Source organism: Euphorbia lathyris, chromosome 2 (assembly GCF_963576675.1).
Source record: "Euphorbia lathyris chromosome 2, ddEupLath1.1, whole genome shotgun sequence".
Taxonomy (NCBI): domain Eukaryota; kingdom Viridiplantae; phylum Streptophyta; class Magnoliopsida; order Malpighiales; family Euphorbiaceae; genus Euphorbia; species Euphorbia lathyris.
In genome coordinates, this window is record NC_088911.1 from 133,367,914 (window position 1) to 133,440,002 (window position 72,089).

A 72,089-nucleotide genomic window follows, 5' to 3' on the forward strand; every position below is an offset into this window, starting at 1 on the left:
AGGTTTTCCCCTACCCCTCACCACTACATCCCTTTGCCACTCATGGGGGAGCTCAACACTGAGTTCTTGACTGAATATTTTTGCCAACACCAAAATGGGGGAGTTTGTTGAAACACCTTTCCACATGATTTTGATTTGACAAAATTATTTATGTAATTGATTAAAAATTTTCTAACACATTAAATTTAAATGCTTTGATTTATTCATACTAATGTGTTTGTTCAATGTTGAGTTTATTGTTTATAAGCAATTAAGAAAAATAGCTTAAAGGCCCATAAGTGGAAGTCAAGCCCAAGTTAACACACCAAGACTATTCGGCCCAAGATTTCAAAACGTAGCCGTATCAAGTGAAACGACGACTCAGCATGAAGAAGGATCGAGAAGCCTTCTCTCAATTGCTTCAAGATGAAGCTGCTGAGTGGAACGACAATGAAGTCAGGACAGCGGCAAACAAGAACCAACTTCTAGACAAAGTATTTCTACTTTGGATAAAGTTCAGAAGGCGCAGGAAGCTGTCTCGTGGACTTTGCCGTAAATATCGAAACATTCTGTTTAACGGACGAAAAGCTACCGAGCATTGACAAAGACAGAAGATGCAAGAATCCTATTGGCCAACGACACTGAGCAGTCCTAAGTGACAATGACAGGAATCCGTTTGCCTCCAACGGTTATTTTGAATTTCGAAATAACCGGTGCCTCAAGTGTCACTATATAAAGGCCATTCATTTGCTTCAATTGATGCAGATCTTCAATTAGTCGAAACGCTGACCAAATCCATACTTGAAGTTCTATGAGAAAAGCAAAGCAAATACCTTACACCAATTTCCAATTATTGTGTAAAAGTCTAGAGTAATTCCAATCATCTAAAGTGTCTTAGCCATTGTTGTTAAGGACAAACACTTTATCATTTCTAGAAGAATAGAAAGGAGAGGCTGAGTACTCGGTTATAGTACTCAGCGGTAGATATAGGAGTGAGTAGAGGTATAGAGGAAGGTACTCTTGTATACTCAGCTTCTATTGTAAAAGGTTTCGTGCTCTACCTTTAAAGAGCTCAGTAGAGAATTCAAAAAGCTCGGAACGAGTTCCGGGGACTGGACGTAGGCGGAGAGGCCGAATCAGGATATGTCTGCTGAGTAACATCTTTCTAACCCTTAAACTCCTTTATATTTTTCTTGCTATAAAACTGACTAAGTAATGAACTCACGCTGAGTTGTGCGTACTAAGAAGCTGAGTTCAGGAATAGACTTTAAGTGCTATCTCCTGACTCAAGGTAAGAAACAGACTTAGTCACAAGTTGACTAAGCTTGTGTCTTAAACTACTTAGCGCCGATGTGTTAAACCTTTTCTTAAGAAAAGAAGTCAGCCTTAACGAACAAAATTTTAAATAGTTCCTATCCCCCCTTAGAACTATTCTTGTTACGTTATAAGGGACCAACAACCTGGTCACTAACCGATCAAATGATCTAAACCTTTCAATCACCTTTACTTGTGTTATGTTTTTAGGATAAAATAAAATCCAGGTATCGAAGTGTGAATCATGGTAAAGTTCGGGTACCATTAATGTAATTAACTCATGAAACTCGCGTTGACCGGTCATAACCGGTAAAAATATACTAAATTGTCTGGTCATCGTTACTTCGGGTATGTTTTTGGGACAAAATGTAATCTAAGTACCAAAGTGTAAACTATGTAAAATTCAGGTACCATTGGTGTAGTTTACCCCAAAATAAAAGAAGCATTGGAAGATGAATAAATAGATAAAACTTCTTTTAAAGGAAAAACAATAGATCAAACTAAGTTAAAATAGCAAGGACTTTAATTGTATTATGGTTTTTTTTTCTGATTACAACATTGTACATGCAAATTAACATGCATACGAAAATAAAAAAATAAAATAAAATTAATTGAAATCTATACCGATACATTTTCAAGTATTTTTTTAGCGCATTTTTTTATTCATGCGTTTTTTTATTGCTCATGAGAACTTATGGTCTCCGTCCAATGAATCTTAAGATGAGACTTCTAGAACTTTAATCTTTTCATTGATCATCCCTCAGTGAGATGGGATGCATCACCCTTTAGTTGGTTAAGTCCGTTGTAGCCGATCCACCATAAAACTTCTCATCGTGAATTCATTAATTAATAACCGAACGGACTAGGTGCTGGTGCTCCGAAATAACCCATAGAGCTAGGACTTGGTGCTTCAGCGGTATTGGGTGTTGGTGCTTGAGAAGCAGTATTGGTTGTTGGTGCTTCATCGGTATTGGTTGTTGGTGTTTGAGAAGCACTATTGGTTGTTGGTGCTTCAACGGTATTGGTTGTTGGTGTTTGAGAAGCACTATTGGTTGTTGGTGCTTGAGAAGCACTATTGGTTGTTGGTGCTTCAGCGGTATTGGTTGTTGGTGTTTGAGAAGCACTATTGGTTGTTGGTGCTTCAGCGGCATTGGTTGTTGGTGTTTGAGAAGCACTATTGGTTGTTGGTGCTTGAGAAGCACTATTGGTTGCTGGTGCTTCAGCGGTATTGGTTGTTGGTGTTTGAGAAGCACTATTGGTTGTTGGTGCTTCCGCAGTATTAGTTGATGGAGTTTTCTCACTCTCTTTCTCTGTTTCACCGCTCTTTTCTTTCTCATCCTCCTTCTCTTTCTCCTTTTCTTTCTCCTTTTCTTTTTCGTCCTTCTTCTTCTGTTTCTTCTCATCTTCTTTTTCTTTTTCATCCTTCTTCTTTTGTTTCTTCTCAGCTTCTTTTTCTTTCTCATCCTTCTCCTTCTGTTTCTTCTCCTTTTCTTTTTCCTTCTCCTCCTTTTCCTTCTCCTCCTTTTCCTTCTCTTTTTCCTTCTCTTTCTCCTCCTTCTCCTTCTCTTTCTCCTTCTTCTCTTTCTCTTTTTGTTTCTCCTCTTTCTCTTTCTCCTTTTCTTTCTTCTCCTTCTCTTTCTCCTTTTCTTTTTCTTTCTTCTCCTTTTCTTTCTCCTTCTCTTTCTTCTCCTCCTCCTTTTCTTTCTTTTCCTTCTTCTCTTTCTTTTCCTCCTCCTTTTCTTTCTGCTCTTTTTCCTTCTTTTTTTCTTTTTCCTCCTTTTCCTTCTCTTTCTCTTTCTCCTTCTTCTCCTTCTCCTTCTGTTTTTCTTCCTTCTCCTTCTCCTTTTCCTCCTTTTTCTTCTCTTTCTCTTTCTCCTTCTCCTTCTCCTTTTCCTCCTTCTCCTCCTCATCATCCTCGTCATCCTCATCCTTCTCTTCTTTGTCTTTTTCCTTCTCATTAATCTTCGCATCCTCCTCTTTTTCCTTCTCCTCCTCCTTCCCTGGCTCTGGAGACAAACCTTGTTCCATTGACTCCTTCTGGTCTACGGACCCAGTTGGTGACGCAGTTGGTGACCCAGTTGGTGAACCAGTAGGACTGGATGCACCCAACCATGCTCCAAAACTAGTAGGAGTGCTTGCAGGCGACCCATCATAAGCACTTGGGCTAGGGCTAGGGCTACCAATTAAGTCAGGTAGCCTAGCATCACAAGAAATAAGTAATGCTAAGCACAAGAGAAGAATGGCAAATGCCAAATATCTGTTTTTAAAATCCATATTCCCAATTTTCAATGCCTTTGATATTTACTTCACACTTACTGTTCTATTTCCAATACCTCTCTTTTATACACAGATTTATAAATTTGGAGCAGGAGAATCGATGCTATTTATAGAATGATGCCTAACATTAGCACATGGATATATCTAAATTAGCAATTTGTTTGTTGGTTTGAAAATTTCCTCTCCTAGATTATTGTTTGGTACAAAATTTGCTTTTGTTTTCGGATAATAAATATAGTTGGCTGATAATAAATATAGGATTCTTTTAACTGAAAATATCAATTATTGGCAATTACAATTTATAAAAGTGAACTGAAATGATGATTAGGTGAATTATATTTGTGTAAGTAAATTAGTGGAAAAAAAAAACAAATTTAAATTTATGTTGATTGTATATGTACATATATCCAAGGACAAGTACAACATCCAACTCGACCCAAACATATTAATTCGGTCGAGTCGGATCTGATAGGCAAACCAGTTCACAGAAATATAACATATTATATTGTCCTGAACCGGTGAAAATTCATCCACATGGACGATTCAACCCGTGATCGTAGAAACCCGGACATGAGTTGAAACAGATTTATTTTAAGCTTCAATTAATTTTCTTTTCAAAAAATATTAAAATTATAAATTGGTATTAAAAAATATTATTATTCCTTTCAAAAAAAAACAAATATTATTATTAATAGTATAATTATACTACTAATTTCTTATATATGATATATGTAGGGGTGTTTGTTTTAACTTTTCAGAACAGCGTTTATCGTTTCACTTTAAACCGTAAAAAATATAGTGTTTTTTAGGTTATACAACAACAATATTCAAAAAAAATTATGGAAACATCATTGTTTTGGAGCTTTTCACGAAAAGCTCCGAAAATGAGTTTTACTTGAAAAGTTGTTTATATATATTTGGAATAAATACCAAATTTAACCCTAACATTTTAAGAGACGTGCAGATTTAGTCATAACGTATAAAATGATGCAATTTTAATCCTAACATTTCCAAGCAAGATCAATTTTCGACCTATATTATCGAAAATTAGAAAACCTGGATTGACTAGTATTTAATTGTCACTTCAAACCTTCCAAATATCAATTATGTCTAAGACATTTAGTGTATTACTAATAAAATTACAAAAACCATGTTAAAATACTAAAAACTGAATCTACTACATATAAGTTAATCATAATTCTTTTTTCTCAAACTGTCTAAAATATTTACCGTATTACTAATATAGTTACAAAAAAATATATGAAACTGCTTCAAGTTATCGATAAACTTGTTTGGAAGGTCCGATGTGAGAGTTAAATAATAGCCAAACCAGTTTTTTCAAATTTTCGATAGCGTATAGCTAAAATTGATCTTGCTTTGAGAAGTTAGGATTAAATTTGCATCATTTCATATATTAGGCTAAATATACAGTTCGTTTGAAACGTTAGGGTTACGTTTGGCTATTATCCCTATATATTTGATGTTGACAAACGTACCTTCTAATTTTCAAATATATTTATTTTCTAATATTATTCATATTTCTATAAAATCAATATGGAAAGAACAACATGTACCTCATTTAATAAACTATTATTTTTAACTTTATTTAATTATTTTTATTATTTTTATTAATTTGGATTGTATTTTTTTTTGTTAGACAAGTTCCAAATATAACTTTGAGCTTTCTACGATTTACAAATGAATGTTTGTGATTTTGTTTTGCAAGGAGAGGACCGTTAACAAAATTAAAGAGTTTTTGGTTGACACTATCAGTTTTGACCACTGATAACTTCAAATTAGAATATTCTAATAATTAAATTTGTTTAGTACACTTTTACCATGAAACTACATTTTCGATTTTCCAAAATCGTAATTTTTGGAGCTTTGTCTCTCTAGACGTGTACTTTCTCTCTAAAAAAACACTTAAATGACTTTAAAATAAAAAAATAAAGTTGCTTAGATTATCATTTATTCTTGAAATTTTCTGTTTTGAATTCATAAACATGCACAATTGACAATATGAATCTATAAATTCGCAATTTGGCTAAAAACCATAACTCCAATCCTCTTTTTCCAAAAAAAAAACCATAGACACCAATTTATAAATTAGTGAAACCACATCGACTATATTTGTAATTTATCTTTTTTATTTTTATAATTTATTTATTATTTAATTTAAAATATTTCCACGATAGATAATTTACATATTAGTAGCAACAGTTCATCACAACTAACAACAATAGCAAACAACTAAATACAATAGATAACACAGTATCACCAACCTCTATTAACTAACTGCTGAATCATTAATGCTCTTATATTATAAACGCATTATTTTATTGACATTTCAATTTATTATCTTTTTTTGATTGAAGGCCGATTAGTGAGAGAGTGCAAAAAACAGACATCCCAGCTATGTTGGCACCTCTGAAAATCACAGCAAACCCGAACCAATATTATTAAAGAAGAAAAGAAAAGTTACAAAGAACCAAATACAAAAGTTAAAAACAACAACCATATCAAGCGAAGCGATAAGAACCACGCCCCACAAGATCATACAAAAAAGTCTGGCAACAAAAATCAGGAATTAAATCCCACCATGCAAACTATCAACCATACGACCAAAAGAAGCAAGAGAATTAGCAACCGCATTTCCTTCACGATAAATGTGAGAAATGGCAAATTGCATGGAATCTAATTTTGATAAACAATGAATCCAACTCTGACGAACCACCCAAGGAACAGTAGTCGACTTACTACGCAGCAACAATTGAACAACATAAGTCGAGTCACTCTCTAACTAAAGTTGACGCCAACCTTTGTCAAAAGCCGTATGAATCGCATTAATGGCAGCCTTCAACTCAGCTAAAAAAGTAAAAAAAACGTCAAACGGGCATGCAAAAGCACCAAGGAACATACTATTTGAGGAACGGTAAATACCGCCACAACCCGCAGCACCCGGACTACCCAAAACAGAAGCATCAGTATTAACCTTAGTCCAACCGACTATAGGACGCTGCCAAACCACATGAATAATACGAGGTCCCTTAGTAAATCTTCTATCAATTTTCAATTCCCTAAGAATTTGTAATTCCAAAAAAGAATTCCAACGATCCTGATTTGCCGCTTCACGAAATACGCTCCAAATACGCCGAAGAACCAAAGAAATTATCGGTTTCTCATCATTAAAAATTTGATTGTTCCCTGCTAACCAAAGAGCTCACACAGTGCTAACAATTGCCGCAAACCAAAGTTCAACAATTTGTAAACTAAACCTTTGTTTACTAGTCTCCAAAATCAGAGTTTGGAAATCATCATCCAAAGGCAGACGCCTCCCAAACAAAGCAGAAATACTTCGCCAAACCTCCTGCGAAAAAACACATGTTAGCAAAATATGATCAGCCATCTCCTTATGAAAAAGACACAACGGACATCTAGAAACAATTATTATCTTAGAGTTGTTAATTTGATATCTCAGAATTTATAATATATGAATAATATCATGAGGAATACAATTTGTATTAATATTATAAATATTTTCTTAGGTGTCAGCTATATTTTTTTTAAGAAAAAAAATCATATAAAGCCCATCATACAGCCCGTAATCCACCCACTAAGGCCCAAGACTCACATTTGCTTGCTACTACGAGAACCAGCTTTTCTACACCTGCTATATGCTCAACTGCAGAGGATTCCATACCACCTGCCATACACATCAGCAGTCTTCATTCTTATCCAACAATCAAGGATCCAATGATTGGTACTACAGCCACAATTCCCAAGGGTGATTTGGAGGGCTATGATGAATTTGTGGTGTAACGGTTATTTCAATTTGTCGGCACATGCTTGCCAGCCCATTTCCTTTTGTCTGTCTATTTAAGCTTTGTCTTCTTCCTTTTTGTTTTCAAGAAGAAATCAATACAAGTTTCTTGTTCAATTTTGTCCCTTTATCATTTATTTATCATGGTATCAGAGCGGTAAGTTTCTGCTTACTCTGCATTTTTTTTCCTCCTTTTTTATCATGGCTCGAAATGATAGCCCTTATTTCTTAGCTGCTAATGAGAATCTGGCTCTTGTTTTATGCACATCCCCTTTAAATGGCATGAACTATCACCAATGGTCGAGATCTCTCAAAATGGCTTTAATTTCAAAGAACAAATACGGATTTGTTGATGGTTCGATTCAAGAACCAGATACAGAAGATGGAAATTACAACAACTGGTTGAGGTGTAATAGCATGGTGCTGTCTTGGATTAGCAACTCGGTTTCTTCGCAAATCGCTAAAAGTGTAGTCTGGTTCGATACCGCTGCTGATGTGTGGGAAGATCTCAAGGAGAGATTTTCGCAGGGGGACAATATCAGAATCTCCGAGTTGCAAAAGGAAATACAGTCTTTTTCACAAGGTAATCTCACTATCAATGATTATTACACAAACTTGAAGACCTTGTGGGATGAACTGAGTAATTACAGACCACTCCCAAAGTGTACTTGTATACCTGTATGTCAATGTGATGCTATTAGAAGTTTTAGGTCTTATCAGGATTCAGATCAAGTGATAACTTTTCTGAGAGGATTGAATGGCAATTTTAACATTATTTGTTCCCAAATCTTATTGCAAACACCTTTGCCTGCTATGAACAAAGTTTTTGCTATGGCCATTCAACATGAGAGACACATAAACTCACATAACTCAGATATCACACCTGTTGAGCCTACTGCTTTTGTGGCCGCTCAGACCTTCACGCCTAGATTCAGTCAAAACCAAAACTCGAACTCTTATACTAGAAAACCCTTTAACAGTGCTGGAAAGTCCCCTATTTGTAACTATTGTGGAAAAGATGGTCATCTTGAGACCAGTTGCTTCAAGAAGCACGGTTTCCCTCCTGGTTACACCAGCAGGAATAAAAGGCACCCTGCAAAAACCAATCAAGTTCAGACTCAAACGAATGAGGAATATCAGGAAGATTCATTTGGAGGACAATATTCATGTTATCAAGATGAGAATGATCAAGAGTCTTGTGTTTTTACCAAAAGCCAGTACCAACAAATTTTGAGCCTCCTTCCTGCTAATTCCAAAGCTGTTCAGACACCTGCAGCAAGCTCATCTAGTGCTCACAATGCTGTAGCAAACAACACTCATAAGCTCACTTACACTGGTATGGCTCTATCTACTTTCACAAATAACTTTTCTAGTAATACTTGGATTGTGGACACAGGGGCCACAGACCATGTTGCATGTGATCTGTCATTCTTTAAACATTACAAATTGGTCAATAATTACACTTGTTCAATTACCAAATGACCAAATTGTTCCAGTCACACATATAGGAACCATTCAATTAAGTCCAGATTTGGTCCTCCTTAATGTCTTATTTGTTCCCCAGTTCAAATATAACTTATTGTCTAGTAGTAAACTAACCTTTGGCACAAATCTTTGCTTGTTGTTTACCTCTCAGAACTGTGTGATCCAGGATATGACCCTTCACAAGAGGATTGGATTTGCTAACCTTGTAGAAGGTCTCTATCAGCTCACTGAACCAAAGTTCAACCCTCGTCCGTCTCACCTTTTATCCATCCAAGTCCACAAGTCCTTTCCTCTATGGCATTCAAGATTAGGACATCCCTCTCCATAAAGAGCTTCTTTATTACAGTCTTTTATTCCTTCTGTTTCTTTGAATTGTAATGGCCCATGTGATGTGTGTCATTTGTCTAAACAAAGAAAATTGAGTTTTCCTGTTAGCATTACTCAATCTAAGAATGTTTTTGATTTGATTCACACTAATATATGGGGGCCTATCAAATATTCAGTTAATGGTTATCACTATTTTCTTACCATTGTGGACGATCACAGTAGATTTGTATGGCTGCATTTGTTACATGACAAATCTGAAGCTCGAGGTGCTCTTATCTCTTTTTGCAAATATGTTGTTAACCAATTTCAAACAACTGTCAAGGCTATTAGATCGGATAATGGTCAAGAATTCAACATGCCTTCCTTTTATGCTGAAAATGGTATCATTCATCAACTCAGTTGCCCAGAAACGCCTCAACAAAACGGAATTGTTGAGCGGAAGCATCAAGACATTTTAAATGTTGCTAGGACCTTGCTTCTTCAAAGTAGTTTGCCAAATGCATATTGGCCAGAAGCCGTTTCCCATGCTGTGTACCTTATAAATAGACTTCCAACCAAAGCCATTTCAAATAGCATACCATACACCTTACTTCATAAATCTTCCCCTGATTGGCACACTTTAAGAGTTTTTGGATGCCTTTGCTTTGCATCACCTTTAGACAGATGTAAAACCAAACTTACTCCTCGAGCAATAAAGGGTGTTTTCCTTGGGTTCAAAAATGGAATTAAGGGGTATAAGGTCATTGATCTTAAAAATAATAAAATTTTCCTGTCCAGACATGTGCAATTTTATGAGGATATCTTTCCTTATTCCATGCCTACTGTAGAAAATCTTCTTCCCTTACCTATGATAGATTACACTATTGATCCATTCATGGACCCTGATATGCCACATACTACAACCCCTCAATCACCAATCAGTTCACCTAACATTCTCTCATCACCTTTATCCACACATTCTCCACCATCCTCAAACAACACTGCCTCTTCCACAAATAATCCACTTTCTCCCACAAAAAAATCCACCAGAATAAGACAAATTCCTTCTTACCTCCATGATTATCAACATAATCTTCCTGCTCCTCCATCCACGCCACAAAACAGAAACACCTCTCATCACATCTCTTATTTCATCTCCCATGAGAATTTATCGCCTCAGAAAAGAGCCTTCTCTCTTAACATTTTAGCACATCATGAGCCTCAATCCTATAGAGAAGCTATCCAATATCCTCAATGGCAAGTTGCAATACAAGATGAATTAAATGCATTAGCAGCCAACAACACTTGGACCATTACAAAACTTCCAATAAATAAAGTCCCAATCGGATGCAAGTGGATTTTCAAGGTAAAACATCAGGCTGATGGGTCTATAGATCGATACAAGGCCAGGTTAGTGGCCCAAGGTTTTTCTCAACAGCTGGGCATCGACTTTACAGATACCTTTGCCCCCGTAGCAAAGATCACCACTGTTCGGTTATTGCTTGCAATCTCAGCTCGAAATAATTGGTACTTGGACCAAATGGATATCTCAAATGCTTATCTTAATAGGGATCTCCAGGAGGAAGTATACATGAAAATACCTCCAGGTTTTCAGACATCATCACCTTCGAATAACTTGGTTTGCAAACTGAAAAAATCCATTTATGGGTTACGACAAGCAGGCAGGCAATGGCACCTCAAGCTCAAGGAAGTTCTTCTGCAATTTGGACTCACTCAAAGTCAAGCTGATCCATCATTATTCATGTACTCATCTTCTTCATCTTTCCTGGCAATACTTGTTTATGTGGATGATCTATTGGTGGCTAGCAACTGTAAGAAAACAATGTCCCGAGTTAAGAATCGATTGCACTCGCACTTCAAACTTAAGGACTTGGGACTCTTACAATACTATTTGGGGTTTGAAATCGCTAGATCAGACAAGGGGATCCACTTTTGCCAGCGCAAATATGCTTTACAGATTCTTCATGACTTCAATTTCTCTAGTGCCAAACCAGTGGATACCCCTGCTGTGCCACATTTTCAAGCAGACTCTCAGGCCACCCTTCTTGATGATATTACCAACTACAGACAACTCATAGGCAAGCTTCTGTATTTGACTCACACAAGACCTGAAATTTGTTACATAGTTAGTCACTTGTCCCAGCATCTCTCATGCCCCAACTCGGATGACTTACTTAAAGCGCATCGGGTGTTGCGATATATCAAAAAGGCTCCTGGGCAAGGCTTATTCTTCCCATCTATCAATGACATACAGTTGAAAGCCTTTTCAGACTCAGATTGGGCCACCTGTCCAGAAACAAGAAGATCCATCACAGGTTTTTGTATCTTCCTTGGGTCAGCTCTCATTTCTTGGAAATCGAAGAAACAAACAACATTTTCTCGTAGTTCTTCTGAAGCAGAATATCGAGCTCTCGCTCACTGCACGTGTGAATTGCAATGGATCCTATACTTACTTCGAGACTTGTGTGTCCCACATTCGCAACCGGCTCTTCTTTACTGTGACAATCTCTCAGCTCTTCACATAGCTCAAAATCCAGTGTTTCATGAGCGGACGAAACACATAGAAATCGATTGTCATCTCATCAGACAGAAGTTGCTACAGCAGGTCGTTCACCTCATTCCTGTTCGTTCTGCCAACCAGCTTGCAGACCTCTTTACCAAACCTCAAAATGGTCCTGGCTTGCAATACTTTATGTCCAATCTTGGACTGCTCAATATCTACCAGTCCAGCTTGAGGGAGGGTGATAAAGCCCATCATACAGCCCGTAATCCACCCACTAAGGCCCAAGACTCACATTTGCTTGCTACTACGAGAACCAGCTTTTCTGCACCTGCTATATGCTCAACTGCAGAGGATTCCATACCACCTGCCATACACATCAGCAGTCTTCATTCTTATCCAACAATCAAGGATCCAATGATTGGTACTACAGCCACAATTCCCAAGGGTGATTTGGAGGGCTATGATGAATTTGTGGTGTAACGGTTATTTCAATTTGTCGGCACATGCTTGCCAGCCCATTTCCTTTTGTCTGTCTATTTAAGCTTTGTCTTCTTCCTTTTTGTTTTCAAGAAGAAATCAATACAAGTTTCTTGTTTAATTTTATCCCTTTATCATTTATTTATCATCAGCTAATCCTAACTATGGCTTTTGAATTTTGTGGTTTGTAAATTGAAATTAATTTCAAACGATTGTAAAGAGAATCAACATTTGGAAAAAATACTCTAAGGATTTGTAGGTCTACTTTATAAAATTCCACAATGAAGGCAATATTTTCCAAGATAACTTCAACTGATTAAAATTGAAAAAGTCTTTATTTTTATTAATTTTGAAAAAGCTTGATTGCAAGAAATAAAATGACAAGAGAATTGGAAATTACAAAACAGTATCAATTTTATAACAGAATTGTGCCAGGGTCTAGACCACGCCACATATAAAATAAAGGCCTGATACATGACAGTTCTCAGGACTTGTCCATAATATAGATTGACTTCCTAAACTAAGTGTCTTACTAGATCTCTAAACTTACTTATTTCGTACCAGCTTCCTAAACTTGTCTATAAAAATTTATTAGCTTCCTGAACTTTACAAGTGTCTCACCGGCTCCCTAAACCATAATACTAAGTCGGATTAAGGTGTAAAAATACCCCTAATATTTTGGATCAGGAGTAATTTTACCCCTAACGTCTTAAATGGTGCAATTTTACCCCCGAACATTGAAAGCCAATAGCAATTTTACCCATAACATTGATAAATTGTGTTAATTTGAGAAATAATTTATCAAACTGTTTTTTGATCATGAATTTTTTCATCTACACTTCACACGTGCGTCATTTTATCAGTAACAAATCACAAACATATGTTGGGATGTGAAAAAAAAATATACTTTCTTTTGTATGAATTGGATAAAAAAATTCAAAAAATTCACCAAATTTATAAATATCATTCTCCAATTCTATTACTAAATTATAAAAAATATGAAATCTTTTTCTAAAATGAATTGATAGGCAATTGGTGCAAAATAAGGAACAAAAATATTTGTGTTTTATAATAGCGTCTGAAATTGATCCAAAGTATCAATGTTAGGGGTAAATTTGAGATTGGTTAGTAACCTTAGGGGTAAAATTGCACCATTTTAGACCTTAGGGGTAAAATTACTCCTGGTATTTTGCACCTTAACCCTACTAACTCTTGATCCTCATCATTTCGTTCTCTCAATTCTGCAACACTAACTCTTATAATAGGTTGAAATATAGGGGAAGATAAAAAAAATTACCTCACAAATAGATGAAGATGTATTTTTAGAATTTAGGTTTAATAAATTTTTGTATGTAATTGTTATGGAATATGCAAGTTTAAAGAGCTGGTGAGACATTTGCAAAGTTTAGAGAGCTAATAAAATTTTATGGACAAGTTTAGGAAGCTGGTGAGACACTTGCAAAGTTCAAGGAGTCAATCTACTATTATGGACAAATTCAGAGAGCTAGTGATGCATCATGCCTAAAATAAATATGTAATTGCGCATTTTTTAAAAAAATAAATAAATTTGTTATACATGAATTTCAATTTGTTAAAATTGTCCTCTTACTTTTCCATTTTGATATTGGATTAATTACAAATTTGGACCAATTTGAATACACTTTCATTTCATTTGCACAAAAATACACTCATCATTCTCATTCTCCTTTTCCTGCAAACAAAATGGAAGCGGCTACTCATTTCCTTCTTCACTTCTTTTCTTTCTCTTCATTTTCTATAACAATTTTGTTGTGCGGAATTAATAAAAGATAAAATAATAAACAATCGAAAAACACAGATTTACGTGGTTCACCAACGTTGTGTTGGCTAGTCCACGGGCAGAAGGAGAATAGTATTATTAGGAGGCGAAAATCAGATTACAATGATTAGATTACATAATGGGGTATTTATAATACCCAATCTAACCTAATCCCACTAGGAACCCATGATCCTAATCCCACTAGGAATCCATGATCCCAATCCCAATCCAACTAGGAACCCATGATCTCAATCCAACTAGGAACCCATGATCCTTATCCAACTAGGAATCTGAAACCCAATACTACTCCGAATAGGAAACAATATATACTGATTCAAGGCATTACGACAAATCTCCACCTTGACTTGAATCCTCCTGAAAACATAACAGATGCACCCATGACAGTGCCAGATGAACAGACTTCTCTCTCTGCCTCAGAGTCGCCCCCACAGGGCAACTAATAATCTCTAACGTTTAGCAAGTCCAAACAGTGTTGAAACTTGCTATGTGGAACAAGCTTGGTAGACATGTCAGCCGGATTGTCAGCAGTGCCTACCTTCTTCACCTTGACCCTCTTCTCACTTCTCAGAAAATGATACCTCACATCTATATGCTTGGTCCTCTCATGATGAACCTGATCCTTGGCTAAACAGATTGCACTCAAGCTGTCACAATACATTGTAGCCTGATCATAATGTAGACCAAGATCACTAACCAGTCCTTTAAGCCAAATCCCCTCCTTAGCAGCTTCAGTCAGTGCCATATACTCTGCTTCTGTAGTAGACAAAGTCATTGTAGGCTGCAAATTAGCTTTCCAACTGACAACTGAACCGCCAAGAGTGAAAACATAACCAGTCATAGATCTTCTACTGTCAACATCTCCAGCATAATCAGAGTCTGAAAAACCTGTCACCAAACACTCTGTATCACCTCCATAAATGAGACCAACGTCAGATGTACCTTTTAGGTACTGAAAGATCCTCTTCACAACTTGCCAATGCTTCTTGCCAGGTTCACCTATAAACCTGCTAACAACACTAACAGATTGTGCAAGATCAGGTCTAGTGCAAACCATTGCATACATCAAGCTTCCTACTGCACTAGCATAGAGAACTCGAGACATGTACTCCTTCTCTTCAGCAGACTTAGGTGCAAAAGCAATAGACAGATGTGCACTTGCAGCACTAGGAGTATTTATGGGCTTTGCGGTAGACATGCCAAATCTTGATAAGATCTTCTGAATATAGCCCTTCTGTGAAAGAAAAAGTTTCCTTTTGCTTCTGTCCCTGTAAATCTCTATTCCCAGAATTTTTCGAGCTGCACCCAAATCCTTCATCTCGAACTTTGCGCTGAGAAGACCCTTCAACTTCTGAATGTCGTGCTTCTTCCTTGCAGCTATCAAGTTAACATGTCATCTACATACAACACCAGATAGATAAAAGACTCATCTTCCAATTTAAATGTAATAGACACAACAATCATATGGGCTCCTGGTGTAGCCCAGCTGCATCATCTAGCTGTCAAACCTCTTATACCACTGCCTAGGAGACTGCTTAAGTCCATACAAGGACTTCTTCAACTTGCAAACATAATTCTCCTTCCCAGGAATTTGGAAACCATCTGGTTGGGTCATGTAGATCTCTTCCTCTAAATCTCCATGCAGAAAGGCTATCTTGACATCAAGTTGCTCAAGCTCTAAATCTTGATGTGCAACTATAGCTAGCAACACTCTAATAGAGGTGTGTCTGACTACTGGTGAGAATATCTCATTATAATCCACTCCCTCTCTTTGATTGAAACCTCTAGCAACAACTCTAGCCTTCTACTTGACTCCCTCTACATATGATATTCCTTCCTTCATCTTGAGAACCCACTTGTAAGTAATAATCTTTCTCCCTGGAGGTGGTATGACTAAATCCCATGTTTGATTCTTATGAAGGGATTCCATCCCATCTCCCATAGCAGCAAGCCATTTCTCAGAATCGGTGCCTGAAACAGCTTCTTGTAAGTTGATGGTTCACGAGTGTCCACCTCTTCAGCAACCTGTAGTGCATAGCCCACCATGTCCTCATACTTCTTAGGTGGCCTAACTCCAACCCTCCTTGGTCGATCTTGAGCTAAGTTATGATGTGTAGCTTCAGATGGTTGAGAAACTGATGGTGTAGACTTTAGTAGCTCTATTTCTGCTTCTAACTCTTGTTCCTTCAAGCCACTTTCACTCTGTATGACCTGAAACTCCACCTGTTTATTAGTGCTATCAGTTTCTGTTGCAGTTGTAGGCTTCACAATGGGTCTAAGCACAGATTTTTCGTCAAAGACTACATTTCTGCTCAAAATGACCATTTTCTTTGATGGAGACAAGATCCTGAAGCCTTTAACTCCATCTCCATAGCCTACGAACACTCCCTTCTTGGCTCTTGGCTCTAGCTTACCCTCATTAACATGATAGTAAATTGTGCACCCAAAAGCTTTCAAATTTGAGTAATCAGCAACCTTTCCTGACCACATTTCTGTAGGCGTCTTGAGTTGTATGCCGGTGTGTGGTCCGCGGTTACTCAGATAACATGCTGTGTTCACCGCTTCAGCCCAGAATCTTCTTTCTAACCCAACGTTAGAGAGCATGCACCTCACCCTCTCCAGTAATGTCTGGTTCATTCATTAAGCTACACCATTCTGTTGCGGTGTATTCCTGACTGTGTGATGCCGAGCAATCCCTTCATCCTTACAAAACTGATCAAACTCAGACGAACAGAATTCCAGACCATTATCAGTTCGCAGCCTCTTTATCTTCTTTCATGTTTGGTTTTCCACCAATGCTTTCCACTGCTTGAAATTCTTGAAAGCTTCACTTTTATGCTTCATCATGATGACCCAAGTCATCCTTGAATAATCATCAATCAGAGACATAAAATATCTGTGATCTCCCAAAGACTCAACTCGAGATGGACCCCAACAATCAGAGTGGATGTAATCAAGTGTGTCTTTTGTTATGTGAATAGCTTTGGGAAACTTGCTGTGATGTAGTTTTCCAAAGACACAGTGTTCACAAAGCTCTAGACTCTTGACCTAATGACCATCAAGAAGATCATCCTTTGATAGAATTTGCATCCCTCTTTCGCCCATATGACCAAGTCTCATGTGCCATATCTTTGTCATATCCTCCTGGTCAATCTCTGACGATGCAGCATTAGCTGAACCTGTAACAGTAGAACCTTGCAAGAAATACAAAGTACCATGCTTCACACCTTTCAGAATCACATCAGAACCTTTATAGACATGTAGAACTCCATCTTTTCCTGACCAGCTGAGACCCCTGATGTCTAACAGACTCAGAGATATCAGATTCTTCATCATCAATGGAACATGTCTGACTTCGTTCAATATGCAGAACTTACCATCATATGTCCTCAACTTGATCGAGCCTATTCCAACTGCTTTGCAGACATGACTATTAGCCATTGAAATGCTACCTCCATCTACCTGCTTATAAGTTGAAAACCACTCTCTCCTTGGACAAATATGATAAGATGCTCCTGAATCAAGAACCCACACATCAGAGTGATGAGTGTGTCCATCAGCAACTAGAGCAATATCGTTTTCAGAGCTAGTGTCACCATTTGCTACAGCAGCAGAACCTGGTTGATTTTCTAATTTCTTCTTCTTCTTTGGACAATCAGTTTTCCAATGTCCTTTCTCCTTACAGTAATTACAGGTGTCATATGGCTTGGGACCCTTTGAGAACGGCTTCTTAGACTTCTTCTTTCCACCCTTTCCCTTTCCCTTACTGCCGCTGGCAAACAGTCCAGAGGCCTGATTATCTGCACTTGTATTGCTCGCCTTATGGCGCAACTCCCTGCTATGAAGAGATGACCTAAATTCTTCAAAAGTCACAGAATCTTTACCAACAATAAATGAATGAACAAAATTCTCATATGAAAGCGGTAAAGACACCAACAGAATCAAAGCAGCATCTTCATCTTCAATTTTCACATCAATATTACGTAATTCTAATAATAATGTGTTCAATTGATCTAAATGATCCCTGAGTTGTGTACCTTCCTGCATTCGCAGGCCAAACAGACGTTGTTTCAGAAGAGGTTTGTTTGTTAGAGATTTTGTCATGTATAAGCTCTCTAACTTCATCCACAGACTGGCAGCAGTCTCTTTGTCTGAGACCTCAGTGATGACATCATCTGCGAGGCACAACATAATTGTTGAATGTGCCTTTTCTTCCAGAATTGTCATCTCAGCAGTGACTTCTCCTGTTGCCTTCTTCAACGGCGTCCACAGACCTTGTTGTTTTAACAAAGCCCGCATCTTGATCTGCCATAGACTGAAACTATTTCTCCCAGTAAACTTTTCGATTTTCACGTTCATAGCATACATCTTTCTCTCTAGAAAACAAAACCCCGATCGGAAACCGAAAGCTCTGATACCAGTTTGTTGTGCAGAATAATGAAAGATAAAATAATAAACAATCGAAAAACACAGATTTACGTGGTTCACCAACGTTGTGTTGGCTAGTCCACGGGCAGAAGGAGAATAGTATTATTAGGAGGCGAAAATCAGATTACAATGATTAGGCTACATAATGGGGTATTTATAATACCCAATCTAACCTAATCCCACTAGGAACCCATGATCCTAATCCCACTAGGAACCCATGATCCCAATCCCAATCCAACTAGGAACCCATGATCCCAATCCAACTAGGAACCCATGATCCTAATCCAACTAGGAATCCGAAACGCAATACTACTCCGAATAGGAAACAATATATACTGATTCAAGACATTACGACAAATTTAAACAACAATCAATGGACAATACAATCCAAGAGCTAAAGTTTTATTCATCCAATAATCCAATTCAAATAACACGATAGAGAATAGAAAATAAACTATGTTGCGTCATTTTCAAACCACAGACTCCATTGTTGTCGCAGCAGCAAACGCGACAAACGGGACATAGTAGAGTTTACGCAACAATGTACTATATGAACACAAACGCAAAACGCAACAACATACGCAATAATGTACTATACGCAACAATGAGATGAAAATTATTTACCTTTCGTTTACTTCGACCTCCGTTTTTCGCCTTAGCCATGACAACAGATGCTATAATTTGCTTATTTCTGGTGGAAGGAGGTTATTGGAAGTTCTCTTCACCGTGAAATCGCCTGTAAAACCACCTGCAAATTTCTCTTCTCCATCTACGTTCTCCTTCTGCTCTGTCGCGTTTCCAAAACATGACGCTGGAATAGATAAAGTGAGGATAAATGGGCTTTCAAATTGGCCCAAATTTATAATTTTTCCTTTTGTTATTCTTTCTAACACTAATTTTCCCTTTCTAACACTAATACAATAAGACTCCAAATTCTCCCTCCAAAATCATGATGTCGTCCTCATCAATATGTTACCGAACTTCCGAAATTACATTTCTTTGTGTTTTAATTTATTATTTCGGGTTTGATTTTATGTTTAGATTCAAACTTATGTATAACAAATTTATTTATTTTTATCCCCTTATTTTCCATTTTATTCTACTTTACTATTTCACATCATTTCTAGCTCTAATACAATCAAACTCCAAATTCTCCCTCCAAAATCATCATGTCTTCCTCGCCAATATGCTACTTAGCTTCTGTAATTATATTTCTTTGGCTTTAATCTATTATTTTTGGTTTGATTTTACGTTTAACGTATGGTATACATTATTCTATATCATTAAAGTTGAATCATAAAATGAAGAGTAAAACTAAATCAATTGCAATTTTGTAGACTTTACCAATTCGCCATTATCAACATTATTCTATATAATTAAAGTTGAATCAGAAAATGAACAGTGAAACTAAATCAATTGCAATTTTGTAGACTTTACCAATTCGCCATTATCAACATCACAAGCCATCAAGTCAATTGCAGCCTCAAAAGTCTTTTCCTCTTCCTTTTCTTTTCCTACTTCTGCCCTTGCTTTTCTCAGATCCACCCATCCAACCAAAAACGACGTAGTTTAAGCTTAGTTTTAGATTCTTGCCATCCACCTTTGGGTAAATTACACTCATGGCCACTGAACTTTACTAATTTTAACATTGTGGCAACTGAACTTTAATTCTTAACAGTATGACCCTTGAATTTTATTCTTTTTAACACTGGTGGCCATTGAACTTTAACTAATTCCTCAAAATGAAAATATTCAAGAATTAAAGTTGTTCAGAACGACATTTACCATGAAACTATAGTTTTTATTTTCCAAAATCACATTTTTTGGACCTTTCTCTCTCTACAAGTTCACACTCTCTCCTAACCATAAAACACCTAAATGATTTCAAAATGAAAATTTTCAAAAAAATTAAAGTTTCTTAGAATATCATTAACTCTTCAAATTTTTTATTTTCAGGCCGTCAACGTTGAGTGGCTACCGGTGTTAAAAAAGTGTAGTGTTCAATGATTATGCTGTTAAGAATTGAAGTTCAGTGACCATAATATTAAATGGGTAAAGTTCAGTAGTCATGGATGTAATTTACCCTCCACCTTTTTGTCCAAACTTCTCTTTCTAACCCCTATTCCCTGTGAGAAAATAAGATGTTTCTCCCCTGCTTCTCTAAATGGTGAGTTCTATTTTCAATTTTAGTACATTGTAAGACTCTTTTCTATAAAATCGCAATTGATTTATTTTTACGGGGCGTTTGGTATTCTATTGGGATAGAGATAGGATAAATGGTTGGGATAAGGATAAAATATAATAGTCGAGAATTATATTCAATGTTTGGTATGTGTGACATGGATAGGGATAAAATAAACATTTTACTATTTTAACCTTATTTAAACTACATAAAAGATGGACTTTTTCATCCAATTAAAATCGCATGAGCTTATCCCACCTCCTTATATCATCTCCTTCTAGGTATAAGATTTGAGGGATAAGCTTATCTCTCATCCGTCTCAGTCTTCTATCTCCCAAACAAACACGGGATAACTTATCTCGTGTTTTTTTATCCATATCTCACCTCTTATATCCCTTCTAACAAACACCCCATTATTATTCATTTTCTCATTCAACTTTAATTCTATAGAATAATGTCTTTATACATATAGGTAGGTCATCCACTGTTCTTCTCATAATCATCACTATAATTATCAGCCTTAATATAGGTTAAATAATTTATTAGTCCTTATACTTTTACGTAACATACTATTTTAGTCTCCTTATTTTAAAAAACATTATAAAATCCCTATATTTTATCAATATTAACCCTTTGCCTTTTTATCTAGTTTTTATTTAAAGTAAGTCTTCCCCTTTTTTAAAACTTAATTTTACTATTTTTATTTTGGATTGAGAGTTCCCCTACTATTATTTTATTGAGTTTTTATTAAATTTTGATTATTATTCATAATTAACGAGTGTTAAGTTTCTTTACGAGATTGCTCAATTGAATTTATTTTTTGCGATCACATAGCTTCTTTTTAATTTACATTGAATGTCATGTTAGTTCTATTTTTATCCATTCTTAATTTGATTGACTTGGAAGCTATCACTAGTTAAGTTTTTAATTATTTCCAATTCTGATTTTAAAGTCCAGTTGTAATGTTTAGACAAGACATTTGTTAAAATCTTGATGTTTCTAATTTAAATTTAAAAAACTAGAATTTTCTCCAAAATAAAACTTTGGCTTCTCAAACAAATTTTTTTTTTTCACAAACTAAAGTTTAATAATTTTGGACTTGATAAATAGAAACTAAATAAAGATCAGTTTTTTAGGAAATTTATAGTGAATAAATACATTTAATAAGAGAAAATTATGAAATAAATTTTGAACCATTGTGCTACTTTATTAAAATGAGGTGATTGAAAAAGAAAAGGCATTGTGTGCTTATATTGACGACTACAATTCCATTTTAGAAAGTTTCCGATAGCGATAATTTCAAAATATCCTAATTTTCAATTTTGATACGCGAGTGTGGGGTTAAAAAGTGGTAAGAATAGTGCAAGCGTGCCAGAGAAGCTAATTTTCAAAGGGTAAAATGGTAATTGAATATAAACTAAATAAAGATCAGATTTTTAGAAAATTTATAGGGAATAAATATATTTAATGAGAGAAAAATTATGAAATAAATTTTGAGCCATTGTGCTATTGTATTAAAATGAGGTGATTGAAAAAGAAAAAACATTGTGTGCTATTATTGACTACTACAATTTCATTTTAGAAAGTTTCTGATGGCGATAATTTCGAAATATCCCAATTTTCATTCTTGATATGCGAGTGTGGGGTTAAAGAGTGGTAAGAATAGTGCAGACGTGCCAGAGAAGTTAATTCTCAAAGGGTAAAATGGTAATTGAATATAAACTAAATAAAGATCAGATTTTTAGGAAATGTATAGGGAATAAATATATTTAATAAGAAAAAAATTATGAAATAAATTTTGAGCCATTGTGCTATTTTATTAAAATGAGGTGATTGAAAACAAAAAAGCATTGTGTGCTATTATTGACAACTACAATTTCATTTTAGAAAGTTTCTAATGGCGATAATTTAGAAATATCCCAATTTTCAACATTGATACGCGAGTGTAGGGTTAAAGAGTGGTAAGAATAGTGCAAGCGTGCCAAAGAATTGACAACTACAATTTCATTTTAGAAAGTTTCTAATGGCGATAATTTAGAAATATCCCAATTTTCAACATTGATACGCGAGTGTAGGGTTAAAGAGTGGTAAGAATAGTGCAAGCGTGCCAAAGAATTGACAACTACAATTTCATTTTAGAAAGTTTCTAATGGCGATAATTTAGAAATATCCCAATTTTCAACATTGATACGCGAGTGTAGGGTTAAAGAGTGGTAAGAATAGTGCAAGCGTGCCAAAGAAGCTAATTCTCAAAGGGTAAAATAGTAATTGAATAAAAAAAATGCACCAAAATTACTTGAATTTTAAACGAAAAACGAGTGTCCTGTAAATGATCCTTAAAATTCTCCTCCATGATTCCCATTAACTTCCCATTAGTTCGGGAAAGATCATGGCTGAGTTAGGAGCTAGAAAAGTGATGTTGAGGCCATGAAAAATGTTTTTGAAGGCTGTGGAATAGTTCAACCCATTTTTCAACACTACTGAACTTTGAGAAATTCTAGAGGCTTCGTTACAGCTCTGTTTTGCTCTGTTTTTTACATTCCAGAAATCTAACATCATGAACTTTCTGATAAAAATACCGACCGTCTGAAATTTTATTGTTTCAGGGTCCATTTTTATCGTCGAAGTTGCTGGTCGGGTTGTTGAAAAAATGGTGCAAATTTGCCCTTGATTTTTTTAATATTTCTTTTTTGTTTTTTTTATGTTTTTGTGATAATAATTTTCGATATTATCTCTTATTATTTTTATCATATTTTTATTTTGTTGAAACATGAATTTAATTAAAAATAATAATTATAGAGTAAAATTATAACTTATGCTAAAAATTCAAAAATTAAATTACCCAACAATTTTGTTATTGTTTTTTATAATGGGACAAGTTTTTACAATTAATAATATGTGAATATTTATTGTATTCTAATTAAAATAAATTTTGAATGGGAGACACCTTAAATTGAAGGAAAGAATCCAAACAAGTCTTGAGCCTTCTTTGGATTTCAATTTGCGAAACAAGCCGACTTATTATGAGTTGTATGAAAAACAATGTATATGATCTTCAGAACCTCCGGCAACTCCACATGCCTTCACGAGCTCATTGATCCACGTGTGTTAACCTAAATAAATAAATTTTATTTATTTGTGTAAATAAAAATATATAGTTTTTTTTAATAACATCAGCAGCATTACAAAACTAGATCCAACGTAAAAAAAAAGATAGCAGCAAGAGAAAACATAGGCAGCAGCCCAGCAAAAAAACCAGAACAAGAAAAAAATCCTAGCCTAATACAGTTCTTTCAAAACAAACCCTACGCAAGTCTTCTTGCAACAAATTCACAATACAAGATGGGGGAGAGCTAAGCTTAAGATGACACTTGTAGAACTTTAATCTTTCTATTGATCAACCCCAGTGAGATGGGATGCATCACACTTTAGTTGGTTAAGTCCATTGTAGTCGATCCACCGTAAAACTTCTAATCGTGCATTTATTAAAATGACACTTGTAGAACTTTAATCTTTCCATTGATCAACCCCCAGTGAGATGGGATGCATCACACTTTAGTTGGTTAAGTCCATTGCATCACATCCACCATAAAACTTCTCATTGTGCATTCATTAATTAATAACCGGACAGACTAGGTGCTGGTGCTCCAAAATAACCCATAGAGCTAGGACTTTGTGCTTCAGCAGTATTGGTTGATGGAGTTTTCTCACTCTCTTTCTCTGTTTCACTGTCCTTTTCTCTCTTTCTCCTTTTCAATCTCCTTCGCTTTCTCCTTTTCTTTTTCGTCCTTCTCCTTTTGGTTCTTCTCATCTTTTTTTTTCTTTTTCATCATTCTCCTTCTGTTTCTTCTCAGCTTCTTTTTCTTTTTCGTCCTTCTCCTTCTGTTTCTTCTCCTTTTCTTTTTCTTTCTCCTTTTCCTTCTTCTCATTCTTCTATTTCTCCTCCTTCTCCTTCTGTTTCTTCGCTTTTCTTTTTCTTTCTCCTCATTTTTCTTCTTCTCATTCTTCTATTTCTCCTCTTTCTCTTTTTCTTTCTGCTCTTTCTCCTTCTCCCTTTCCTTCTTTTCCTTTTCTTTTTCTTTCTTCTCATTCTCTTTCTTCTCCTCCTCATTTTCTTTCTTCTCTTTCTTTTCCTACTCCTTTTCGTTTTGCTCTTTTTCCTCCTTTCATTCTCTTTCTCCTTCTTGTCTTTTGCTTTCTCCTTCTCCTTCTCCTTTTGTTTTTCTTCCTTCTCCTTCTCCTTTTTCTTCTCTTTGTCCTTCTTCTCCTCCCCATCATCCTCATCCTCATCGCCATCGTCCTTCTCCTCTTTGTCTTTTTCCTTCTCATTAACCTTCTCATCCTCCTATTTTTCCTTCTCCTCCTATTTCCCTTGCTCTAGAGTGTTGAGCGATTTCGGCAAGTCCACAGTTTCGCTTGTAGTAATAAAAAGATATCGATCCCATCGGGAATGTTTGATAATAAAAACTTATAATTCTAATTAAATTCGTTTTCTCGAGGTTAATAGAAAAATCGTTAAATGGTTTAAAAGGTATGGATTGTGATTCTAATTCTGCCTATAATTTAGATTACAACTTATAGAAACTATGTTCAGATTAAAGTTAATATCCAATGCTTATTTATACTAAACAAGTATAACTTTGATTTGTTTAGAACGATGTAACAAATTATCAATTAATTCAATTTAAAGGAATTTAACTGTAATCAATATTTCCTATTCGGCCTAAGACTAAAAACCTTAATCAAATTCAGAATCTGAACCCGATTATTCTGTCTTACCGCAATGACAAAATATAAATCCGAATTTGCTTAAGTGTTCAACAAAGTTTGCATGGAAAATACTAGATTTGTAAATAAATTTTTTTGCACGAAAACACCAATTAGATTACTTAAGAATATCAATTAGATCAAACTTAAAATAAACAACAGTAAAGATGGAATTTTATTGAAAAGATATTTTATTAGTTTGAATTGAAACGTCATAAGTTAACAGAGAAGAAGAAGCTTGGATAGCATTTGAACTAATTGAGTTCAGATTGTCAATCCTTTCCTCAACTTCGTAGGTTCATCAGACCCTCGGGTGCCTCCTACATTGGTTCCTCTAGCTGAATTCTCGAAATAGCACCTATTCGGTCACTACAGAGCATAAACTCGTCTTCGAATAAAACTCTGACATAAACTATAAAATCTATATCTTGTATCTAACTATCTGTACAACTTGTATAACAAGTGTGTTTCTAACAAAATTAGGAACTAAAAATCTCTAACATTGAGTTCTGAAAATCTCCTTTATTTATAATTGTTCAAGAGGTGTGTTAAAGGAACGTGTCCGTCAGTGAAGAGTCGTCTCTATTCCGATGAAATAATGCGTCATTTGGAAATAGAAACATGTAAAATATGCTGAATGCAGTGGCTATTAGTGTGTTTCTGGTGCTGCCAGATGCGTGTCTCTATCGAGATTTATAGAATCTCGATCGCGACAGAGAGTTGTCCTACCTTCCTTATTTTGTTTGATGAATCTCATTTTTGCTCCATTTTAGCTCCTATTTGGATTTTTTCAAATAATTTAACACCTTGCACAATAGTAACAAATATCAATATAAAATCCTTCCAAAAGAATATAATCAACATATTTTTCACACGAATTTGGCATAATTATGCATGTTATTTTAGATATATTTTGGGCTTATCAAGTCTCATACACTTAATTTTTTGCTAGTCCCGAGCAAAATTATCACTGAATTTATCCTTCAAACGATCTTAAAAATAGAATACATTTCCACATAACTTTTTTAAATTAGTTAAACCAAAAGATAAATCTTGTAAGGTAAATTTAAACGTAAAACATCAAACTAGCTAGGATAAAAGTGATTTATCATCCGACTTGTTTTGTAGTTTTTATAATGAAGCATACGGGACGGGTGAAAGCACGCATGTTTTTGATCTTCGATCTCAAGGCATTTAAAAACACAAAATTTCCTTTCCCCAAAATAAATATATAAATATGAATTTAGGTTGTTGTTAATTTATTTGCTAGTCACGCCCGTGATAAGGGTGGTCTCGATCGTGACTGTATAAATATTTATTATTTTGTGTCCGTTTAAGAGGTCCCGACCATGCCATGGATGGATGCAACCGTGACTTTAAACTTTAGACACGTTATTTTGCTTTTAATTTTGACGTTCCTTTCATACCTCGATCGTGATAAGGGTGGTTGCAATTGTGGTCAAAAGTTAAGAATACGACTACTTAATCTAGTTAATAATTAATATGAGTTATAAAACTTTAATACGGGAAAGAAAATAGTACCTTCATCCTATATTGACTTAAATCATCATGTATTATAACTATAGTTTCCCTAAAAACTTCAATTGATTTTTTAAAGTAAAACGGAATCAAACCAAGCAAAAGCTAAAAATGTTAGTTTGATTAATGCCTATAAACCTAATTGAAAAATAGAAATAAGAATTATATTTATCATGCATTAGCATAATATAAAACAAAGATCGAAATAAAGAATTTATTACTTATATACATTCACTCGAGACTTTTTTTCTTTATAAAATCATTTTGGAGATTTGTAATAATATTCAATATTTGATTGCTCTTATAGAAATATTTAACTATTTCTATTATATTGATTACCTTAAAAAGCATATGTTATTATTTATCATTATGATAAAATTAAAAATTGGAAAATTTTTAGCATATGTAGCATATGTGATTTTTACGTAGGGAAAAATTTAAAACAAGCATTCGTACTCGAAAATAGGTAAATGAAATATCGCCTCCTTGACGGCGGAAATAGGAGAATAACCGACGTCGAGTGGATTTGTTCTCCCTCCTCAAGCTATTGATGTTTTCATCTACCTCATTAATCCTCGAACTCATTTGGCGATTATGGGCAATGACTTCGTCCATTCTCAAATTCATTTGGCGATTGTTGTCATTAACTTGCTCCAAAACACGTTGCCAACCTACTGTTTCATCAACATTGGCCCCGACGTCCGCACGTGGTGCCTCTTCTTCTTGCCTCTCTTCATTTCCACCAGCATCCGCCTCTTCCTCTTCTTCATCTTTCTCATCATCCTCTTTGTCCTCCTATTGAGTACCTAAACCATGTGAACTAGATGCACCACCACCTGTACTAGCAAACAAACTCCAAGTCCTAGCCTTATATGATCTAAAAGTAGGCGGCCATTGTTTAAGCACTAAATTTGCCCTTTGAAGTGCGGCATAATCCAATAGAGGAAAATAAATACCACGAGGGAGAGATTAGAAATCCGCCAAACCACCTGTAGCTCCCAAAACAATTCCGGTAATGAGATTACCCATAGGAACTTGCCTATTGGTTGAAATGGAGGCTCGGTGCAAATTATCAAAAATCATCCCAATACTATCAACCACTAAACCCTTGAAAATACAATCCAAAACAAACAAATCCCGACTTTGAACCTTTGACCCTTCAACTCTTCCAAAAAGTGAATATGATATAAACTTGTGAAATAAGAAAACACAATTATCCTTTATTAGCTTGCTAGAAGTATTTTTCGGATTAAAATTATTTAAATCCGTCAAAGATCTCCAAACCGGGTTGGTTTGAAAATTCTTAGGCTTAGCATAAAAATTTTGTGTAGGGAATCCAAACCATCTACCCATCTCTTCATAGCCAACATCAAAATTTCCTACCCAAATTCTTAAAATAAATACCATTCCTCTTATCATAGGCCAAGGTAACAAAAAACTCAACTATATCCGTTTCACTATGAGGGAAACACATACTAGTAAATTTCTCCTAACCCAGAACTCTTAAAAATTCATTAATCCGTTCGGTGAATATGATTTTTGAACCGGAAAAGTGCCTATAGCGCCTTCCTTCCGCATCCGAATGGATATCAAAGGGTGCTCCATACTGAACCCATAATCTATTCTTCGAAGTTGCAGGAGGTTTGCGTGCAACTCTCTTTTGTCTAGGCATGGTGTTTGTGTTTGAAGTTTTTATTTTGTGTGTGAGAAAATACAGAGAGATGAGAGAAAATTGTAAAAATGAAAGGTTTAGGGTATGATTTGTGTTTGGGGAAGAAGATGAATAGGGAAAAGATATATGGGGAAGAACAAAATATAATTTTGGGGAAGAGAGAAGTGTATTCATTCACTATGTCATTTTCCCTTTCACATGACACAAGATACATGGCAGACATTTGTTTTCGTGTCGTCTGATATTTTTTTGCGACAGTATTTTAAAATTCTGTCATCTGAACGCTTAATTAAAAACGCTCTTGCTTCTCATATGACGCTACAATTACAGTCTTCTGTCACCGCAAAGAAATGTGATTTTGATTAAAAAGTCACTTAATCATCAGATGACACTTATTAAATTGAACTGTCATTCTTGCGAGTAAACAAAAAATCTAAAATTTTCTAACTTTCACGGGCGGAACAAAAAGTATCAAAAATTAAAGGCGCGCCCAAAACTCCAAATATACGATTTTACCCCCTTTTCTCTCTTTAGGTTGTTCTCTCCTCTTTCATTCTTCATTGTCTCTCTCAGAAAACCTAAAAATATCGATATCCTCAATGTAAACCTCATTCGCCTTCCATCTCCCATCTCTATCAATTTCTTCAGGCTAGGGGTTTATGTTCCATGTGACCATGGTACCAGCTAGTGAACGCAGTTCGAGCATCGTCAGACCTTCTTCTTCCGCCGAGAAACCTAAGCGATCTGAAATCAAAAAGTGGAATGTTGCTTTTTGGGCCTGAGGTTTGTTCCTAGACCTCTAATACGTTTTCCATTTAGCTATGTTGGTGGTGGTATGACCGCACTTTTTTAAAACCCTAACCTTAATTTATTGAATTTGGGGGGTTTTGTTTATAATTATTGTTGATTGATTTCTCCATATCCAGCGGTCCTCTTGGAACTTCTGTTTGCACTCCATTGATAAAAACTGTTATGAACCCTGAAACAACATTCAACATATTTTATATTATAATGAAGCAAGCCCTGATTTTATATGTCTGAAATTTTAACCTGGTGATGTTGTAGACACATAAATAATTAAAGGAGTAAAGATTTGGGGAGGAATTTTTCTAGGTAGTTTAAAAATAGAGAAAAGAGGGAGGGGACCATTGTTTTTCATGGAAAAGAACAACCTTTCAGCATAATAAATCATTAATTTAAAAGATACTTACTACATAGTTCAAACTCTTATAAAACCTAGACAAGCTAGACCTATATATATAGCTAAGATTTTAAAAATTGGCAAGTTGAGAGGAAAGAAAATGCGGCATGTAGCTAGGTAAGGCATGCATATATATAATTACCAGTTTGGTAGTGCAAATTGGAAGTATCAGAAGAGCATAAAATGGAGGAAATAGCAGGAACTTGTTCAATTTCTTGGAAACCCATTGGATGAGTGATTGAGAAGAGATTTTCTGCACCATTTCATCACCTATAATGATAGCTCCAACTGCTATGCATGAGCTAGCACACCCTTAAGGTTTTAAGTTCTCACTGAATGGTTCTAAATTCTAATCATATGTGTTATATGTTTGAATTAACAGGCTTTTCTGGTTTGCACAGGAGAGATTGCTACTGCTCGAGCAGCAGCTTCCGGCAACACCATAATGGTATTCATTCGAAATAGTGTTTTTGCGCTCAAGGTGATTCATAAGGAATTCTTATGTTCAACATTTTTAGGTTTTATCCTTCTCATCTTCCTGCAATTTGGAGGAAGTTGCTGCTAGTTGTAATGATGTTCGGTTTTTTCAACTATATGTACTTGACCTCACTTGAATTCTTTTCGGTTTTCTCATTCTCGAAGTCTTATGTCCTTGAAAGAACTAAACTACAGATAGTTTTTCATCTACGATTAGGTGTATAAAAGGCTGGATATAGCAGCTAACTTAGTGCAGAGAGCTGAAAGGAATGGTTATAAGGCTATTGTCTTAACAGCTGATACTCCTAGGCTCGGACGAAGAGAAGCAGACATTAAGAGCAGGTGAATGCTATTCTTTTCATCTCTCATCCTATGCATACACTCAGTACCACACAGTTTGAGTTCTTATAAGTCGTGTTCATCTCATTTGAACATATCGATCTGTGATAACTTCTGCATAATGATTGTGCCTCAGCTGAAGAATTTGGAAGGTCTCTTTTCAATTGAACTTGCACTTATGAGTAGAATGTTTGAATATAAACACTATATTGCCTTTCTCTTGAGAAATCCGAACAACAAGTTTTCTCTTATATACCATTTGTGCAGGAAAAGTGTAACACCCTGGTCCAATACCATTTCGATGTATGTATTGGATTCACATCTTACTAATAAGCCCCAATCACTCTCTCTCCATTTTCGATGTGGGATTCAGTTCATTCCTGCCCCCATCGCCATCCCTTTGGGTCGGTCCTTGCTCAGGCCTTCTACCCCGGTGCCACCCACTCCGGACCGGATCGTTATAGGCCCACCAGCTTCCGCTTGGTTCGTCCCCGAACCACACATCGTACGTGGAGAGTCGGCTTTGATACCAATTGTAACATCCTGGTCCAATACCATGTAGATATTGTTCTCTCTGGCCCAAATCCAACACCTTGGGCCTCATGGCTTTAAAACGCGTCTGCATGTATTGGATTCACATCACCTCTTTATAAGCCCAAATCACTCTCTCTCCATTTCCGATGTGGGATTCAGTTCATTCCTGTCCCCATCGTCATCCCTTTAGGCCGCTCCTTGCTCAGGCCATCTACCCCAGCGCCACCCACTCCGGACCGGGTCGTTACAGGCCCACCAACTTCCGCTTGGTTCGTCCCCGAACCACACATCGTACGTGGATAGTCGGCTCTGTTACCAATTGTAACACCCTGGTCCAATACCATGTAGATATTGTCCGCTCTGGCCCAAATCCAACACCTTGGACCTCACGGCTTTAAAACGCGTCTGCATGTATTGGATTCACATCACCTGTTTATAAGTCCCAATCACTCTCTCTCCATTTCCGATATGGGATTCAGTTCATTCCTGCCCCCATCCCCATCCCTTTGGACCGCTCCTTGCTCAGGCCTTCTACCCCGGCGCCACCCACTCCAGACCAAGTCGTTACAAAAAGGGTTCAAACTTAGAAGCTTTTGCCAATGAAACTATTGATGCAACTTTGAGTATGTATCTATCTCTTTTCTCATATACATTCATACATTTCCTCTCCTAATTCGGTGATTGGATGCATATTCATTTTAGATTATTAGCTGAATAAAAACCCCACTTTGGGGTTTTAATAGGTGTTTGTGCCTTTTAGATCCCATTCTAAGCATGGAGAGCATTTGCATTCCTATTTACATAACTGTCGGCCATCAGAGTATTTCAATTCAAAACTTTATGAATTATGCGGTTCAATCTTGGATGCCTTTTTTTGGATCTAACTACATTTTATTTACCAGCAAAATAGAACATCCATAATTCATTCCCAAAAATAGAAAAACCATTGTTCTCTTTCGTTGATCATCTTGATGATGTTCTGCATTTGTCATGGTCTATATCTTAGGTTAGCGTTCTCAGTATTACAATTCTCATTTTTGCTACTTCTATTGATATGATACAGTTCATTGAATTCTTCTTTGTTTTTCCTTTGGTACTTTTATAGCTGATGCTTTCATCTTCAATGGACAATACAGTTTGACTGTGGGACATGGAAACCAAAAGTTGTTTAAAGCTGTTCGCTCATAATGATCATTTTAGCAGCAAAGAATGGCGGTCCACTTCATTGTCTCAATTTATACTCATCATTTGTAGCATGCTAAATTGTGTATTATGTTACTTGAATTTATCGTATGTTGTGTTAATATGGCATCGTTTATGTGACACGGTTCATAATGAACGAAATGGATACTTTGTTGCCTTTTTTTCCCTTTAGTATCATGTAGGTGACAGCAAAAGGAAGTTCAGGAAAAGAGGTGATCATGGTTGATCTTGTAGAAGCTAAGAGATTAGCTGCCAAACAGATGCAAGAAATCAAAGCTAAGGAAAACTTTAAGGTGAATGAAATTTTCATATCCTGTATGATTAATCAGTCCTTGTTTTCCCTTGAATTGGTTGATTGTTTCTCATAAAATAGAAATACAACTATTTATAATAGTGTTTTCATGTTAGAGACGACGCCCAAATTGATACTCTTGAAATTGATTGTTTTTATTACTTAGAACTCCCTCTTGCAGACACACTTTTATGTCGAGGGGAAAAGGAAAAGGAAACAGGGGATTTTTGAATTCTTTTGAGTGTCTTGCCTTGTACTGTTATTTCTTGATGATCAACTAACATACTTTATGAACACAGACTTCTTCTGCTTAAATCATTGAAGCATTAACATTTCAGTAGAAAAGTCAATCCTTTACATTTATTTTGATTGCAGTTATTTTCTGATGGTTATAAATTGAGTTGAACAACTTCTTAATAAGCTCATCTCTACAGATAATGATGGGAGACTATTTGAATCAAGTTGTGAATATGCTTTTGACGTCGTTTCAAGATGATCACTCTCGGGTTCGTTGGGCAGCCTTTAATTTTATGCATATGCCTACAGATATGGTTGGTGCATGGTAGCTTGGGATCTTCTGTTATTAACTTATTTTTAACTTTATTTTTCTCCTCTCGATCTCAACAGAAAATATCTTTCTATGGTAGGAATTACTTTATTTTCAATAAACTGCAGATGATGAGCTATCCGAATTTCATGCATCTATAATGAGCTGCTTCTTACCCTCAGTTTATGTCAATATGAATTACATATAATGGCCCTAATTAGGCTATTAACGTGTGTGGCACAATAGAGGCACTTAGCACTAACATTCAATTAACTTGTGTATTTTATGTTGCGGGGAGCAAAATGATGGAAGGAAACATGCAAAGAATGGGCATAACAAGTCAGGAGGTTTAACGTTTAGGTGTTTAGGCTTCTTATATAGTTAAATGTTAGTTTTGTAATGAGAAACCTTTGGTTAGGATTGTGATCTTCACATATGTACAAGTTTATTGTCATATATAAAGGTTATTTGCACATTCTTATAAGAAAATGGCATCTTACTTTCTATCTAATGATACAGAATTGATAACAAACTGCCATACTAATACAAATTACATCATGTGAATTACGTTATGATGACAGTCGAGAAAACAAAAACTGTCATAACATTAACATAACACCTCCATTTTAACTTAATATTTTGACATATTATTTAAAAATGGCGTCATGAGAACATATATTCTGTGACAGTTGTTATTAGATAATTCGTATATAAATAGTGGTTAGATGACATGTTGCTATTTGGTCGCTGTCATGTGAGGCTATTACGGATGACAGAACGTGACCGCCATCTGAAGCATCAACAGACGGCAGCGAGCCCCGTGACAATTTTATATCTTGCGGGATGACGGTTTTTAACAGTCATCTGAAGGGGTTTTTGGCAGAGTGATTGGTGAAAAGTGAGGTGAATTTAAAGGAGGTTGATGTGTAGTTAGTGTGGAGGAAGAAAAGGTTTTTAATTGAAAGTTGGAATAGGAATATGTGTCAAAATTCAGCAAATTTTCGGCCTGAAATAATCGTGCCGCGATCGAGATTCCTAAAATCTCGATCGCGATAGATGTTTTTCAGGGAGAAAAATTCTTCATGACTTCCCCTGCTTGCTGATCGTCTAGAGATATTGAAAATCTCAACAGAGATTCTTTGAGCTGTACACAAAAATCTCCATTTATTGATATTTTCAACTTGTTAAATTTATTTATTCTTGCACTAATGTTCCATTAATGGTATTTAATACCTGAAAAATTTTAAAATCAAAACTGAAAAATTAAATAAAAGGTTAGCCATAAGGGCTTTCCTTAAACTAAAAATTCATAAAAAAATAATTTCATTGATATCATAAAAAGATAATTTCATTGATATTGGAACATATATAGACTTTTAAAAAAACTGAAAATATGTAAGCTAAACATCAAGACATATTTACAAACAATTATTTATAAACACACTTAAACACAATCAAAAGAAGCTAAGTCTAAACTTCATCCCTATTGATGGTAATGCCTCGTGCTTGAGCCCGATTTATTTTTGCTTGACCTGTTATTTATCTTTCCTGTGAAGAAAGAAACTGCGGACCAAGACAAAATTCTCGTTTGACAAGTCCTTCATTCTCCAAGAATTCGAAATCAAGGACGGGAAATGGTTCATTCTCGCTCCAAGGAACGGAATTTGTGCCCTTGGCACCCAGAATAATTCCACAGACTCAATTCTCATACCAAACCTTCTTATTCTTCGAACGTGAAATAGATATCAAACATTCCATCAAATTTTTTGATGAATCCACAATATTACCTTGGAGTACATCTCCTAAAACATATAAATCTGTGTCATGAACTATACTTTCATAAACACATCCAAAAAGGCTGTAACAGAGATACTTATGGAGATATAAGATGGAGTTTGAATTAATAGATTTAGTGAATCTAAGACGTGGATTGAATCTGACCATTCGTTTGAGGATGGTATGGAGTAGATACACATTGATGTACGCCGTATTTCTTCATAAGCGATTCAAAACTTTGATTTATAAAATGAGTACCTCCATCGCTTATCATTAATCTAGGGACTCCAAATCGACAAAATATTTTGTTTAAAAACTTAACAACTACTTTAGAATCATTGGTCGGGGTTGCAATTGCTTCAACCCATTTTGAAACATAATCTACGACTACTAAAATGTAAGTCTTGCCAAAAGAAGGAGGAAAAGGACCCATAAAATCAATTCCCCACACATCGAAGATTTCAACTTCTAACATGTTCGTGAGAGGCATCTCATCTTTCTTTCCTAAATTCCCTATTCTTTGACACTTATCACAACAGATAACAAATGAACGAACATCTTTAAACATAGTAAGCCAAAAGAATTCACATTCTAATACCTTTGCAACTTTACTTACTCTGTTATGACCTCCGTAAGAGCTTGCGTGACATTCTAACATTATAGAATTATACTCTGACTCACTAACGCATCTCCTAATCATTCCATCACCACATGTTTTGAACAAGAATGGATCTTTCCAAAAATATTTTTTTTACTTCTGAAAAGAATTTCTTCTTTTGTTGGGCATTCTATCCATCTGGAACAATAATGGCAACAAGGTAATTAGTTGTATCCGCATACCATGGTGCTATTACACTCTTTACTTGCATGAGATATTCATCGGGGAAATCATCTTGATATTTGATCGGCGACAAGGTTTTTGACTCCCTTTTTATCTTTTATTTCAATATCAAATTCTTGCAATAATAAAACTCATCTAATAAGACGCGGTTTTGCAGCTTTCTTAGCAAACAAATATCTTAAAGCAACATGATGATGACTTTAGACCCTAACAAGTACGACCTAAACTTATCATATGCAAAAACTACTGCTAGCATTTCTTTTTCGGTTTATCAGTGTTACTTGCATAATATATGACATGAAATTTCTTATCTTTCCTTTGACCTAGTACACATCATACGGCTAAGTCACTTACATCACACATAATTTCGAAAGGTAAATCCCAATTGTGTTTAGCAATTATGGGTGCACTGACTAAAGCGGTTTTCAACGTACTAAAGGCTTGTAAACAATCCTCGTTAAAATCAAAAGTAGAATCTTTCATAAGCAAATTAGTAAGTGATTTCGCAATTACAGAAAAGTTCTTTATAAACCACCTGTAAAAACTTGCATGTCCTAAAAATGATCTTACTCCCTTAATCGTGGTCGGTAGGGGTAAATTTTCTATTACTGAAGTTTTTGCTCTCTCCACTTCTAATCCGTTTTCAGAAATTTTATGTCCTAAAACTATTCATTCGTCTACCATGAAGTGACATTTTTCCCAATTAAGTACTAGGTTTGTTTCTTCACATCTAGACAATACTTTATCTAAGTTTTGAAACCATGCATCGAAAGAATCTCCATAAACGGAAAAATTGCACTCATACAACATTGAAACGTTGCGGGTGCATTACATAGACAAAAAGGCATTCTTCTATAAGCAAAGGTTCAATAGGGACATGTGAAGATTGTTTTGTCTTGGTCATCCGGGTAAATGTAAATTTGAAAGAATCTGAAATAACCATCTATGAAACAATAAAATGCATGACCGGCTAACCTTTCGATCATTTGATCAATGAAAGGAAGAGGAAAATGATCTTTCCTGGATGCCTTATTTAGGTTCCTATAATCTATACAAACCCTCCAACCGATGGTGGTTCGCATAGGTATTAACTCACCTTCTCCATTTCTTACTACAATCATACCTACCTTTTTTTGGTACACAATGGATCAGACTAACCCCTTCACTATCCGAGATCGGATAAATGATTCCATTATCCAAAAGTTTTGTGATTTCATTTCTAACTACTTCTTTCATGTTTGGGTTTAGGCGTCTTTGCATATCCGCTTTAGGGGGTTTACCTTCTTCTAAATGAATCCTATGCATTACAATGCTGGGATTTATGCCTTTAAGGTCTGAAATTTGCCAACCTATACTTCCTATCCTATTTCTAACAACTTCTTTCAAACTTTTTTCTTGTTCTATAGTCAATTTGCTAGAGATAATTATAGGTAGAGTATCACCTTCACCTAGAAAAGCCTATATCAAATGGTCGGGTAACTCTTTTCATTCTAATTTAGGCGGTTTTAAAACTGAGGGTGGAATTGGTCCATCATCACGAATCAAAGGCTCTTGAGCCTTATCTTCCATTTCTTCTTCAATTATTGGTTCTATTATACTTTCCTCTTTAACAACATTGTTAAGACATTCATCAACCAAATCAAGTTTCCTACAAACGAATTCTTCCATAGGATATTTCATGGCTCTATTCATATTAAACTCAATTTTGTCTTCTCATATTCTCAAAATTACTTTACCTTCCGACACATTGACTAATGCACGTCCCGTGTTCATAAACGGTCTGCCAAAAATTAGTGGACAATTAACGTCATATGTAAAGTCAAGTATAAGAAAGTCGATAGGAAAAATGAATTTATCGACTTTTACTAAAACATCTTCAATTATAACATATGGCTTTTTTGTGGTTTGATCCGCTAATTGCAAAACCATATTAGTACGTTTAATGCCTTCTTCTAGACCTAAATTTTGAATATAGACAATGGCATTAAGTTAATGCTCGCCCCTAAGTCGCAAAGACAACTTAGGAATTTGATATCTCCCAATTTACAAGGGATGGTAAAGCATCCAGGGTCTTTTAACTTAGTTGGCAAATGACTTGATACGATTGAACTATAATCTTCGGTTAAAATATGGATGAAATACCTTCCAAACTTATTTTCTTAGAAATTAAATCCTTTAAAAACTTACCATAGTTGGAAATTTGGGTTATTGCACCATAAATGTCAAATTAATATGTAAATTTTTAAGTTTGTCTAAAAATTTCAAAAAGTTGTTTATCATAGTCCTTGTTTCAGACTTTATGTGGAAAAGGTGGTTTTGGTGAAAATGCTCTTGCATTAACATCATTGGGCGAACTTTTCGAATTTGCATTCACTTCTCTGGATTTTGTTGTCAAATCACTTCCCTACAAAAGCATTTAAATGCGAGAATTGCTCGCTTATTAACTAAATAACGCTAAAACCCGTCCTATAACCGTACCCAAAGATAGGGGTTTTTGACCCCTATCAAACCTCCTCACACTTAAAACTTTACTTGTTCCCAAGTAAACTAAAAAAAACTAAACCCGCAATCACAAGCAAGCTAGAAAACCTCCCGGTTTGACTAGGTGCTTGACACAATTTCGAGCATCTGTAATTACATGCATTCGGAAATACAAAGTAGAGACACGATATCCAAAAGCCGCATTTCAATTATCATAGGTCATATGTTTTAATAAAAAGGACACATGTTCAATTAAACGAGCTTGAGGGGATCGCTAAGTAAAACACCTCACCATAGGTAGTTCACTCATTTCACACAATTTTAGTGGCTAAAGTGTTTACTCTCGGCTTATGTTCTTGCTTAAGATTACGTTGATTTTGCACGTTCATCCGAGTTCCTCTACTATGCTATATGACTCCAATGATATCAAAACAGCCTCGAATTTGGGTTGTAATGTGGTTAGAGGGTTAAAGGTACAACAAGGGCTAATAGTTCTAGCGCTAGAAAAACAAAGTTAAAATGGCTTTAGCAAATGTGAAGTGACTGAGCTTTTTATTCATTATTTATTTTCTTTTTTTTTTCTTTTTTTTTTCTTGAGACATTTTGATTTTAAGAACTGAGGAATGAAGTTCTCCTTTTTGTTCGTCTCTTTTCTTTTCTTTTTCTGTTTTTCTCTTTTTTTTTCTTTTTGGATAGTGATGCTCAATCACTTCTTAGCCTTTTGGCTTGCTACTATGATGCCATAAACAAAGACAAAGCGCTAGAGGAAAACAAAGGCTCGATGTGAGCTTTGCAAAAACTTAGGGTTAAGTAACAAACCAAGTGATGGTTTGCAAAAATTGGCTTAGGACGAAAGAAAAATCTACAAACTACAAAAATATAGGCTCAAAGGGGCTTCCTAGAGTTGATGAAAAAAGAGAAAATAAGGTAAAGAAAAAGGGTTAATTCTAATGAGGCTGATTTCATTGTTTATCATCTCAAATCATTGCATGTAGGTTCAACACAGTATTAGGTGCAAAATCTGTAATCTTCCACAAGTCAAAGCATTCACACAAAAATGTCAAGAAAAAGAGCTTTTTGATGTTCGCTCTTAGGCTCAAATTCAACTCACAATTCTTTGGGTTTCAATTTTGTGTTTACTAGTTTTCCCCAAACTCAAGTTTAATGTCACATGCCTTCAATTCTTAAGTTATCTACCTAAGTAATGATTTTAGCATTTCTTCAAAAGTAGGGTCTAAATGCAAACTTTAGCTGATGCTCTTACAGATACAAGGATTGTGTCCTACACCTAAACTAGTTGTCATGCAATCTTAGATTCGGTTCTCAGCCCTTAAGGGCAACTAACGAAGTTTAGATTCGAAGGAGGTTCACGGTTTTAGATCCTAAACATGCGAGAACATAAATAAAACCCGAAAACGCTAAACTAAACTAGACACGACGCAACAAAAATTTAAAAATTATACAATTTTTGTAAGTTTGTCTACCCCTCCTCCTCACACTAAAAATATGCAATAAGTTCCAACATTGCATCACAAAGTACAAGTGCAAAAAGTTAGGGTGGAGAAGAAAACTTACGGATTTTGTCGCAATCGCCAAAAATTTGATGATTTGCGGTGCAAATTTTTTTTTTATTTATTATTATTATTATTATTATTTTTCAGCTCCATTCGGGATTTTAAAAAAAATCTCGAACAGTTTGCTTATCGCGGCCGAGCAGCAGTGCCCAGCGGCGGGCTGGGCGCAGTGCCCAGCGGCGGGCTGCGCGCCAGCGCCCAACGGCGGGCTGCGCGCAGTGCCCAGCGGCAGGCTGCGCGCCAGCGCCCAGCGGCGGGCTGGGCGCCAGCGCCCAGCTCGCGGCGAGCAGGGCCCTGCTCACCGAGCTGGGCGGCAGTGCCCAGCTCGCCCGAGCTGGAGTGCCCAGCTCGGCGAGCTGGGCCTCCTGGGCCAAAATTTTTTTTTTTTAAATTTTATTTTAAACCTGAAAACTTTAAAATAAAAATAAAAATAAAATAAAATAAAATAAAAGAAAACTAAACAACTAAAAAATATTTATTATTTTTTTTTTTAAACGAACATTTTTTTTAAAAAAAAAACATAAAAGAAAACTAAAAAGACTAAACTAAAAAATCAATGTATAATCTAAATAAAATAAACCTGAAAAGTTTTATTAAAACTTGGGTTGCCTCCCAAGAAGCGCTACGTTATAGTCGGTGAGCTCGACATAGAATTCCCACCTAGGTGTATGCTTCTACTCGCGTTAGGAACTCGAACTCCTTAACAAATAACCCGTACCTACAAAACGGATTAAGAGCCTCAAATAAGTTTAATGAAAGTAGGAGGCCGAATTTAAACATATTATGAAAAAGTTTGGTTTGCTCCCTTTTGGATTCTCTTGGTAGGTCGAAGAGAATGAAAACTTTTGAACAAGGAGTAAATCCAAACTTTTCGAACTTTTGAGGAAAAGGTAGTTGATATACACAAGCTTCGATTTGATCGTTTATTTCTATCACGTGATTTAGAATTTCAGATTTTTAACCGGGGTTGCTTACCGCTTCCGGTTCTTCACTTACCTCGAGTGATGCATGTGATAGTGGACTTGGTTCTACCTTTTTGTCATTCCTCAAAGAGATGGTTTGAGCTGATTCCCTTTGTGGGATTTCTATGTTTTCCTTTATGCCTGGGAGAGCATCTCGGGATTGCTTTTGCTTCTCATGGTTTATTTGAGCCAATTGGTTGCTCAAGTCCGTGCAAACCTCCTCGTTGATTGTAAGTCGGGTTGATATTCCTTTCAAAAGGGATAGCACCTCATCTCGTGAGCTAGAGGGTTGTAGAGGAACTTGGCTTGCTTGTTCGTAAGGGAACATTCCCAATTCGTTTTCCCTGTGCTCATCAACAAACCTATTTGGAGGCCTCAACATGTTAGGGTTCCCGTAGGACAGATTTGAGTGTTGAGGTCTCCTCCAATCACTACCATAAAAGCTGTAAGAATTGGGGTCAGAATTATACCTTTGGTGATTACCCACAAAACTTACATTTTCATTGGTGTTGAGGCTCAGTTTCGCCATCAAGATATCCATTTTCTCATTTAAGTCGGCCATGGAGGGATTGAGAGCCTCATTCTCCAGGGCATGAATGTATTGTCTTGATGGGATAGTAAACTTTTGAGCTTGCCACTCGACTTTTTCTTGCCAATTCATTGATCAGAGAATGCTGAGAAAAAGTGAAGTTCTAGCACAAAGGTTGATAAGTAACAGTATACAGATATGAACAAGTATAGAAAAGTATAAAGAAATTATATAGCAACAAGTATAGACGATATAAACAAAGATATTTACAATGAATGCCTAAACTAACAAATCGACCTTTGGTTCGATATTGCAGAAGAAATAAATCCCCGGCAACGGCGCCAAAAACTTGATGCGTCCTCACCTAACTCGAGATGAGAACTCACTAAGGGATAAGTGTACCCCGTCGTTATCAAGTAATAAATTTCTGGTTTAAGTCCAGGTTATCGTCCACAGGATTTATTTCTGCAAGTACCGAGCTACTCGATCTCGGATGTTATCTAGGCTTAGGGGTTTTTGAGTTGGTTTGTTTGAATTAATCTACTCCTAGGTTGAATTATACTAATCCTAGCTAAGTTATCTAATTCTAACTAAGTTATCTAATTCTAGCTAAGTTATTCTACGCCTAACTAAGTTACTCTACCCCTAATTGAGTTAAACTACTCCTAAGTGATCTTTTACCAATGCAATTAACCGAAGGAACATGAAGGGATACGATGATAATGAAAATAGAATGTTTAAACAATTGATTTGAAACCTAAGTCACTTGTGTCTAAGGTGATTAACCCGACCTATCCTCCTAAAGTCCCTAGTTCGTGATTCCCTTGTAAGGCCGAACTAGCTCTAAGGCTCAGTAATTTGGGCTTAATCTTCTATAGGGTCGTCAATCTTATAGGCAATGACTAGGTCAGATTCAGCTCGCAATATGTGCCAACCTAATTTTGGGATTATCGAATGAGTTAAACCAATCAGACAAAGCGTAAGACAAAGATTAAAACATCAAAACAATTGAATAAACAAGAACTATAATATATATCAAAGATGGAAACATTGTCACGAAGTTACAATAAACCGAGAATTCATAGCATATATCAGAGGCTAGACAGAATGTAAAAGAAGAAAAATCCCTTTTAGGGAACCTGTCTACCAATACAGGCGTCTTTCTAGGATTTAAGGATGAAGCTTGAGCAATCCTCGGTGAATGGAGCTTCGGAGGTGTCTTCAATGGAGGTTTGAAGGATATGGAGGAGGTGGAGAGGATTTCTCAAGGTGAAAAGCTAAGAAAATTACAAAGGAAAAAGATATCTAAATTACAATGGAAAAATCCTATTTATAGACGCGGCTCGGGCCTCGTTTTGACCTATTTTTGTGTCCTTATTGGTGTAGGAAGACGTGGGGCCAATCGTGGCTTCGTGGGGGCGGAATTGGTCTTTTTGACCAATTCCCGTAGGGCTGCTCGCCGAGCAGGGCAAGCTGCTCGGCGAGTAGGCGCTACTCGCGACGAGCAGTGCCCTGCTCGGCGAGCAGGCCTCTGGTGGCCTGCTCGGCGAGCAGGCACAGCCTGCTCGGCGAGCAGGCACAGTGCCTGGGCAGTGCCTGGGCAGTGCCTGGGCTGCTCGCCGAGCAGCGCCCGGGCTGCGCCCCGATGCTTAATTCGCCGAGCGACTGCCGGGGGTCCCCGAGACACGATTTTTGCCTGAAATTGATCATGTTTTATCCTGCACACGCACATAAACTCCAAACAACATTAGTCCAAGGGCTAAATTGACCCGCCAATCGCTTATTTGAGCAAACTCTTCGTTTGGTGCGACTTTTGACGGATCAATTAGCTTCAAAAGATAACAGAATTATAATATGCATGCCATTTTGGCCGTATTTGCCTAAATTGATCATAAAACGAGCCTAAACAACGAAAAGTAAATAAAACGTTTCCAATTTCTAATTAACTCACACAAAAGCATTTAAATGCGAGAATTGCTCGCTTATTAACTAAATAACGCTAAAACCCGTCCTAAAACCGTACCCAAAGATAGGGGTTTTTGACCCCTATCAATGTTCATGTAGAGATTCTTGAAATCTTTGTCGCGACTTTATGGGGTATTGAGGAGTAGGTGATTTGCGCGTTTCTGGTGCTGCGAGACGCATGTCGTGATCAAGATTTATATAATCTCTGATGTGGCTTCTGAATCTCGTATGCGCCTTCCATTGAAAACTTGATTTCGTACTCATTTTTGCTCCATTTTAGCTCCTATTTGGATTTTTTCAAATAATTTAACACCTTGCACAATAGTAAGAAATACCAATGTAAAATCCGTCCAGAAGAATATAATCAATATATTTTTCACATGAAATTGGTATTATTATGCATGTTATTTTAGTTATATTTTGGGCTTATCGTGGAGACAACCCTTCTATTGACTCCTTTTGGTCTATGGACCGAGTTGCTGAACCAGTAGGACTGGATGCACCCAATAATCCTCCTTAACTAGTAGGACTGCTTGCGGACAACCCATCATATGCACTTGCGCTAGGGCTAGGGCTACTGCTAACAGTTAAGTCAGATAGCCTAACATCACAAGAAATACGTAATGCTAAGCATAAGAGAAGAATGGCAAATACCAAATGTCTGTTTGTAAAATCCATATTCCCAATATTCAATGCCTTTGATATTTAGGTCACACTTACAATTCTATTTCCAATACCTCTCTTTTATAGACAGATTTATAAATTTGGAGTAGGAGAATTGATGTTATTTATAGAATGATGCGTAACATTAACACATGGATATAACTAAATTAGCAATTTGTTTGTTGGTTTGAAAATTTCCTCTCTTAGATTATTGTTTAGTATGAGATTTGCTTGTTTTCGAATAATAAATATAATTGGTTGATAATAAATATAGGATTCTTTCAACTGAAAATATGAATTATTGGCAATTAAAATTTATAAAAGTGAACTAAAATGATGATTAGGTGAATTATATATATGTGAGTAAATTAGAGAGAAAAAATACAAAAAACATTAATTATGATTGTATATCTATATATCCAGGGAGAAGTACAACATCCAACTCAACCCAGATTACCTTAAGATGACATCACATCTTAGTTGGTTAAGTCCATTAATTAATAACCGGACGGACTAGGTGCTGGTGCTCCAAAATAACTCATAAAGCTAGGACTTGGTGCTTGAGCAGTATTGGTTGATGGGGTTTTCTCACTCTCTTTCTCTGTTTCACCGCTCTTTTCTTTCTCATCCTCCTTCTCTTTCTCATTTTCTTTCTCATTTTCTTTTTCATCCTTCTCCTTCTGTTTCTTCTCATCTTCTTTTTCTTTTTCATCCTTTTTCTTCTGTTTCTTCTCAGCTTCTTTTTCTTTCTCATCCTTCTCCTTCTGTTTCTTCTCCTTTTCTTTTTCTTTCTCCTCCTTTTCCTTCTTTTTCTTCTCCTCCTCTTTTTCTTTCTTTTCCTTCTTCTCTTTCTTCTCCTCCTCCTTTTCTTTCTGCTCTTTTTCCTTCTTTTTTTCTTTTTCCTCCTTTTCCTTCTCTTTCTCCTTTTTCTCCTTCTGTTTTTCTTCCTTCTCCTTCTCCTTCTCCTCCTTTTTCTTCTCCTTCTCCTTCTCCTTCTTCTCTTCCTCATCATCCTCGTCATCCTCGTCCTTCTCTTCTTTGTCTTTTTCCTTTTCGTTAATCTTCTCATCCTCCTCTTTTTCCTTCTCCTCCTCTTTCCCTTGCTCTGGAGATAAACCTTGTTCCATTGACTCCTTCTGGTCTATGGATCCGGTTGCTGAACCAGAAGGACTGGATGCACCCAACCATCCTCCTAAACTAGTAGGACTGCTTGCAGGCGACCCATCATAAGCACTTGGGCTAGGGCTAGGGCTAGCAACAGATAGCCTAGCATCACAAGAAATAAGTAATGCTAAGCATAAGAGAAAAATGGAAAATGCCAAATGTCTGTTTTTAATATCCATATTCCCAATTTTCAATGCCTTGAATATTTACTTCACACTTACTATTCTATTTCCAATACCTCTTTTTTATACACAGATTTATAAATTTGGAGCAGGAGAATTGATGCTATTTATAGAATGATGCCTAACATTACCACATGGATATAACTAAATTAGCAATTTGTTTGTTGGTTTGAAAATTTCCTCTCATAGATTATTGTTTAGTACAAAATTTGCTTTTGTTTTCGGATAATAAATATAATTGGCTGATAATAAATATAGGATTCTTTTAACTGAAAATATGAATTATTGTCAATTACAATTTATAAAAGTGAACTGAAATGATGATTAGGTGAATTATATTTGTGTAAGTAAATTAGTGAAAAAAAAAAACAAAAAGGATTTATGTTGATTGTATATATGTACATATATATCCAAGGACAAGTACAACATCCAACTCGACCCGAACAGATTAATTTGGTCGAGTCGGATCCCGTAGGCAAACCAGTTCACAAAAATATAACATATTATATTGTCCTGAACAGAGGGCGAGCCTTGGCGCAACGGTAAAACGTTGTTGTCGTGTGACCAGAGGTCACGGGTTCGAGTCTTAGGAGCGGCCTCTTGCCAATTAAATTGGCAAGGGAAGGCTTGCCCCCAATACACCCTTGCGGTGGGACCCCTCCCCGGACCCTCGCTCAGCGGGGACGCGTAATGCGACCGGGCCGCCCTTTTATATTGTCCTGAACCAGTGAAAATTCATCCACATGGACGGTTCAACCGGTAACTATAGAAACCCGGACATGAGTTGAAACAGATTTGATTTTAAGCTTCAATTAATTTTCTTTTCAAAAAATATAAAAAATTGTAAATTGCTATTAAAAAATATTATTATTAATAGCTTTTACCTATAATTATACTACTAATTTCTTATATGTAATATATCTAGGGGGTGTTTGTTTTAATTTTTCGGAGCATTGTTTATCATTTCATTCCGAACCATAAAAAATATAGTGTTTTTTTAGGTTTATACAACAACACCGTTCACCATTTTTTATGGAAACTTCGACATTTTGGAGTATTTCACGGAAAACTCAAAAAAATGAATCTTACGTGAAAAGTTGTTTATATATATTTGGTATAAAAATCAAATTTAACTCTAACGTTTTAAGGGAATTGCAGATTTAGCTTTAACGTATAGAATGATGCCATTTTCATCCTAACATTTCCAGACAAGATCAATTTTAGCTCTACATTATCAAAAGAATAGAAAAAACTAGTCTGACTAATATTTAACTGCCACTTTAAATGCCACCAAATTTTACTCGAAGAAGCCTTACCGAAGTTTGCTAAACTGTCAGCTGCCTGGTTGCGCTCTCTGTAGATATGAGAGATCTTATAATTCATAGCCGAACAATGCTCAAGACATTTCAGCCAGTCCTGTCTTATTATCCACTGGACATCTTTTGACTTACTGTGAAGAATCCTTACTACGTATAGCTAGAATCAGACTCAATCTAAAGATCATACCATTCTCTCTCCCAAGCAGTTTCAACTGCGAAAATGACTGCCTTTAATTCAGGAATGTGAGCAAAAGAATTAGGGGGCGTTTGGTTCACATGAGTTAAGGGAAAAGGAATGAAGAAAGGAAACCAAAGGAAAGGAAAGGAATAAGCATTGATTCCCCTATGTGTTTGGTTATGTTTAGGAAAGGGAATACAATTTCAAACCTCTCGAATTTTTGAACTTTCAGATTTCTAGAATTTCAAAAAATTCTTGAACTTCAAAAATTATTAAATTCTGGAAATTTTGGAACTTGAATTTAAAAATTTTGAAATTTTGGAATTTTTAAAATTCCAGAATCCGAAAATTCTAGAATTTTGGAAATTCTGAAATTCCAGAATCTAGAATTTCTAGAATTTCTGGAATTTCAAAAATTCTGGAATTTTAGAAATGCTGAAATTTCAGATATTCTGAAATTCTAGAAATTTTGGAAGTTGAAAAACTCTGGAATTTTGAAAATTCTAGAATTTCAGAAATTCTAGAATCCAGAAATTCTAGAATTCCAGAATCCAGAAATTCTAGAATTCCAGAATCCAGAAATTCTAGAATTCCAGAATCCAGAAATTCTGGAATTTCAAAAATTCTGAAATTTTTAAAATTCTGAAATTCCAGAAATTCTGAAATTTTAGAAATTCTAGAAATTTTGGACTTTTTGAAAATTCTGGAATTTCAAAATTTTCAAAAATTCAGAAATTCTGGAATTTCATAAATTTCAGAGATTTGTGGTTCGATAAAATAAAAAGAACAAAAAAAATTGGGGAAGAGAATCCAATTCCTTACAAGATTTGGGGTAATGGGTTAACCTAAAGTGGGGTAATCCTATAATCTAATATGGGTAAAGAGAATGAATTTTTTTGTTAAACAAACAAGAACAAAGGGAATGGAACCCTTCCATTCTCATTCCCATTCTCATTCCTAAAGACCCCGAACCAAACGCCCCCTTAGGGATATTGATTGAAAAACAACCCTTCACAAATCCTCTACTATTACGAAAAACACCCCTGCACCAGCCATTCCCGGTGCACCGGAAGCTGCTCCGTCGGTGTTGGCTTTCATTCACCCTACATGCAGCGTCACCCATCTGACAAAAGAATAATTCGATTCCGGAGGAGGTCTGATATAATTCGGATTTCCAGAATCCGATTGAATCTCACTGATATAATTCAAAAGTCTATTTCACATTTGCATTGAAGGGAGCTCCTCCTAAAAAATGGCCTGATTCCTGATGTACCAGATATGCCACACACAGGTTACTACAACTCCACACCACAAATTCCTGAATTGCCTTTGAATTCGCGAGGAACTAAGTTGATCGAAGAGATCCGGGAAGGAAGCAGCGGGGACAACCGACACTGCAAATAAATCACAAAGATACCTCCACAAGCTGCACGCTACGTTGCAGGTGACGAACAAATGGTCCAGCGGGGACAACCGACACTGCAAATAAATCACAAAGATACCTCCACAAGCTGCACGCTACGTTGCAGGTGACGAACAAATGGTCCAACAACTCAATCTGACTTTTGCAAAGCTGACAACACAATGGTAAAGAAAATCCCTGCAACTAAAGGGACAGTTGCGTTGATAACTTTCTGTGAATTAACAGCCAATAAGTAATAGATATTCATGGCGGAATGATCGAACTCCAAATAAATTGACACCACGAAATAGTGGCCGCTGGACAGAGATAACTGTAAAAAGATTTCACAGTAAGACTACCCAAATCAGAATTAGTCCAGATGCAAACATCTTCGCGATCACCACCTTTAATAACACTTTGGATGTTTTGTTGAATGTGGTCGGCCAAGTGCTGAATGTTATCCCATAAATCATCAATTCTGGAATTCTGAACCGGGCAGTACATCAATCTTTGATTACGAGTGTTGGAAATATGCCTTAGTTAATTTATTAGCAGATAATGTTTTATTTAATTATTTGAATTTAAGAGAAGTTATTCAGTTATTGCTTATGTTTAGGTGAAGTTATGGAAGTCAGTTGTAACTGATGTTTGTAATTTTGTATAAATTTCCTGAAGTTCAATAGAAGTTTAGTGTTGGTTCCAAACTCTTTGTGTTGGTTCCAAGCTCCTAAATGTTAATTACAACAACGAGGAGGAATATCATGCTGATTAGCAGCTGACGGAGAAATACACGCATCCGTCCAAAAGTTTAAGGCCGAATTATCACCAATCCACCATATTACATCCTCCCTAATTTTGTCATAAATTGGCCTAGATGAGACCCAAATGGAGGAATTAGAAACATATCTCTCAGACATCCCTGATGGAACTAGAAACCGCGAACGAAGAAGCGTGGGAATGAACTTCTTCCGTTGAATTAAATCCCAACCAAATTTACCTATAAGTGCATAATTAAAAATAGTGAGATTTTTGATGCCAAGTCCGCCACAATCAAGTTTCTTACAACAAATAGACCAAGGGACTGGGACAATTTTGCGCATATCCTTGTTGCCAAAGTCCAGAGAAAGTTCCTAATAGCTTTGTTAATTTTATAAATCAATGCTGACGGCCACCTATAGAGCATAAATGAATGAATTAACGCAGCTGTCAAAGCAAATTTAACAAGAGTTAGACGGCCTACCATAGACAAAGATTGCCCTTTCCAAAGGCTTAATTTTGTGAGGAAGCGATCATCAATAGGTTGCAATAATCGGGATTTAGGAGCTTCCTGAAATAATGGCACCCCGAGGTAATTGAAATGAAGATTTGCAATCCGAATCCCCAAGACCCCAGCCAGCCTCATACGATGATTAGCAGTGATTGAGTTCCCAAAGAAGGCCTCTGATTTTTCCCAGTTCAATGCTTGACCAGAAATGGCGGCATAAAACTTAAACAATTCACGAACACATCTCATGTTACACAGTGAAATAAGAGGTTTTAATTTGGTTTTTTTTCTTGCTAAAAGTATCATCAATGTTTGCTAATAATCAAAACATTTTGATTTCGCTTGCTTTCTTAAATTATTTCCAAAATCCCATGTTTTAACACCCTAATCCGTTCCAACGGTGGATTTAGGCGAACACATAAATAAAGAGATCTTCTTGTAATTAAAGCTTTTGAATGTCTTTCTAAATGTAAATACAAGAATTTTAATCTAATGTTTTTTCAAAATGATTTTTGTACAAAATAACAAACTTGTATGCTTAATCACGTTTTTGGTTAAATATTCTTTTTTTACTTCATGTTTTAAAAACGCTTAAGTCGTTTCATATGAGTCAAAAACCCCTATCTTTGGGTACAGTTTTAGGACGGTTTTTAGCGTTATTTTATGATTAAACGAGCAATTCTCGCATTTATATGCTTTTGTGTGAGTTTGTTAGAAATTGTATATGTTCTATTGACTTTTCATTGTTTGGGCTCACTTTCTGGTTATTTTAGGCAAATATGGCCAAACTAGCATGTACGTTGAATTTCCATTATCTTTTATAGCTAATTCATCCGTCAAAAGTCGCACTAAACAGAGCGTTTGCTCAAAATAAGCGATTGGCGGGTCAATTTAGCCTCAGAACTAATGTTATTTGGAGTTTACGTGGGTGTGCAGGTTAAACGAGGAACGCGTTCGGGCGAAAATCGCGTTTCGGGACATCCAGCAGTCGCGCAAGGCGTTCTGGGCATTCCCGATCGTGGAAATGGCCTTTTTGGGGCCAGCTCAGCGAGCTGGCTCGCCGAGCAGGCCTTCAGGGGCCAGCTCGCCCAGCTCGGCGAGCTAACCTGCGGGAATCGGTCAAAAGACTGATTCCCGGCCCCACGATGCCATGATCAGTCCCACGTCTCCCCACCTGTAAAAGGAAACAAATTAGGTCAGAAAGAGGGCTCGAACCACGTCTATAAATAGGACTTTTCAATTGTAAATTATACATCTTTCATTCTTGTAATTTTCCTTAGTTTTTCACCCTTGATAACATTGTGATATTATCCCAATGATCAAAAGGGATATTCGCCTAAAGAACTCCGCATGTTGGCCGCCTGATACGGGAATCCCGCGGTGTATCAAACATAAAGAGATCCGACGGGTGGATCACTTAGGATTCGCCAAGAGAGAAACCTGCAAGAGGACCTGTGAGGCGGATCTCCGTAAACTCTCAATTCGCCCTTGGAACGGCTGGGCCGATCTGTCAATAAAGACCATTAATGAGCTATCAATTAGCTAACCGCCATCTTAAGGGTAACCCGTAACCGCCATTAATGGGACATTAATGGAGACTTTCTAGTTACTGGAAGTTACAACTTCATGACTATATGTAGCCTCCATCTCAAGCTATTCAAGTACACATTCACTTATCCATTGTCAATTCAGTTTGTCCTCTTGTTCTTCCTTACTGACTTTGGCATCGGAGCTTCCTCCGGTCGAACCCAACGACGCCCCCCACAGGGACGGAAGCTAATCGGAATTTCTCCACAAGTCATCAATTGGTGCGGTGATCGTGGAAACCCAAACCAAATAAGGGTTTTTTCAACGAATTTCTAGATATGACGAACGGATATCCTCCGAATCCCCCTAATCCTTCAAATCCCACTTCAGGGGATGAAACATCATTGATAACCACATCAAGCCAAACTATAACTAGTGCTGGTCGCGCTGGTCCAAGTGGCACTACAACGCAATCTGAAGGAAACGCGACACCGGATGCATTCATTAACATGTGCGCAGAAGCGTTAGGAAGGGAGTTTGGACCTGAGATAGGTAATGGCCTACGGTTGTTTATGATCATTCCTCCGTGGTCGTCTACAGTACCTCCGTGGACACAGGTGACAATAGGATCGAACCCCCCTTAACTTTTCGTTTCTCCAAGCACATAATACAGACTCCAGGGTGACTACCACCGCAGCGCTGGGTGATCGCCCGCTCAATCGGGAGTTATTCCCTACTGCCGTAGGAGGAAGTCAAGGGAACGATCCAACCCTTCCTGGAGGGTCCGCAAACCAATGGATAAATATAGGCGGATCAGGTATTCCAAGGCGCCTACGATCAAGTATCTCCTTGGGCGGATCAGAAAGTCAAAAGCACAAAAAAAGGAAAAAGAGTAGGCGGTCAAAATCGCCTTCGCACAGATCCTCACGTCGGGGTAGATCGCCCCCATCCTCCGGTCATAGATAAAGCAAACGCCCAGTACAGACACCACGTCCGAGTGGGCCACCGCCACCACCACCCCAAGGGAATGACGGTCATATTCCTTCAGGAGGCCATGGAGGAGGTAACGGTCAAGCTCCCCCGGGCGGACAAGGTGGAGGAGGTGGAGGAGGTGGAGGCGGAAGAGAAGGTGGACGTGGAAACGAGGGTGGACGTTCACCATCAGATCCATCTTCGGGATCCAGCTCTTCATCTTCTCCAAGTAGATGTCCAAGGAGAGGACGACGAAGGGCGGATCCGAAAAATTTTGACGACAGAGCTCGAGCTCTGGTGCTCCACATGAATGAAGATAACGCCAGGCATAATCCATTCGCCAACAGAGATTCGCCCTTCACGGCTTGGATTGAGGCGGAAGAAACGGAAAGGCATTTTAAAATACCTAATCTCCCGATATACACAGGTGCTGATAACCCAGAGGCTCATGCCAGAAAATATCGAATATTGCTTCGCCTTAACCGAGCAACGGATCCAGTGCTATGCAAAATGTTCATCCCCATGTTGGGCGGTCCCGCTTATGACTGGTTCCAGTCTTTACCTCTAGGATCAATAGACAGTTGGGATCAATTAAGCCGAGAGTTCTGTGCTAAATTCGCCGGATGCATCCCTCCAGTGGTCAAGTCACGGAAGCTTTTTGAATTAAAACAGAAGGCGAACGCATCTCTTCGGGATTATGTAAACACTTTTAACAAATTGTGTATACAAATCGTTGATGTGGATATCTCCATGGCAGTGGAATCTCTGGTAAAGAACACCACATGTAAGAGTTTGCAGGAGGATTTAATCCGAAAGAAGCCTAGCAGCATGGCAGAATTGATGGAACGCTGCAAAGATTTTATGGAGGTGGATGATATCTGCCGTGAATCACTATCTCCGCATCGGAAGGATAAAGGCGAATCTAGACACCGAGATAGAGAAAAGGACAAGCACTAAGACTCCTCCTCTAGAGGCAGGCGAAGGGGTTCTAAGAACAAATCGGCATTTATCACATCCTTCACACCTGTCAATGCCTCTAAGAGTGAAGTGCTCATGTGGATAGAGAACAGCCAGCATAAGCGGAGCATTTCATACCCCAAACCAAAAGGGGGGAGTACACTAATACTGGGAAAAATCCAAAAAATTATTGTAAATATCACAGGAAAAATGGCCATGACACAGATGCATGCTGGGAGTTAGCCCAGGAAATAGAACGTCTCATCGAGAGAGGCAAATTGGATCGGTTCATCCAGAGTGATGGCAAGAAGGATGGTGATAGATCTAGAGATGACCCGAAGAAGAAAGGCAAAGGGACCATCAACGTCATAGCAGGCGGACCTGGATACCAGCCGGTATCAAAAAAGGCGAAAACCACCGCTCTTGACAGGGCATCACTTAATCGCCCATTTGCAGATGTTGGCCCAGAGATCTCTCCCCATGCGGATGCTTTGGTCATTACTATGATGGTGGAAGGTTGGGAGATGAAAAGAGTGATGATCGATACCGGGAGTTCATGCAATTTCATCACAAGGGGAGCATTTTCCAAATTAATGGTTGACCCAATCCAGGTGGAAACCACCATAGTAGACATCCTGGGAGTGACAGGACACACCATCCAAACAAAGGGCCAGGTAACATTAGACTGTGAGCTAGTGGATGAAGAACAAGTCTGGAAAGGCGATCTGGAATTTTCTATCCTGGATGGCCAATTGGCTTATAATATTATCCTTGGGCGGCCCTTTATCTCCGAAGCAGCAGCCCTTATGTCCATACGCCACTTAACTCTTTACATCCCTACGGTCAAGGGAGGTGTAATGATCAGAGGAAGTCAAAGGGTAGCTCAAGAGACTTATTCGGCATCGCTAATGATTCGCCCCCAGTCAAAGAAGAAGACGAGGAGGAACTCGTCACAATGGCCTTGGGTGAAACAAAAATGTACCTCATGGCGGATGAAAAGCAGGTGCGGATGAGATCCTTGCCTGGAAGCAATCACCAAGGTTCTTCATGAAGCCGAAGATGTCTTTGCCTGGAAGGATGAGATCCTCCTTGGGATCAGTCCTGATGTGATCACTCACAAACTCAACATCGACAAAGATGCAGTTCCGGTTGCCCAAAAACGGAGAAACCATGGCCTAGAAAGGCAGAAGGTGATAGAGGAAGAAATCACCAAACTCCAGCGAGCGGATGCCATCGAAGAGGTACTTTATACGCAATGGCTGGTGAATGTCGTTCTAGTAAAGAAAGCAAGCGGATCATACCGTATGTGTATTGACTTTACGGACCTCAACAAAGCTTGTCCCAAGGACAACTACCCTTTGCCGTGTATCGACATCCTTGTAGATGGGACCGCAGGACATGCTATGTACTCCTTTACAGACGTAAAGTCGAGTTATCATCAAATCCCAATGGAGCCATCAGATAGAATCAAGACCTCATTTGTGACTCATCAAGCCACTTATTGCTTCAAAGTCATGCCCTTTGGGCTTAAAAATGCAGGTGCAACCTATCAACGGATGATGAACAAGATATTCTTGGAAAGCAAAGGTGATAACTACTCCGTCTATGTGGATGACATGATCATCAAGAGCACCACTGTAGAAAAACATGCTGATGATGTAAGGGAGGTAATGGGCGTACTCCGACGCCACAATATTAAACTAATCCCGGAGAAATGTACCTTTGGTGCAACGTACGAGAAGTTCCTGGGATTCATGATTAGTGAGAAAGGAGTAAGCCCAAATCCTGATAAGATTAAGGCTGTTCTAGAGATGCAAGCGCCACGGAATATCAGGGAAGTGCAACGCCTTAATGGGCGGATCGTAACCTTGGGCAGGTTTATTTCCTGTTCAGCCCGAAGATGTCAGCCCTTTTATGATGTGATCAAAAAGCAAAAGGCATTTGAGTGGAATGAAGATTGCGAAAAAGCTTTTGAGGGAATCAAACGATTTCTCACAGAACCGCCCATGATGACCTGACCCCTGAAAGGTGAGAATCTCTATATGTATGTCTCGGTTACAGATAAAGCTGTTTGCATGGTCATGATAATGGAAGAGGATGGTCAACAGTATCCCATTTATTACGTGAGCAAAGTATTAAAAGATGTTGAAACCAGATATTCCAAGCTTGATAAAATGGCGTTAGCTGTTGTCACTACGTCAATCCGCCTAACGCCATACTTCCAGGCTCATACTGTTATAGTTCGAACAAATATACCAATGAGAAAGGTATTACAAAAGCCAGAGACTTCAGGGCGATTGATGGAGTGGGCAATTCGCCTTGGTGAATTTGACGTACGGTATGAGAGTAGATCAGCCTTGAAGAGTCAAGTCTTGGCAGACTTTGTGAATGAATTCACGGAAGAGGGGATAACTATTCCTAAACCTCCGGTCGAGGAATGGACGATGTATACAGATGGAGCCTCCTCCGTCGAAGGAGCTGGTATCGGCGTTGTGATTAAAGGTCCCCAGTATATAAAGCTACGGTACGTAGCAAAATTAGATTTTCTGGCAACTAACAATGCCGCGGAATATGAGGCTTTAATATTGGGATTGCGCCTGCTAAAAGAAATCACTCCCGAGCGGATCGTGATCTATAGTGACTCCAAGTTGATGGTCAACTAGGTGATCAAAAATTATGAAGTAAAGGATGATGTTTTGGCCAAATATGTCGCTGAAGTCAAAAAATTGATGGATCACCTTGAAACAAAAGAAACCAAGTGGGAACTAATCCATGTACCCCGAGGGTCAAACACCGAAGCAGATCACTTGGCTAAAATGGCTTCCAGCAATGAGAACTGGACGGATCCATAATGTCCATTTGAAGTCAAAGCAGCTCCTGCATTTGCCCAGGAGGAGGTCTCCCTACTCACAACAGTAGAAGACGATTGGAGGTCCACCATCCGCCAGTATCTATCGGATGGAGCTCTACCTACGGACAAAGAGGAAGCTCGGCGGATTGTCAGAAAAGCGGCCTATTTCTCCATAATCAATGATAACCTCTATAGAAAATCTTTTAGCCATCCTTGGTTAAAATGCATTTTGCCAGAAGAGGGGCAACATGTCCTTAAGGAGCTACATGAAGGAGTCTGTGGAGCCCATGAGGCATCAGCCTCCATCCTAAAAAAGTCCCGGCTAGCAGGATTTTATTGGCCCACAGTAGAACTTGATGCATAGAAACTGGTGGAATCTTGCCATAGTTGCCAGATTCATGCGAATGAATCTCATACTACCAAACATCTCCAGAGGCCCATCATTGAAGGTCGACCCTTTGCCCTTTGGGGAATTGACATCGTTGGACCATTTCCTCCTACTCGTAGACAGAGAAAGTACGTGGTAGTAGCAGTAGATCATTTCACTAAGTGGGTAGAGGCTGAAGCTGTCTCCTCCATCACAGCTGAACGAATGGTAGAGTTCGTCAAAGATAACATCGTGGGAAGATATGGCGTTCCTCACACCATCATCGTTGATAATGGAACGCAATTCAACTGCGGCGAGTTCAAGATTTTCTGTGAAAAATTGGGCATTTTAAACAGATTCGCCTCCGTGTACTACCCACAATCCAACGGAATGACCGAAGTCACGAATCGGACAATCGTGAATGGAATAAAGAAACGACTAGGTGAGCATGATAAGAAATGGACGGATCAATTAACAAGCGTCTTATGGGCGTATCGAACTACTCCTCGCACAGCTACAGGTGAAACTCCATTTGCCCTTTCTCATGGCGTGGAGGCCGTAATCCCAGTCGAAATCTTGGTTCCAAGTGACAGAGTTGCATTCTATTGAGAAGAGGAAAACAGTCAGAAGTTGAAGGAAAGTCTTGATCAAGTGGAAGATAGGAGAGATAGAGCGTATGTGCGCATGGCGGCTTACAAACAGCGGATCGCCGCTTACCATGACAAAAACGCCAAACTTGTAGACCTGAATGTAGGAGATCTCGTACTCCGCAAAGCTGACAAAATCCAATCTAGAGAAGGGAAGGGCAACCTAGGGCTCAACTAGATAGGTCCATATCAAATAGTGGACAAGATTGGATTCGCCACATTTAAAATTCAGGACACGGAAGGAAATACATTGCCGCGCACTTGGAATCTCCAAAATCTCCGCAAATACTTCGTGAGCAAATAGAATGTCAACAAGGTCTTGAGTACTCTTTTTCCTTTAATAGGCTTTTTTCCCATGTGGTTTTTCTTGTTAAAGGTTTTAATGAGGCTCGTATGTAAGACGTGCTTGCTGTACTAAAGCGTATCTCCTATCAATAAAGAGCGATTGTTCTATTGTCCATGTTCTTTTTAAGTATTTTCTTGCAGCAATATAAATATTCCAGTCTCAAAAAGAAGGGGGGCATCCAACGCAACGCTTCCCACACTAAGAAGTACTGCCATCACATGGCTACTTTTTCTCCTCAAAGATAGGAGAACAATATCATGGGCGGATCCATCTTTAGATGATCACCATTCGAGAAAGAGTTAAAACATTCCTTGGACGCAAGGACTTTACACTCTCGTACTCCCTTCCCAAAGAAGGGTTCATAAGTCCTACGGGCGGATCGCTTCACCTCAAAGATAGGTAGCAAGTTGATCCCTTAGGCAGCTTTACTTCCTTTAGAAGGAATAGAACAGCTTCAAACCTTCATAAAGGTTCGCATAATGGAGTATGGCTGGCCACCTACTCCATATTAAATCCTAAAAGCTTATATATTTACTTACGCAAACGTGAAGGTAAAAAGCGACCATAAGGATTAAACAATTGTACTTAAGTTTTACAAACAATAAAAAAACTAAACAGGAGTATCCTCCTTAGCATTCTTCTCGCCTAAAGAGCTAGCTTGAGAAGCTTCCTTCATAACAGCTCCAGATGCGCCCACCAAGGAAAGTTCCTTTTCCACAGAAGATGTCCCCACAGGAAGAAGGGAGCTATCGGTTATCAGCTCCTCACCCGCCTTTGGAGGTATTTCCTCAAGATCCACTATCTTGACAGCGGCGGAAGGTTTACTTTCTTCAGCGGGTCCCTTCATCCATTTCCGAACATAATCATGGAGATAGTCCTTGATGTTCGAAATTTTGTTGAACTTGAGAACATCCTCTAGGTCCGGAACGGCGAACTGCGGATCTGTAAAATCTATCTCGGGATACGCCAGCTCGAAATACGCCATGATCAGTTCGTCGTAAAAGAAAGCCTGTTCTCCAGCCGTGTACTCAGCTTCACCTAAGGCGTTCTCATGCTCCTTGGCATCTGTCTCAATCTTCTCCTCTAGCTTCTTAATCTCAGCATCCTTGAGAGAAATGGCGGACTTGGCGGCTGCGACATTAGCGTTGGCATCCGCGACTTCTTTCTCCAGCCTCTCTATAGTAGCCTTGTCCGCCACATTTTGAAGGAGCTCAGTCTCCATGGCGCGCACGCGAGTATACATCTATCAAAAGGCGAATAGTTTTGTCAAAAATGAAGAAACAAATGCCAAACTGTTTCTAAAATGAAGATCCTTCCTAGTAAAAGGACTTACCGTAAGAAGCTCGGTCTTTACCCTTTGCGCATGGATTGATCCTGGAATCTGGTTTTGATTCCTCTGCACCTCGCCTAACTAGCCCAGAGCCTCGTCTAGGTCGTTGATAACAGATTCATCTTCCAAGGATCCCTGTGCGCCATATTTGGCAGACCAGTATCTGCCTAGGTCAGGCTTCATCGTCTGCACAACAGATATGAGAATCAAATCTAAGATTCCAAACATATCGAAAAGGTAGAAGATAAAGACAACCTACTTGTTCCATCTCCACCACAGGCATGGTAGATCTCATGGCATCCGCCATAAACTTCGAACCACTAGAAGCTGCAGGCTTCCTCCTCTTCAATGGCAGATCGGCCACTGTATCCGCCGGACGCTTCCTTGTATCCTTTTGGGGATTCGCCACTTGATCTTTCTTACGGGCCTCATCCTCCAGCAACTTCCTACGCTTCTCTGCAAGAGCGTGATTGGCCTAAGATAAACCCCTGCCAAAGAGAACAATAAAGCGATTAAGGTTCAAAGAAAGAAAACACACTGTTACCTTGATCAAATTGGGTAATCTTCGAGTAAACAAACTTGTCCCCATCTCGGCGAATCAGGGGAATGCCACTCATCATGAAAGCTAAAGTGTCAGCATATGACCAAGAATCCGCCTTGATACTTTTCATGAGATCCGCCACAATCTCATCACTATTGGTCAGTGTACGCAAATCTCCCACCATGTGCAAAGGTGTGGGATTCCAGAATGTAGGGAAGCCTAGAGATTCCCCCTCCTTTATCTTTATGTAGAAGAATTTCTCATCCCAACAATGAACGTTGGACATTTTACCGCTAAACGGCGAATACACTCCAAATTTTGCAAAAGTAAAGAAAGACTCAGACTTTCGCTTCGCCGGTCTATGAAAAGCTCTGAATACACGGGGAGAATATACTACTCCTAAGTTTGAGGCCAGATAGCAGTCTAAAGCTATGTCTAACCAGCCATTGGGATGTAACTAGCTGACAGTGATATCAAAGTAAGAAAGGATCTCCGCCATCATCTTCGGAAGAGGAAGTCGGAATCCTCTCTCCAGATGACTACAATACACCGACAAGAATCCTCTTGGCGGATAAGAGGGACGTTGGTGAGCCGCCGCCAGCTGAGTCTCATACTTATTTATCCATGGAAAACGACTCGCCAGATCTGCTAGATCTGCGGCACTCATACGAGACGAAGTGGACTCCGCTCGAGGTACCTTTTTCCTAGGTAGGGTAGAGGAAGAGGCCATGCTTCCAGAAAAGCGCCTAAGAACTACGGCCAAAACAGTACCAGTGATCGGAGTGGAAAGGTTTTGGCTCCTGTCTAGACGAGTCTGACTATGATTACGCGCCGAGTCGAGCAACTCAGCTAAATCGGAATTAACCGTACCTTTGGAGGAAAGAGAATTTCCCGACGACGAAGAGGTCCAGCTAAATTCAACCTCGGAGGGAGAGGTCAAATTAAAAAGTTCAGAGGTTGACCCGGAAGATGAAGAAGAGCTTCTAAACATTCAAAAACACAATAAATAAGACGAAAGGATGAACTTACATGAAGAGTAAAAGCTTAAAGGTTTCTGAAAACTCCGAAGAAGCTCTGCAAGGAAAACACAAAAGGAAATGGGGAAGAAGACCGAATGAAGAAGAAAGAGAAAAGGAAAGTGAAAGAAGGCATTTTCTCTCCCCTCGAATGATGCGCCTGTTACACGTGTCGCTCTATGATTGGCATCGAACAGAGTGCTCATTAATACAGGTAATCATGACGGTGCAAAAAAGCTCAAAAGCCCTAAAGGACTTTAAGGGAACTTTGGGGGGGCTTCTGATAACATTGTGATATTATCCCAAGGATCAAAAGGGATATTCGCCTAAAGAACGCCGCGTGTTGGCCGCCTGATACGGGAATCCCGCGGCGTATCAAACATAAAGAGATCCGACGGGTGGATCACTTAGGATTCGCCAAGAGAAAAACCTGCAAGAGGACCTGTGAGGCGGATCTCCGTAAACTCTCAATTCGCCCTTGGAACGGCTGGGCCGATCTGTCAATAAAGACCATTAATGAGCTATCAATTAGCTAACCGCCATCTTAAGGGTAACCCGTAACCGCCATTAATGGGACATTAATGGAGACTTTCTAGTTACTAGAAGTTACAACTTCATGACTATATATAGCCTCCATCTCAAGCTATTCAGGTACACATTCACTTATCCATTGTCAATTCAGTTTGTCCTCTTGTTCTTCCTTACTGACTTTGGCATCGGAGCTTCCCCCGGTCGAACCCAACGACGCCCCCCACAGGGACGGAAGCTAATCAGAATTTCTCCACAAGTCATCAACCCTTGAAGAATCCTCTCCACCTCCTCCATCTCCTTCAACCTCTATTGAAGAACTTCCGAAGCTCCACCCACTGAGGATGGTTTAAGGTCCATCTTTAAGTCCTAGGAAGACGCCTGCAGCGGTAGACAGATTCCCTGAAAAGGATTTTCTCAATCTTTTTCATAGTTTGTTTAAACGCTTAATACAGTCTATAAATCCTAGGCTAATTAAATACATGTGACAATTTCTCTTCGTCTTTAATAATATTATTATAGTTTTTGTTCTGTTTATATTGATTCATTGATTTAATCTTTGTCTTACGCTTTGCTTCATTGGTTTAACTCATTCAAAAGTCCAAAAATTAACTTGGCATATATTGCGAGCCGAATCTGACCTACTCAGAGCCTAAGGGATTGACAACCTCTTAGTTGATGAGGCCCAAATTGCTGAGCCTTAGAGCCCTTACAAAGGAATCACGTGCTAGGGACACCAGAAGGATAAGTAGGGTTAATCGCCTCGAGTACAAGTGACTAGGGTTAGGTTTTTAATCAATTGTCTTAGCAATTCTATCTTCATTATTATCGTATCATTCCATGTTCTTCAGGTTATTGCAATAGTGAAAGATCAATTAGGAGTAGTTTAACTTAATTAGGAGTAGAATAACTTAATTAGGAGTGGAATAACTTAGTTAGGATTAGAATAACTTAGCTAGGAGTAGAGTAATTCAACTAGGAGTAGATTGAATTAAACAAAACCAATTCAAACCCCACACAGCCTAAATAACACCTGAGACCGAGTAACTCGATACTTGCAGGAATAAATCCTGTGGATTCGATACCTGGACTTGTCCAGATTTTATTAGTTAATAACGACGGGGTACACTTATCCCTTAGTGAGCCTTGCACCGTGAGGCGCATCAAGTTTTTGGCGCCGTTGCCGGGGATTTATTTCTTCTGCAATATCGAACCAAAGATCGATTTGTTAGTTTAGGCATTCCTTTTTTAATATCCTTTGTTTATATCGTTTATACCTGTTTATACAAATACTTGTTTATATACGATTCTTTCATACATAATACAAACTGTAATTAAAAAGGATTTGTTAGTTTAGGCATTTTTTGTGAATATTTTTGTGTGAATATTTGTTTTTAATTTTTATTGTTATTTCTAATGATTCTTTTTTTTTTTGAGAAAATGGCTAGAACAATGGAAATAAGGAGTCTGCTATCTACTCACGAAGATCAAACGGATGATTTGTATGCCTCAATTAAAAATTTATGCATACAAAAAGGGATCCTAGTTGATTCAACCGCGTACGAATCAATTAAAGAACCCAATTTGGTAGGTCATGTTGATAAGGTAATATCTTTTCCCATTATCAATGAAGAACTGATCCCTAATTATGAGAAACCAAAAGTTTCAATATTAATTGAGGAATCATTTGAAATTGAGCCTCTAGAGAAGAATCCAAAATATAAGAGTTCGGTTTTGCTCCAAGTCCAGAAATTTTCATTCTCTTTGATTTACCAATGGAATCAAAAAGGGAGAAAACTAAACTTTTTCATAACTTATTTAAATTTTGTCCTTTGTTTTTATTAAAATTCTTTGAAACGGATAATCTGTTTTGCAGGTACGGATTATTTATTCAGGAATTTGAATTCCTAACGCGAATGTCAGCATACACCTAGGAGCGAATTCTTGTCGAGCTCACCGAATATAACGTAGCGCTTATTGGGAGGCAACCCAAATTTGAATAAAACTTTTTAGGTTTTTACTTTTTAATAAATTTTATAGATATGCTTTTAGGTTAGTTTAGTTCTTTAGATTTCTTTTACAATTTTTTATTATTTTCAGTGTTTGGGTTTTAAAAAAAATATTATTTTTCGGACCTTCTGCCTGCCAGCTCATCGAGCTGGAAAAATTTTATTTTGTTTCCCGAAAAAAAAAATTCCGACCTTCTGGCTGCCAGCTCGCCGAGCTGGGAAAAAAAAAATTTCTTCCCCAAAAAAAACAAAAAACAAAATTTAATAATTAAATAAATCATGTCGCGTTGTTTTATTTTAATTTGTTTTAGTATGTTATAATCCCAAGAACTGTACACTCTATCCGGAGTTAAAGTTTCGTTATTTGTTTCTGGGGACTGAGAACCTAATTTTAAATTGCATGACAACTAGTTTAGGTGTGGGACACAACTTTTGTATCTGTAAGCACATGAGCTAAAGATTGCATTTAGACACAACTTTTGTATCTGTAAGCACATGAGCTTTTTGGGTGTAAGCGAACATCAAAACGCTCTTTTTCTTGACATTTTTGTGTGAATGTTTTGACTTGTGGAAGATTACAGATTTTGCATTTAATTCTGAGTTGAACCTGCATGCAATAATTTGAGATGATAAATGATGAATCAGACTCATTAGAACTAACCTTTTTCTTTACCTTATTTTCTCTTTTTCATCTACTCTAGGAAGCCCATTTGAGCCTGTATTTTGTAGCTTGTAGTTTTTCTTTCGTTCTAACCCAATTTTTGCAAACTATCACTTAATTTGTTATCTAACCCGAGTTTTTGCAAAGCTCATATTGATCCTTTGTTTTCTTCTAGCGCTTTATATTTGTTTATGGCACCATAGTAGCAAGCCAAAAGGCTAAGAAGTGAATGAGCATTGTTATCCCAAAAGAAAAAGAAAAACAGAAAAGGAAAAGAAAAAGAGAGACGAACAAAAGAGAGAGAACATTATTCCCCAGTTCTTAAAATTAGAACGTCTCAGAAAAAAAAATATGAATAAAAAGCTCAATCACTTCACGTTTTGCTAAAGCCATCTTGAACTCTGTTTTTCTAGCGCTAGAACCCCTAACCTTTCTATACCTTTAACCCTCTAACCATATTACAACCCCAATTCGAGGCTGTTTTTGATATCATCGGAATCATATAGCATAGTAGAGGAACACGGATGAACGTACAAAATCAAGGTAATCCTAAGCAAGAACATAAACCGAGAGTAAACACTTTAGCCACCAAAATTGTGTGAATTGAGTGAACTACCTATGGTGAGGTGTTTTACTTAGCTATCCCTTTAAGCTCGTTTAATTGAACACGTGTCCTTTTTCTTAAACATATGACCTGTGATAATTGAAATGCGGATTTTGGATATCGTGTCTCTACTTTGTAATTCCGAATGCATGTAACTACAGATGCTCGAAATTGTGTCAAGAACCTAGTAAAACCAGGAGGTTTCCAAGCTTGTTTGTGATTGCAGGTTTAGTTTTTTAGTTACTTGGGGACAAGTAAAGTTTTAAGTGCGAGGAGGTTTGATAGGGGTCAAAAACACCTATCTTTGGGTACGGTTTTAGGATGGTTTTTAGCGTTATTTTATGAATAAGCGAGCAATTCTCGCATTTATATGCTTTTGTGTGAGTTAGTTAGAAATTGTATATGTTCTATTGGCTTTTCGTTGTTTAGGCTCATTTTCTGGTTATTTTAGGCAAATATGGCCAAACTAGCATGTACGTTGAATTTCCATTATCTTTTATAGCTAATTGATCCGTCAAAAGTCGCACTAAAAGGAGCGTTTGCTCAAAATAAGCGACTGGCGGGTTAATTTAGCCTCAGAACTAATGTTATTTGGAGTTTACGTGCGTGTGCAGGTTAAAACAGGAAAGAGTTTGGGCGAAAATTGCATTTCGGGACATCCTGCAGTCGCGCAAGGCGTTCTAGGCATTCCCGCTCGTCGAAATGGCCTTTTTGGGCCCAAATCGACGAGCTGGCATTGCCAGCCCATCAAGCAGGCCGTTAAGGGGCCAGCTCGCCGACTTGGCCCTCAGGGGCCAGCTCGCGTCGAGCTAGCATCTATAGGCCAGCTCGGGCGAGCTGGCCATGCCAGCTCGTGTCAAGCTGGCCTTTATAGGCCAGCTCGCGTCGAGCTGGCCCTGCAAAGGACAACTCGCTGAGCTGGCTCGCCCAGCTCGGCGAGCTGACCTGTGGGAATCGGTCAAAAGACTGATTCTCGGCCCCACGACGCCACGATTGGTCCCACATCTTCCCACCTGCAAAAGGAAACGAATTAGGTCAGAAAGAGAGCTCGAACCGCGTCTATAAATAGGACTTTTCAATTGTAAATTAGACATCTTTCATTCTTGTAATTTTCCTTAGCTTTTCACCCTTGAAGAATCCTCTCCACCTCCTCCATCTCCTTCAACCTCCATTGAAGAACTTCAGGAGCTCCGTCCACCGAGGATTGTTCAAGGTCCGTCTTTAAGTCGTAGGAAGACGCCGGCAGCGGTAGACAGATTCGCTGAAAAGGATTTTCTCAATCTTTTTCATAGTTTGTTTAAAGGCTTGATACGGTCTGTGAATCCTAGGCTAATTGAATACTTGTGACAATTTATCTTCGTCTTTAATAATATTATAGTTTTTGTTCTGTTTATATTGATTCATTGATTTAATCTTTGTCTTACACTTTGCTTCATTGGTTTAACTCATTCAAAAGTCCAAAAATTAACTTGGCACATATTGTGAGCCGAATCTGACCTAGTCAGAGCCTAAGGGATTGACAACCTCTTAGTTGATGAGGCCCAAATTGTTGAGCCTTAGAGCTAGTATCGCTTTTACAAAGGAATCACGTGCTAGGGACATCAGAAGGATAAGTAGGGTTAATCGCCTCGAGTACAAGTGACTAGGGTTAGGTTTTTAATCAATTGTCTTAGCAATTCTATCTTCATTATTATCGTATCATTCCATGTTCTTCAGGTTATTGCAATAGTGAAAGATCAATTAGGAGTAGTTTAACTTAATTAGGAGTAGAATAACTTAATTAGGAGTGGAATAACTTAGTTAGGATTAGAATAACTTAGCTAGGAGTAGAGTAATTCAACTAGGAGTATATTGAATTAAACAAAACCAATTCAAACCCCACACAGCCTAAATAACACCTGAGACCGAGTAACTCGATACTTGCAGGAATAAATCCTGTGGATTCGATACCTGGACTTGTCCAGATTTTATTAGTTAATAACGACGGGGTACACTTATCCCTTAGTGAGCCTTGCACCGTGAGGCGCATCAAGTTTTTGGCGCCGTTGCCGGGGATTTATTTCTTCTGCAATATCGAACCAAAGGTCGATTTGTTAGTTTAGGCATTCCTTTTTTAATATCCTTTGTTTATATCGTTTATACCTGTTTATACAAATACTTGTTTATATACGATTCTTTCATACATAATACAAACTGTAATTAAAAAGGATTTGTTAGTTTAGGCATTTTTTGTGAATATTTTTGTGTGAATATTTGTTTTTAATTTTTATTGTTATTTCTAATGATTCTTTTTTTTTTTTTTGAGAAAATGGCTAGAACAATGGAAATAAGGAGTCTGCTATCTACTCACGAAGATCAAACGGATGATTTGTATGCCTCAATTAAAAATTTATGCATACAAAAAGGGATCCTAGTTGATTCAACCGCGTACGAATCAATTAAAGCACCCAATTTGGTAGGTCATGTTGATAAGGTAATATCTTTTCCCATTATCAATGAAGAACTGATCCCTAATTATGAGAAACCAAAAGTTTCAATATTAATTGAGGAATCATTTGAAATTGAGCCTCTAGAGAAGAATCCAAAATAGAAGAGTTCGGTTTTGCTCCAAGTCCAGAAATTTTCATTCTCTTTGATTTACCAATGGAATCAAAAAGGGAGAAAACTAAACTTTTTCATAACTTATTTAAATTTTGTCCTTTGTTTTTATTAAAATTCTTTGAAACGGATAATCTGTTTTGCAGGTACGGATTATTTATTCAGGAATTTGAATTCCTAACGCGAATGTCAGCATACACCTAGGAGCGAATTCTTGTCGAGCTCACCGAATATAACGTAGCGCTTATTGGGAGGCAACCCAAATTTGAATAAAACTTTTTAGGTTTTTACTTTTTAATAAATTTTATAGATATGCTTTTAGGTTAGTTTAGTTCTTTAGATTTCTTTTACAATTTTTTATTATTTTCAGTGTTCGGGTTTTAAAAAAAAATATTATTTTTCGGACCTTCTGCCTGCCAGCTCATCGAGCTGGAAAAATTTTATTTTGTTTCCCGAAAAAAAAAAATTCCGACCTTCTGGCTGCCAGCTCGCCGAGCTGGGAAAAAAAAATTTCTTCCCCAAAAAAAACAAAAAACAAAATTTAATAATTAAATAAATCATGTCGCGTTGTTTTATTTTAGTTTGTTTTAGTATGTTATAATCCCAAGAACTGTACACTCTATCTGGAGTTAAAGTTTCGTTATTTGTTTCTGGGGACTGAGAACCGAATTTTAAATTGCATGACAACTAGTTTAGGTGTGGGACACAACTTTTGTATCTGTAAGCACATGAGCTAAAGATTGCATTTAGACACAACTTTTGTATCTGTAAGCACATGAGCTTTTTGGGTGTAAGCGAACATCAAAAAGCTCTTTTTCTTGACATTTTTGTGTGAATGTTTTGACTTGTGGAAGATTACAGATTTTGCATTTAATACTGAGTTGAACCTGCATGCAATAATTTGAGATGATAAATGATGAATCAGACTCATTAGAACTAACCTTTTTCTTTACCTTATTTTCTCTTTTTCATCTACTCTAGGAAGCCCATTTGAGCCTGTATTTTGTAGCTTGTAGTTTTTCTTTCGTTCTAACCCAATTTTTGCAAACTATCACTTAATTTGTTATCTAACCCGAGTTTTTGCAAAGCTCATATTGATCCTTTGTTTTCTTCTAGCGCTTTATATTTGTTTATGGCACCATAGTAGCAAGCCAAAAGGCTAAGAAGTGAATGAGCATTGTTATCCTAAAAGAAAAAGAAAAACAGAAAAGGAAAAGAAAAAGAGAGACGAACAAAAGAGAGAGAACATTATTCCCCAGTTCTTAAAATTAGAACGTCTCAGAAAAAAAAAATATGAATAAAAAGCTCAATCACTTCACGTTTTGCTAAAGCCATCTTGAACTCTGTTTTTCTAGCGCTAGAACCCCTAACCTTTCTATACCTTTAACCCTCTAACCATATTACAACCCCAATTCGAGGCTGTTTTTGATATCATCGGAATCATATAGCATAGTAGAGGAACACGGATGAACGTACAAAATCAAGGTAATCCTAAGCAAGAACATAAACCGAGAGTAAACACTTTAGCCACCAAAATTGTGTGAATTGAGTGAACTACCTATGGTGAGGTGTTTTACTTAGCTATCCCTTTAAGCTCGTTTAATTGAACATGTGTCCTTTTTCTTAAACATATGACCTGTGATAATTGAAATGCGGATTTTGGATATCGTGTCTCTACTTTGTAATTCCGAATGCATGTAACTACAGATGCTCGAAATTGTGTCAAGAACCTAGTAAAACCAGGAGGTTTCCAAGCTTGTTTGTGATTGCAGGTTTAGTTTTTTAGTTTACTTGGGGACAAGTAAAGTTTTAAGTGCGAGGAGGTTTGATAGGGGTCAAAAACACCTATCTTTGGGTATGGTTTTAGGATGGTTTTTAGCGTTATTTTATGAATAAGCGAGCAATTTTCGCATTTATATGCTTTTGTGTGAGTTAGTTAGAAATTGTATATGTTCTATTGGCTTTTCGTTGTTTAGGCTCATTTTCTGGTTATTTTAGGCAAATATGGCCAAACTAGCATGTACGTTGAATTTCCATTATCTTTTATAGCTAATTGATCCGTCAAAAGTCGCACTAAAAGGAGCGTTTGCTCAAAATAAGCGACTGGCGGGTTAATTTAGCCTCAGAACTAATGTTATTTGGAGTTTACGTGCGTGTGCAGGTTAAAACAGGAAAGAGTTCGGGCGAAAATTGCATTTCGGGACATCCTGCAGTCGCGCAAGGCGTTCTAGGCATTCCCGCTCGTCGAAATGGCCTTTTTGGGCCCAAATCGACGAGCTGGCATTGCCAGCCCATCAAGCAGGCCGTTAAGGGGCCAGCTCGCCGACTTGGCCCTCAGGGGCCAGCTCGCGTCGAGCTAGCATCTATAGGCCAGCTCGGGCGAGCTGGCCATGCCAGCTCGTGTCAAGCTGGCCTTTATAGGCCAGCTCGCGTCGAGCTGGCCTGCAAAGGACAACTCGCTGAGCTGGCTCGCCCAGCTCGGCGAGCTGACCTGTGGGAATCGGTCAAAAGACTGATTCTCGGCCCCACGACGCCACGATCGGTCCCACATCTTCCCACCTGCAAAAGGAAACGAATTAGGTCAGAAAGAGAGCTCGAACCGCATCTATAAATAGGACTTTTCAATTGTAAATTAGACATCTTTCATTCTTGTAATTTTCCTTAGCTTTTCACCCTTGAAGAATCCTCTCCACCTCCTCCATCTCCTTCAACCTCCATTGAAGAACTTCAGGAGCTCCGTCCACCGAGGATTGTTCAAGGTCCGTCTTTAAGTCGTAGGAAGACGCCGGCAGCGGTAGACAGATTCGCTGAAAAGGATTTTCTCAATCTTTTTCATAGTTTGTTTAAAGGCTTGATACGGTCTATGAATCCTAGGCTAATTGAATACTTGTGACAATTTATCTTCGTCTTTAATAATATTATAGTTTTTGTTCTGTTTATATTGATTCATTGATTTAATCTTTGTCTTACATTTTGCTTCATTGGTTTAACTCATTCAAAAGTCCAAAAATTAACTTGGCACATATTGTGAGCCGAATCTGACCTAGTCAAAGCCTAAGGGATTGACAACCTCTTAGTTGATGAGGCCCAAATTGTTGAGCCTTAGAGCTAGTATCGCTTTTACAAAGGAATCACGTGCTAGGGACATCAGAAGGATAAGTAGGGTTAATCGCCTCGAGTACAAGTGACTAGGGTTATGTTTTTAATCAATTGTCTTAGCAATTCTATCTTCATTTTATCGTATCATTCCCACTACAAGAAAATATCCGTTTACTAACAGAAATTTCCATCATAAACTACAAAATTCCGTCTTAAAGTGCTTTATGACAGAATGTTGACGGAACAGAAACCGTCAAATATACATGCGTGGGTAAATAATATTACGGAATTTTGACGGAAAATCATTCTGACGGAATACAGACGGAAAATTCTGTAAAATTTGTTAACGTTTTTCTGGACCGATTTTTCCGTCAAAATGTACTGACGTTTTCGCTGACGGAATTTCTGTCAGTAGTGATTTAATTAATATATATTTTATAATGATATTAAAAAATAAAAAAAATGTAATAAATGAATAAATATAATTTGGATTGAAGGGAGCTAAATATATGAAAACTATAAATCCCCAGAAATATAGAAAATTATATGATCTTTAAAGCCAAATTCGACAAAGTTAGAACCTTCTTGAAGCCAAGTTCCGATTCATGAAGAAGCATGTCAGCAAGGTCGTAGAAAATACTACCAATGAAGGATATCTTAATTTTCCCATTCAATTAATTCAAAAATCTTCATTGTCAGGAGAGAAAAACAAATCCTTATCTCTTGACAGGAACAAGAATTAGAATGCATCTCTATGCAATAAAGCTCACCAAAAGACAAGATAATAAATAATTCTCTCTTAAAAAGATACGATAATAACACTAATCACTTTGATTTATACTTTTTAACAAAGAGATGACACTAAAAAAAAATGAGTAGTCAAGAAAGAACAGCAAAGCTGTACAAAAAGTGTATGCAATAATGATCAGAAAACATATACATATCAAATGAAACAAAATTATACCCAAAATTGACATGACTAGAACAACATGACTACCTATATGATAACTCGTACCTTTAGAGATTATCCAGCTTTTCCGAGATAATGAATTCCTTGGCAGCACTAGCTATTACACATGGTTGAGTACCATGTGCTTGCAATTCCATATCAGAGACACCATCTAGTTTGCAGCCAAGTTGATTTGCAACTAAGGTTTGAAATTCAATTAGCAAACTTGACAAATAGAAAATGAAAAAACTATACATTTTATATTGATGGGAAATTGGGAATGAATTCTGAACAAGTTCAGTTTAACAGCTGCCTTGTATCCAATGAATATGCACAGTATACAACTCAGGAAATTAATAAACAAAACTAGTGGTGAGGCGTTGGGCTTCCTTAGCCAAGTACTCAATAGAACCCTCAGCGGCGAGACGTACGGCTTCCCTTCTCATTCTACAAAGTCCTTCACCAAATTTCCCTCATGCAAACTGAACCTGGAAAAGTACTCAATAGGATAAGTAGCTGACTTAATTCCCATATAAAAATGCAATAGAGTTAAAAGTGTTTAATTAAAAATAATGTCATTATAGACACCTACGCCCTACATTTAGAAGTATGCACTAATTCATGCATCCCAATTAAGTATTTGGGATTGAGTTGTTCTCATGCCAAGTACGACACATTAAACTGCAGTCAAGAAATTTACATTGGTTACGATACGGATATTCAATCAGAAACGTTAAAGGACATTTCCTGTAGATTATTATACACTTATTATGAGCTGTGTAAAGTTTTCATTCCTTTGAAAGTTCTTTGACCTGTTTCTAATTTTTAGTTTTCTGTTTCTGGGTGTTTTCACTCTTCAGTTTGGTTTTTATTCCTTGGTTCTCCTAATGCAGATTTGAAAATGTCATTTCTTATTTCCTTATCGTGTCTACTTTTATGGTTGTTGATGACTTTGAAAGACTGCTGATTTCCTTGCTGTTGAAATTTACAGTATTTATATTTATTTATTTTTTGAGAAATACAGTATTAATATTTTATAATAATGCAAGATCAGACAAACCAACATGGAGAATAACCTATCCACTGAATCAGAAATCCAACTTTAGTCTATTATATCTAATTTGCCAATAATATCTGTTCAGTTCTTCTCTACATGTTCAAAGGAATAATCTGCAAAAATCATCTAGAACTAAGGAGTGTTAATTCTCCTACGCTTATGTTATCAAACAAGACATTGATCAGAAATTTAAAATAGGCAATTTTGAAACGAAGCAAAATTTTATTAACTTCATATACAGAGGCTTAAGTGTGTGAAAATTAAAATTGGAGATTTAATCCTTTATAACTATTAATCCTTACCGGTTTAGTTAACGGTCAATAAGCATTGCCTCCATTAGGGTCTTCCTTTTAGTAAAAAAAAGAACAAAAAGAAACTAAGCAATGTAGAAATCAAAACTGATAAGAGAAAAGAAAAAAGTCAGATTACCTGAGATCAAGCCCATCAATCTCGGCGTCTAATCGGACTTCAATGAGTCTCTGTCAAGCTGGAAATGATAAGGTTAAGTGAGATTATAATTTATCTGCAACCAAAAGATTAATTACCCAGAA

General features: G+C 37.5%; 1 protein-coding gene and 1 long non-coding RNA gene across 11 annotated transcripts in view; one reads left to right on the forward strand and one right to left on the reverse strand.

The window, feature by feature from the left end:
* Positions 1-29,139: 29,139 nt before the first annotated feature.
* On the forward strand, positions 29,140-33,610 carry LOC136219993 (peroxisomal (S)-2-hydroxyacid oxidase GLO4-like). Of its 10 annotated transcripts, none has more exons than XM_066007630.1 (6): positions 29,140-29,369; positions 30,170-30,235; positions 30,306-30,383; positions 30,482-30,606; positions 32,243-32,633; positions 33,067-33,610. In XM_066007630.1, the coding sequence occupies exons 1-5, from the start codon at positions 29,349-29,351 to the stop codon at positions 32,244-32,246; spliced, it is 294 nt and encodes a 97-aa protein (XP_065863702.1). In that variant the 5' UTR covers positions 29,140-29,348; the 3' UTR covers positions 32,247-32,633; positions 33,067-33,610. The 10 variants fall into 10 exon arrangements, 3 of the variants coding, with proteins under 3 accessions (XP_065863702.1, XP_065863700.1, XP_065863701.1); XM_066007628.1 differs by having other exon boundaries at positions 32,274-32,633; XM_066007629.1 differs by lacking the exon at positions 30,306-30,383 and having other exon boundaries at positions 30,170-30,268; positions 32,274-32,633.
* Positions 33,611-70,717: 37,107 nt separating this feature from the next.
* The window catches only part of LOC136216906 (uncharacterized), a 1,687-nt gene continuing 315 nt past the window's right edge, over positions 70,718-72,089 (reverse strand). The window contains exons 2-3 of the long non-coding RNA XR_010683405.1: positions 71,968-72,025; positions 70,718-70,969 (exon numbers count right to left, since the gene is read on the reverse strand). This is a non-coding gene — a long non-coding RNA (uncharacterized lncRNA). The remainder of the gene's footprint in view (positions 70,970-71,967; positions 72,026-72,089) is intronic.

Coding starts and splice junctions, on each gene's coding strand:
- LOC136219993 (XM_066007628.1), top strand. CDS start 29,349: ATGTTGCTTTTTGGGCCTGAG. Junction 29,370..30,169: donor TGTTGCTTTTTGGGCCTGAG/GTTTGTTCCTAG, acceptor TTGAATTAACAG/GCTTTTCTGGTTTGCACAGG. Junction 30,384..30,481: donor TTCGGTTTTTTCAACTATAT/GTACTTGACCTC, acceptor ATCTACGATTAG/GTGTATAAAAGGCTGGATAT.